Source organism: Aegilops tauschii, chromosome 2, assembly GCF_002575655.3.
Source record: "Aegilops tauschii subsp. strangulata cultivar AL8/78 chromosome 2, Aet v6.0, whole genome shotgun sequence".
Lineage (NCBI taxonomy): Eukaryota > Viridiplantae > Streptophyta > Magnoliopsida > Poales > Poaceae > Aegilops > Aegilops tauschii.
The window spans coordinates 517143016-517215104 of record NC_053036.3 but is presented as its reverse complement, the minus strand read 5'-3'; positions in this window follow the sequence as shown (position 1 = coordinate 517215104).

The window sequence follows — 72089 nt, the reverse complement described above, 5'->3', positions numbered from 1 at the left end:
GCTGACGGCCTCTTGACCAGCAGGCCGGCCCCACCGCTAAGGGGCTTTGTCGGCGGCTGGTTACTGTTGCCTCGCCTCTGATGACGAGGGCTTCATCGAGGTAAGCGTGGCTACAGTGTGGCCGCCTTGCGACCTCTCACTGTAGCCTTACCTCGTCTTGTCCCCTTAATGAGGCGCATGCTTCGAGGGAGGGAGGTAGCCGGCTATTGGAAGCCGGCCACATCCCTGGCCGACTAGAGGAGGCCAGGCCGCCTTCAGATGTCTCTCTGGCAAAGGGGCCGCCGCCCACGGGCCATACTGGCACCTGTCGTGGGTGAGATCGAGGCCAACATGGCTACAGTGCCGCGCCGGACAGGGGATGGCTGGCTCGTACGGCGCCCTATGGCGATGCCTGTTCCGGGATTCGGGGGTAGTGGGTTGTACTGTGGCCACACCCCATCCTATCGCCGCTATGTGGGTACAGTCTTGGTGGGTGCAGTCTTGGCCGGCTTCTGGGAGCCGGCTTTCTTCGTGGCCGGCTTCTGGGAGTCGGTCCTCTTGGGGCCGGCTTCCTGGAGTCGGCTATCTCGTATCTTCCTTGGAGGAGGTTTCTGAGGCTGGGTCGCCCTCTGGGAGTCGGCCCTCGGCCGGGGGAAGGCGATCCTATGCTTTGTATGCTTGAAGGCTCAAATGGCCTGGTAATTTTTCGAAGAGCCAGGGGGAGTCGGTTAGGCTACCCGTGGCCATTTACTCCGACAGTAGTCCCCGAAGCTGGTTGGGCTTCGAGGCTGAGAGGAGGTCGAGAAGCTCGGTCAGCTTTTTATCTTGACGAGTTAGCAGCTGGGAGCCGGCTTTGATTGGGCGCACCGTCTTGGCGAAAAAAATTAAAGTCGGAGAGCGGGAGTCTGTTGGCGCGTGTGCCGGGCTGTGGGCCGGCCGCTCGCCGCCTGCGAACCACGTGGCGTCCCTTGGCTGAAAAGAGCCTGCCAACCAACGCGCGCGACAAGACGTCGCCGCAGGCCGAGGGCCCGCCACTCCTACGCTTAGGCCCAGGCGCGGATTCTTTGCGGCCCACAACTGTCCGCACATCTTCCGGCGGCGGTTTCCGCACGCTGTTTAGGGCGTAATAATCGTGGGTCGTGGGGGAGTGGGTGCAGTTAATCCCACATTCCTCCCCACGCCTCGCCTCCTCGGCTTCGCCGCACGAGGCTATAAGTAGGGGGAGGAGGGGAAGCGGCAGACGCTCGCACGCTCCTCTCCTTTCCGCCATCTTCTTCCTCCTGCTTTCCCTCACAGCAGCGACTCGCCGCCGCACCGTCCCACCAATCTTCACTCCGCCTCGCAGCTTTGCCGCCGCGAGGCCGTGCTTTCTCCGCCGCCGCACTCTTTCTTGCCAGCCTCTTGCTACCATGCAGTACGGCAGGGACTGGGACGGCTCCAACGTCCATATGGACCACATCGAGTTCCTCCGCAAGACGCGGCGGTTGCCCGGCGCGGACCAGGTGCGGGTCCGTCTCGCGCCTGCGAAGGAGATCACGCCGGAGCCGGAGGAAGGCGAGCGGGTAGTCTTCCGCTCGCATTTCCTGCGCGGCATCGGCTTGGCGGCGAGCGCTTTCTTCCGCTCCTTCCTCGACTTCTATCAACTCCAGCCGCACCACCTCACCCCGAACACGGTGGTGCTGCTGTCCGCCTTCGTCACCTTGTGCGAAGGCTTCCTTGGCGTTCTCCCCACCCTCGAGCTCTGGGGGGAATTCTTCCAATCTAAGCGAGGCACCCCCATGCAGGGCGTGTCGGCACAGAGCGGCGCCTTCATCGCGATGCGGAGGCCGGCGGCCGACAACCCCTTCCCCGTCATCACGTTAATCCAGTCGGTGAAGCACTGGCAGAAGTCATATGTCTACGTGAAGAACGTCGCCCCACAAGGCGACTACGTCAACTTGCCGGCTTACGTAGCCGGCCCGCCGGCTGGGAGGCGGCCCCGATGGTCATATCGGGCCGTCACGCTGACACCGGCTGGAGCCGCGGCCGTCGCCCGACTGCGGGTGATGATCCAGTCAGAGGGCCTGACTGGGTCCGACTTGCAGGCCGCGTTCATTGCGCGTCGGGTGCTTCCGCTTCAGAGCCGCCCTCACCTGATCTGTCAGATGAGTGGCCAGCTCGATCCGAGTCGGATGTGCACCAAGGACATGCTGCACGACGAGGTGGCCCACATGGTGAATTACCTTGCGAACTGCAAGCTCTCCGCAGAGTGGCAGTTTGGCAAGGAGCCATATTCCCGTGCACATCCTCCACCCACGGTATGTTCTCTTTTTCCTTTTCTTTTCTTAGTTTTGTCGCAGAATTCCTTCTGGCCATCTCTGACCAGTCGGCACGCCTTGGCAGAGCCCTCTCCTTCGACCTGTAGCCGGGTCGGAGGCGGAGCGCCGATTCCTACCCGACCGGGCGGAGCATGACCTAGAGGACCATGACTTGGGGGCGGCCGCCATGGATGACAACACCGAGGCGGGTGGCGGCGAAGCAGGCGGCTCCGGGCTTGGAGCCAGTTTCGACGACTGGCCGGATGACGACGAGGCGGAAATCGTCCCACGCCGCCAGCCGGCGTTCGGCCACGGCGCGGGTTCCTCCGCCGCGCCGCCTGCTCGGGGCGGCGGGCAAAAGCACCGTGCCACGTCGGGCTTGGTCGGGAGCCGGCCGAAGAAGCCCAAGGGCGGGGCAGCGGCGACCAGGCGGGATGAGGCCCCCGCGAAGGCGGCCCGCTTCCGCAAGGTGGTAAAGCAGCCGCAGATGGTGTCGGCGTAAGTGTATATTCCTTTGTACATTCTTTCTTCTTTTCTTGGTGATTTCTTAATCCTTGCCCTTTCTCAAAAAATCAGGGCTCCGCTTTCGCTCGAGCGGGTTGCTGCCGCCTTCGTCGTTGGATCGCCGGGAGGATCCGGGAGCACCCGCCGCGTGGACCCCCACGCCGAGCTTCAGGCGGCGAAGGAGTGAAACGCGCGGGAGGCGCGGGAGGATCGGGAGGCGGAGGAGTTGAGGGCGGCTGCCGCAAAGGCGGCACAGGAGGAGGAGGCGGCGAAGGCGCGCGCCGACGCAGTGGCCAAGGCCCAAGCGGAGGCTGCGGCTGTGGCAACAGCGGAGGGGGCCTTGCTCGTCACCCCTCTACGTGTCGCGGCGCCCGAGGTCCCGGAGCCCCCGCCAGAGGAAGCCGGCGGCGACCAGCCGGGATTGGAGAGGGAAGACGACGTCGTCGTCCCGGAGAGGGAGGCGGCACCGGCCCCGCCGACTGGGGCGGCTGAAGGCAGCCGGCCTAACGTGCCGCCTGCGCAATCGGCTGGGGGCGAGCCGGCCGCGAGGATGGACCTGGTGGTGCGGTCGCCATCGCGCCAGCGCACGGGGAAGGCCGCATCGGACCCGCAGAAAGCCGCGGGCACCAGTTCGTCGGCCCAGGACGTGGAGGCGGCCAGCGCCAGCTCGGCGTGGACGTCGGGTGGAGGGACGGCTGTGGTGAACATGGCAGCGCGGGACGTCCAGAACCGGCTTCAGTCCCAGGCTGCGGCGCTGAGGAAATACAATGACGAGTTCCTTGCGACGCGGGCGGCCATTCGGGTTAGTCTTCCTATTTTTGCTTTTTGACCTTGGTTTCTTCCGTGGGGGCGCGTCAGCGCACCCACTGGGTGTAGTCCCCGAGTTCCGAGTCGGCTGCTGAGCAGGCGGCTTGGAACTTCTTAGCGGGCTTTGTTTTGCTATCTTGTTCTCATTCGCTCCTCTGCCTGTCTTGGAGGACTACCACAACCTCCGCGCGGCTGCCTTCAACTCCCAGGCTCGGGAGCTGACCCAGAAGAATGCTGACCTATCTGAGAGCCGGGGTAAGTGCTTCATCTTTTATCTCACGTGGGGGCGTGTCAGCGCACCCACTGGGTGTAGTCCCCGAGATTCAGGCCGACTGCTGAGCAGTCGGGTCGAATCTTCCTTGACAACTTCTTCCTTATTGCTTCTTTCTTTTCTGCCATCCCTGCAGCGGCCAACGCCAGTCTGAGGGAGCAGCTGGGCGGGGCTCAGGCCGCCCTCCGTGCTAAGGAGGCCGAGTTTGACGCCTTGGCACAGGAGCGTGACCGCCTGGCCAAGAGGTTGGCCGACCAGGAGAAGAGCCACAAGGCGGCCCTGAAGGCGGTGCAGGACAGCGAGGCCGCCCTCCAAGCCGAATATGAGACAGAGGTGGCTAGCTAAGCCAAAGCGAGGCAGTCGCTGATCAACGGCTATGGCCAGATCGAAGAGTTGGTTGACGGTAGGCCGCCTTCTTCTTCGTCCTTGCTTGCCGCTTACCGTTTGGCTCATTTTCTGACTTGGTGTTTTTCTCTTCTTTCTCTTTCTTTATTGCGCAGAGTACTTCCTTGGCTACTCTACTGCCGCCAACCAGGTCGTCGAGGCCCACCGCGAGGCACGAAGGCAGGCTGGCGCCGAGATCGCGCCGAACGCTCGCCGGTCGCTGGAGGAGCAGCTCTTGGCGATTCAGGCCCGCCTCCAGCCGGCTCACCGCATGCTCCGCCAGCTTCAGCGTGTTGGGGCGCAGGTGTTGGCCGCTCTCTGGCCTGGTGAGGTGATTCCCCGCACCCCCAGTCGGACTGCCGACTGGCTGGAGGTGGCGGTCGGCCGCTTCGAGGCCTGGAAGGCTTCTGCGGCTCGGTCCGGCGCCAGGCGGGCGCTGGAGTTCGCCAAGGCCTATTATCTCGAGCTGAGTCTGGACCAGGTGGCCACCTGGCGGCAGGAGGCCGACACGGAGCTGGAGCTGGCGCGGCCGGCTATCATCCAGCGGGCTTCGGCGATTGCTGACTACACCGACACCAGCGCCTTCGCTCCTGAGGTGGATGACAACGGCGTTGCCCAGCCGGAGGAGTGGTTCGGGCTGAACCCGGCAGATGACGAGGACTCGGCGGAGGAGATCGACTCCAGCGACGAGGGCGAGGAGGAGGAGGAGGGTGAAGACGTCGCGCCAGATGGTGGAGCGGCCGATCAGCCTCAGCTTGACCGTGCCTCCAGCAACAAGGCACGCGCGGGTGCACTGCCTGCAGCCGGCGATGATCAAGCCGAGACCCGCCAGCCGGCCAGTCCTCCAGCTGGCAGCGCTGTCTCCACCGACCAGCCCGGCTCTCCTGCTGCGCCCTTAGTCTAGTCTGCTGCCTCTACTTTCCTGTTTTACCACTCTTGGAATAGCATTTTGTTAAGTTTGCGCATTTCCACCCACTAGGGGTGTATTCGAACTATATTGACTGTCGGCCTGTTAAGGGCCTTATGTGTAAATATAATTATGCATGCGTTTGGCTTTCCCTTGCTCTTTGCTTTTCATCCTTCGGCTGTTTCCTTTGCCGCCCTCCCTTGGTTGCCGCCTTCCTAGCCGGACAGCTGCTCTGCAATCTGTGGCTGGAGAAGTGCTTGGCCAGTTGGGAGGGCAAGTGCTCTAGCTTTGTTGGATTATAGCGAAGTGACTGGGAGGCCAGTCAGCCGGCTGGTTTGACAGCCGGTAGGCGTGGTTGGAGGTCGTCTTTGCGTTATATAAGTTCGTTAGTCCTTAGTCGTTTTTTGTGTGGGCATCCTTTCTGCCTTTGGCTCTTGCCAGTCGGACAGTTGGTTCTTCGACTTTTAATATAACTTAAGGCGGCCAGTCCCCGGGCCGACTAGTCGAACCCGGTGCCAGACAGAAAATCAAATGTAATAATACATTCATGAGTATGACACTCGTCATTCATAGATAAAGGAGGGCAGTCCCCGAGTGCTCCTCGGGGTGCCCGTTTGTCTCATATTTAATAAAAACGGTAGCATGGTACATACTGCTTTCAACTGTAAAATCTTCTCAGGAGGTTTGCGTTCCATGGTCGCTCCGACTCCTTGCCGGAATCATCCCTCTTGCGTGCTCTTGGTTTTTGTGCGTCGATCAGGTAGTAGGAGTCATTGCCTAGTGCCTTGCTAACAACGAAAGGGCCTTCCCAAGGGGCCGAGAGCTTGTGCTGGCCGGCTGTTCGCTGGATCAGCCGAAGCACAAGGTCGCCCTCTTGGAAGGATCTTGGCTTGACCTTCCGGTTGTGGTAATGGCGCAAACCCTGTTGGTAGATGGCGGACCGGCTGAGCGCTAACAGACGGCCTTCTTCCAGCAGGTCGACGCCGTCTTCTCGCGCTTCCTTGGCCTCCGCCTCCGTGTACATGGTGACCCGAGGTGAGTCGAACTCGATGTCAGTCGGGATGACAGCCTCGGCACCATATACAAGGAAGAACGGAGTGAAGCCGGTTGACTTGTTTGGGGTAGTATGCAGACTCCAGAGGATAGCCGGCAGCTCGTCGAGCCAGCAGCCGGCTGAGCGCTCCAGTGGTACGACCAGGCGGGGCTTGATGCTGGAGAGGATGAGGTCGTTTGCTCGCTCGACCTGGCCGTTTGACTGCGGGTGGGCAACGAACGCTAAGTCCAGTCGGATGCCTTGTGTCGCGCAGAAACGTGCCAGTGCTCCTTTGGCAAAGTTTGTGTCGTTGTCGGTGATGATGTTGTCCGGCACACCATACCGAGTAGTGATGTCGGCAATGAATGTCACGGCAGTCGGCCCGTTCAGCTTCTTGATTGGCTTCGCTTCGATCCACTTGGTAAATTTGTCCACGGCGACAAGCAGATGTGTCAAGCCGCCGCGGGCTGTCTTGAATGGGCCCGGCATGTCCAGCCCCCAGACGGCAAAGGGCCAGGTGAGGGGGATGGTCTTGAGTGCGGAAGCCGGCAGGTGTTGCTTGGAACTGAAGACTTGGCATCCTTTGCAGCATTTGACTATCTCTTTGGCATCTTCCAACGCAGTCGGCTAGAAGAAACCGTGGCGGAAGGCTTTGGCCACAAGTGATCTTGAGGCTGCGTGGTGGCCGCATTCGCCTTGGTGGATATCCTTGAGGATTGCTACACCTTTTTCTGGCTCGACGCAGCGCTGAAAGATCCCAGTGACGCTGCGCTTGACAAGTTCTCTGTTTATTATTGCATATGCTCCGGCTCGGCTTTGCACTAGTCTTGTCGTGATCTCATCAGTCGGCAGCTCTCTGTTGACTAGGAAGTTGAGGATGGGCTGGGCCCATGATGGAGCTGTGACTTCTTCTACTGTTAGTACAGCCACTGTAACTCGGGTGGGTGGGTTGGGTGGTGGAGAGTTGGAGTCGACCACCGCTTCTTGTGCCGCTACAGTCCCCGGGCCGACTGTTGCAGTCCCCGGGCCGGGTTCTGAAGTCCCCGAGCCGCCTGCTGGGTTCCTCCAGTCGGATCCGGCTGCATCGGGGGCGGGCGGTACGAAGATAGAGTCCGATTCTAGAGACGGCTTGATAGATGGTTTGAGGAGGCACTGGAGAGAGACACCGGTTGGCATAGCCTGTCGGGTGGAGCCGATCCGTGCCAGGGCATCTGCTTGGTCGTTGTCGGCCCGTGGCACGTGAAGGAACTCGCACCCTTCGAAGTACCCACTGATCTGCTGGACAAGGAATCGATAGCTCGCCATATTTGCATCCTTGGCGTCCCAGTCGCCAGATGACTGCTGGACCACCAAGTCTGAGTCGCCGTAACACAGGATCCGGCGTATGCCGACCTCTTTGGCTAGCCGCAGCCCGTGTATGAGCACCTCGTATTCAGCCATGTTGTTGGAGGCGGCAAAGTGGATTTGAAGCGTGTATCTGAGCTTGTCGCCTTTGGGAGAGGTGAGGACGATGCTGGCTCCCAAGCCGGTGCGCATCTTGGACCCGTCGAAGTGCATCCGCCAATGAGTAGAGTCGGGAGCCGGTGGTAGGTACTGGGTCTCGGCCCAGTCGACGAGGAAGTCGGCCAATGCTTGAGACTTGATGGCGGTGCGGGGCTGGTAGAAGATTGTGTAAGGCGCCAGCCCAATGGCCCATTTAGCCACCCGGTCGGATGCATCCCGGCTACCTATGATCTCGGCAAGCGGGGCGGTGCATACGACCGTGATGGGATGCTCTTGAAAGTAGGGCTTCAGCTTCTTGGCGGCGAAGTACACTCCATAGCACATCTTCTGGTAGTGTGGGTAGTTTTGCTTTGAGCTGGACAGTACTTCGCTTAGATAATATACCGGCCTCTGGACTAGCTGGGCTCGGCCTTCTTCTGGGCGCTGGACCACGATGACTGTACTGACCACTCGGCTAGTTGCGGCAATGTAGAGGAGCATGGGCTCCTTCTCAGTCGGCGCCGCCTGGACAGGTGGAGTGGTCAGCATCTTTTTCAACTCATGGAAGGCTTGGTCTGCTTGGTCATTCCACTCGAAATGAGTGGATTTCTTCACGAGTCGGTACAGGGGGAGAGCCTTCTCTCCTGGCCGGCTGATAAAGCGGTTTAGGGAGGCCAGGCACCCAGTGAACTTCTATACGTCTCGCAACTTGGTGGGAATCTCCATTCTCTCAATGGCCTTGATCTTCACAGGGTTGCACTCAATGCCGCGTTCGGAGACCAGAAAGCCTAGAAGCTAGCCGGCTGGTACTCCGAACACGCATTTCTAGGGGTTGAGCTTGATCTGGAATCGGCGCAAGTTGGCAAATGTTTCTTTGAGGTCTTCCAGCAGGGTGCCGCGCTTTTCTGTCTTCACCACAATATCGTCTACGTAGACGTGGGCATTTCTGCCGAGTTGCTTGAGGAGGCATTTCTGCATGCAACGCTGAAAAGTGGCACCGGCATTCCTCAAGCCGAATGTCATAGTCAGGTAACAGAAAGCTCTGAATGGTGTGATGAAGGTGGTCTTCAGGAGGTCTGCTGGGTCCAACTTAATCTGGTGGTATCCTGAGTAGGCATCCAAGAAACTCAACAACTCGCATCCGGCTGTGGAGTCTATTACTTGATCAATCCGTGGCAGAGCAAATGGATCTTTGGGGCAGGCCTTGTTGAGGCTAGTGTAGTCTATACACATACGCCATTTGTTGTTCTTCTTCAACACCAAGACTGGGTTGGCAAGCCACTCTGGGAAAAACACTTCCATAGTAAAGCCGGCGGCAAGGAGCCTGGCTATCTCTTCTCCTACGATTCTTCTCTTCTCTTCGGACAGTCAGCGGAGAGGCTGCTTGACCAGCTTTGCGTCCGCTCGGACGTGTAACTTGTGCTCGGCAAAATCCTTCGGAACACCCGGCATGTCCTTTGGGGACCATGCAAAGATGTCTCGATTCTCACGGAGGAAGTCGACGAGCTCACCTTCCTATATACTATCCAGGTTTGCACCAATGACTGCAAACCTCTCCGGGTTCTCCGGGTCCAGAGGTATTTTCTTCGTCTCCTTGGCCGGCTGGAAGGAGCCCTGCGCATCATATTCCTTGGGGTTGGGGGACAAAGCCGGCTGTTTGCCGGCCATGACCACAACTCGCTCCAGCATCTTCTTCTCTTCTGCCACTACGAGGGACTCGGCCAGCCGGCTGCTGGCTGCAGCGCACTCGATGGACTTTTTGTAGTCGCCGGCTACAGTGATGATCCCCTTCGAGCTCCGCATCTTCATCTTCAGGTAGGCATAGTGGGGCACAGCCATGAACTTGGCCAGAGCAGGTCGGCCAAGCAAGGCATGGTAAGGGCTTTCCAGATCCACTACCTCGAACCAGATTGCTTCTCGGCGAAAGTGATCCTTGTCTCCGAAGAGAACATCCATCTTGATCTTGCCGATCGGGAAACAGGACATGCAGGGTACGATGCCATGGAAAACGGTCCAGCTTGGCATGAGCTGCTCCGCCTTGAGGTTCAACTTCTCCATGGTGTCGCGGTACAGTATGTTGATACTGCTTCCGCCATCAATCAGAACGCAGGAAAATCGGGCAGCCCGCCTCTCTGTTGAGAGGGTGACATCCAACACCAATGCGTAGGAGCCAGGGGACGGCATCACCTCTGGGTGATCGGCCCGGCTCCAATTGATAGGCCTTTCGGACCAATGCATGAACTCGGGGCTGCTGGAGGCGACTGCGTTGACCTCTTGGTGATGTCGGCGCCGGCTACGCATGTCTTCAACCTGGCTCGTGAAGACGACGTAGGCGGCGTGCTCATCAGGGAACTCATCTTGAATGGCTCCGACTGCTGGTCGAGTAGCCGGCTGCTGGGGGGCTGGAGGCGGCGGGCCGGGAGGCGGAGGCGGCACCAGCCCCTCGCCCTTGGAGATCCGGGTGAGCCAGTGGCACTTTCGAGTCGTGTGGTTGGATGGCTTCGCGCCGCTGTGGAACTTGCATGGGGCATCGAGAGTCTGCTCGTAGGAGAAGGCCGGCTGCCAAGCCGGCCTGCCGCCCTTCTTCTTGGGAGCGGGCCGCTCTTCGGGCTGCTCGTCTTCGACTGTGGCCACCTGCCGACTGGTGGAAGGCGGCATAGGGGCCTTGCGCTTGTGGTCGTTCTGGTAGGGGCGCCGATTGGAGTCGCCAGCCGGCGTCTTAGGAGCCGGAGCGAGCACCTTCCCAGAGGCATCCACTCGGAGCTCGGTCTTCATCGAGGAGTCGGCTGTGGCGTACTTGTCTGCAATGACCAGCAGCTCGTCGAGGGTAGCCGGCTCATCGCAGAGGAGTCGGTGCTTGAGGAGGGTGCCCTCTCGGCACCCGGCGGTGAAGTATTCGATGGCCTGCACTTCGTGCACCCCCTCGCAGGAGTTGCGAAGCTCGGCCCACCGCGTGAGGTAGTCGCGGGTCGATTCGCTGGGCCCTTGGACGCATAAGGAGAGCTGGCGGGGCTTGGAAGGCCGCTTGTACGTGCTGGTGAAGTTGCGGACGAAGACTTCCGTGAAGTCCAGCCAGCTGTTGACGCTGTAGGGCTTGAGGCTGTTGAGCCAGGTGCGTGCCGTGCCTTGCAGCATGAGAGGGACGTACTTCATTGCTACGCGCCTGTTGTCGTTCGCTATACTGACGGCGGTAGAGTAGTCGATGAGCCAATCTTCCGGCTTCACAGAGCCGTTGTACTTGGGCGTGTCTCTGGGGAGCGAGAACCCTTTGGGGAAGGGCTCGTCGCGGATGCGGGGGCCAAAGCATGGCGGGCCAACATCGTCCTCTTCTTCTAGCGCCAGGGATCGAGCTAGGCGGTCGATCCGGTGGAGCGCCTCGTTCTCGCCGACTCCCTTGCGGCGGCCTAGTCGGCCACCGTGATTCGGATGCGTGACAGGCGGCGGGGTGGGACATCTCTCTCCACGAGGCGGGGGAGGACGCGGATTGCCCTGGCGCTCCATCGCTCAAGGGCGGCCTTCCGCGTCACGCTCGATGGTGATTCGAGTCCGGCTGCGGCTAGCAGCCGGCTCCTTGTCCTTCCTTGCGCAGGCGCCGCTCGCAGTCGGCGACCGGGATGTCGCGGCGTGCTCTCGGCGCGGGGGAGGACTCTCAGCGCGGGCGCCGGCTTCGTGCCGTTCTGCGGCCGCATTGATCAGCTGCTGGATGCGCCTTGTCATGTAGGGAAGCTCATCAGCCCCTAGCCCATTCAGCTCTTCTGCTGCCGCCTGAGCAGCTCGCAGATTTTCGAGCGGTGTGGCGTAAACGGGGCGGTCCGCCCCCAGCATGCTGGCGATGGCCGCGCCGCGCTTCTTGACAAGGCCGACTCGGCTCGGCCCGCCGTGAGGCGGCGTACCAAAAGCGGCGCGGTCGACTTCACGCTGGTGGGCCTCAGTGAGGCGTCTCATGGAGGCTATCTTCTGGCCCTCCGCGATGAGGGCAAGACGACGTGCCTCGAGGGTCTCGGCGTCGGCATCGGCTGGGATGGGGACAGACAAGTCATGCATCGCCGCCTGTAGGGTGTCGTGGGCGCTCTTGCCCGAGTCGGTGACGTGGCTGATGACCAGCACCTCAGTGACAGCGCTGTTGCCGCTGTCAGCTCGAGGGAGAGGGTCGTCGAAGACTACCACGTCTGAGGGGTAGGCGTCGAACGATGCCATGTCGGAGTCGACAAGCATCGGGTCGGTGGAGCCGACCAACTCCAAGTCTACAGCAAGCTCGCTGGAGACGTGAAGCTGGTCGAGGAGGCTGACGAGCCGGCTCTCGAGGTAGTCCGTGATCGCGTCGGACGCGGGCTCGTCGGATATGCGAGTCTCGCCAAGAAGATCGGCGAGGCAGCTTGCCGCGCAGGCGTCGTCGACGCCTTGCAGCGCGTCGGGGCAACCGCCGTCGGGCGTAGCAGGCTGGCTGCGCTCGCGGGGGAGAAAAAGGTTTCCCGTCCAGAACAGGTCCCAGAACGACGGTGCACCTGGCCCCACGGTGGGCGCCAAATGTCGGGTGGTAGGTGCGACATATGCCAACGGGTGGCTTATCATTGTGGGAGCCAATAAAACATCGCCGGTGCCTGGAAACGGGATGAGGCGAAGACATGCACGCCGGCGGATCTTACCCAGGTTCGGGGCTCTCCGTGGAGATAACACCCCTAGTCCTGCTCTGCGGGGTCTCCGCATGATCACTAGATCAATACAAGTTGCTACAAGCGCTCCTAGAGCTGTTTGGATAGAGGAAGAGGAAGGGCGAGGCTAGCTCTCCTTTTCTCTCTAGGTGGTGTGTGGAATTCTATTAGATCAACCCTTTGCATGGGTGCCCTGGGGGGTTTATATAGGCCTACCCCCCAGGGGTACAAGGGTAATCCGGCTGGGCACGGGTCCCCGCCGTTAGTGTCTAGGCTCGCCGGCTTCTCCGCCGGTCATTGGGGCCCGCCGACTGGTGGGTCCCGCCGGCTGCCGGCCTCTTGGCCGGCAAGCCGGCCCCACCGCTTGGGGGCTTTGTCGGCGGCTGGTTACTGTTGCCTCGCCTCTGATGACGAGGGCTTCGTCGAGGTAAGCGTGGCTACAGTGTCGCCGACTTGCGAGCTCTCACTGTAGCCTTACCTCGTCTTGTCCCCTTAATGAGGCGCATGCTTCGAGGGAGGGAGGTAGCCGGCTATTGGAAGCCGGCCACATCCCTGGCCGACTAGAGGAGGCCAGGCCGCCTTCAGATGTCTCTCTGGCAAAGGGGCCCGCCGCCCACGGGCCGTACTCGCACCTGCCGTGGGTGACATCGAGGCCAACATGGCTACAGTGCCGCGCCGGACGGGGGATGGCTGGCACATACGGCGCCCTGTGGCCATGCCTGTTCCGGGATTCGGGGGTAGTGGGCTGTACTGTGGCCACACCCCATCCTATCGCCGCTATGTGGGTACAGTCTTGGTGGGTGCAGTCTTGGCCGGCTTCTGGGAGCCGGCTTTCTTCGTGGCCGGCTTCTGAGAGTCGGTCCTCTTGGGGCCGGCTTCCTGGAGTCGGCTATCTCGTATCTTCCTTGGAGGAGGTTTCTGAGGCTGGGTCGCCCTCTGGGAGTCGGCCCTCGGCCGGGGGAAGGTGATCCTACGCTTTGTATGCTTGAAGGCTCGAATGGCCTGGTAATTTTTCGAAGAGCCAGGGGGAGTCGGTTAGGCTACCCGTGGCCATTTACTCCGACAGGGAGGCAACTGGCTGGGTCGGAACGGAATGCGCCGTTGTGTTCATCGGGAGCCAACCGGCTTGGACGGAATAGCCAATGGAAACGAGGCCTGGCGTACCGCAGAACGGAGGAAACGGCCTTGTGTTCGACCGGCCACGGTCGAAACGGGATCCTGTTCATCTGGAGGGGTCTGGCATACCGCAAACCGGAGGAAACGGACTTCTCTTTGACCTCCTACGGTCGAAACGGGGTCCTGTTGATTGGGAGGGGTGTGGCGTACCGCAAAACGGAGGAAACGAACTTGTGTTGGAGCGCTACGGTCGAAACGGGGGTCCTGTTCATCGGGAGGGGTGTGGCGTACCGCAAAACGGGACTCCACGAGATTCTGTTCATCTCCACCGTCGACCTCCTCCAGCCTCCACAGGCTACTGTTCATCCACCGTCGACCTCCTTCAGCCTCCTCCTGTGACAGTTCTTCAACGGGCTCTTGTTCATCCAGTCTCCACCGCGCGCTCCTCCACCGGCTACTGTTCAATCGGCCCTCTCCACGGGGTCTGATAACCTACAAGTATAGGGGATCGCAACAGTTTTTGAGGGTAGAGTATTCAACCCAAATTTATTGATTCGACACAAGGGGAGCCAAAGAATATTCTCAAGTATTAGCAGTTGATTTGTTAATTCAACCACACCTGGATAACTTAGTATCCGCAGCAAAGTATTTAGTAGCAAAGTAATATGGAAGTAATGGTAACTGTAGGAAAAGTAATATTTTTGTGTTTTGTAGTGATTGTAGCAGTAGCAACGGAAAAGTAAATAAGTGAAGAACAATATGTGAAAAGCTCGTAGGCATTGGATCGGTGATGGAGAATTATACCGGATGCGGTTCATCATGTAACAGTCATAACATAGGGTGACACAGAACTAGCTCAAATTCATCAATGTAATGTAGGCATGTATTCCGAATATAGTCATACGTGCTTATGGAAAAGAACTTGAATGACATCTTTTGTCCTACCCTCCCGTGGCAGCGGGGTCCTAGCGGAAACTAAGGGATATTAAGGCCTCCTTTTAATAGAGTACCGGACCAAAGCATTAACACATAGTGAATACATGGACTCCTCAAACTATGGTCATCACCGGGAATGGTCCCGATTATTGTCACTTCGGGGTTGCCGGATCATAACACATAGTAGGTGACTATAGACTTGCAAGATAGGATCAAGAACTCACATATATTCATGAAAACATAATGTAACATCCCAAAACTCTAAATTTTGGAATGTTATAATAAATAAATAGTTATGATTGATTGTTTGATTGATTGTGTGAAGTTGAGTGAAATTTGAAACTTTTGAAAGTTAAATGAGAGGGAATAAAAGGACTTTCCCAAACTTTCATCTTTGCTTTCTGATCACCTTGAATTCAAATCTATTTCAACACAAAACCCTAGAGAGAAGATGACATGACTTCTTCAATTTAATTAAATGAAAAGGGTTGTTGAAAATATTTGAATTTCATTTGAAAATATTTCAAATTCAGAAACTTCAAGCAACTCAATGATTTTCATGAGAGAAGATAAAATGACTTCTTCAAAATATATGAAATATGAGTTGGGAGTTTAAAAGGATCAAATTTAAAGTCCTTTTGGAAATTATTTTTAATTTGGATTTATTTGGGTTTATTCAAATTATTTTTCTCCAAAAATAAAATATATGGAAAATAGGGTAACATGATTCCCTACATCAGAAAATTGGAGAGAAATCAATTCGACATCATTTTGGTATTTTAAAATGATTTTTATTGGATTTTATTGTAGCAGTAGTACTGTTATATTTATTTAAATTTTTTTGGATTTTATTTGATGCTATAAAAATGTTCATGTTGTAGAAAATCTTTTTGTGAAAGTTTTGATATATTATATGCCTATATAATATTTTAATTTATTTTGTTTTTATTATTTTTCTTTGTCTGGAAAAAATGTTTTTGAAAAACAAAAACTCTCCGCCGACTGGGCCGAAGCCCAGCCAGCCAGCCGACCGGACCAGCCCAGCCGCGCCGCTCGTCCCCGAGCTCGGGACGGAGTCCCGAGCCGCCACGGCATCGCCGCCGCCTCCGTGCCGCCTCCGGCCCCCTCCCTGCCCTCTCCTCCACGCATCCCGTGGTTCTCCGTCCCTCCCTGCATAAATACCGGAGCCCCGGGCCCCGTTCCTCTCTCCTCATTTCGCATCACGCCGCCGCCGCATCTCGCAGCAATTGCCGCGCCATCGCCGCACTTCCCGCCGCCGCCGCCGCCTGCTCGCCTCGCTGCCGCTGCAGTCCCGCGCCGCGTCCACCGCCGCCCCGCGCCACGCCCGCTATCGCAGCCGCCCTCGTCGCCGGAAAACCGCCACCGCCGTTGACCGCCATGGACCGGTAAACCGCACCGGTCCGATCAGGTTTTTCTTTTAAGTTCGGTTTTTATTTAAACCCTAGACTAGATCTGTTTTTTTAGGTTTTATTTAACAGCGAACGTCCACTGTTTAGATCTTATAAACGAACGTTCATCATTTAGTCTTTTTGTTTTCTGTTTATTTACGTCAGGGACCTATACGTAATTATCTTTCTTACAGATTAGTCCCTGTTTTTCAAACGACCACTACTTTTTACTCGTTTGTCCAAATCCAACGAAACCAACGCCCACTTCTTTGTTATGATCCCCTCTATCCAGTAAAACAACTTAAATATGTTTTTGAAAGTTTTAAAATTTGAATTCAAACAGATTTGTATTTGAATTTCGTTTGATCGTAACTTGAGTTTCGTAGCTCAGTTTGAGTTGATTCTTTTTGCAAATTAAAGCACTTGACCTAAACTTTCTGATAAGGCCAAATTCACATAATTTTGGTACTGTTAGAAATTGTTTTATGTTGCAAGAGTTTTTTCTTGGTTTTGATGTTTTCCGAATAGTCTTCTTCGTTCTTTCCGATCTTTTGAGTGATTGCTTATGTGTGGTTACTATTGCTTGCTTACGATAGATTGACCGGAGTGTGATGAGTAGAACTATTAGGAGTTATGAGTGCGAATCATCTTATCAACTGTACAGGCAAGTTCACACTTTGATCATACTTTTCATTACCCAGTTTTTATGCATTAGTTTCAACCCTCAAACATTGCATGAGTAGGATTGACAACATGTGGGTATTGGGAAGTAGTTGCTGAGGTAGGAGCCTATTGCCCTGCATTCAAACCATGGGAGTTACTATTACGTTATGCTTATATTGCCATGCTATGCTCGTAGACGTGGATTGGGTTTGAGTGTATTCCATGACAGATGTGAGATTGTTTACTTAATGGTTCAACTTAAGGTGGCTACCATAATACACATCTGGGTGGATTGGTTGCGGGCACCTGGAGAATCCAGTGTTGTCCTAGGATATCCCGGAGGACCTGTGTGATCATCCTACGGCTCGCCACCCAGGCTCAAAGGGATCGTAAGATTATTCATGCTAGAAACTTCCGTGTGCAGCCACAAGCCATTATGGGCTCTGGCATAGTTGAGTAAGTTGCGTGAAGCTCTTGAAGAGGTAGACTAGCAGATGTAGTGGATTGTAGGTGGTACTGTCTATCCAGAGTAAAGAGTTAATGCTTCTGAAAGACTGTGTCTCGGTCATCCGTTTCTCAAACACCATGTAGTGCGAGAAATCCAACGGAGGAGATCGAGTCTTGTGGGGAAAAGTGTGCAAACCTCTGCAGAGTGTACAAACTAATCATGGTTAGTCGTGTCCCCGGTTAGGGACAATCTTGAGTATCTGGTTCTTGAATTATCATGTTGATCTCAACACTTTATTTAATTAATTTGATTGGGTTAATGATTATTATTTTGGGATTGAGTCGGAGGAACCTTCTCAATATTTATCAACCAACTTTGTAGTTAAATAAAATATATTCCTTTGATGTAGGGAAAATTTGGCTTTTCGCAAAAACATTATAACCATAGAGCTTTTCCACCAGCCAAATATGCATGTAGTGATAGCCTTTATTCATCATTATCCTATGGTGTGAATTTGCCAGTACATTCAATGTACTGACCCTTTGTGGCTGCAACGTCTCATGTTGCAGGAATCTTACGACGAGTAAGTGATACGTTAGGGTTATGATTTCTGCACTCAACTTTGTCGTTGGTGTTGATGGGAATCCACAACCTTGTTGTTACTTCCGTATTTTGGATTGAGGTAATAGTATTTACGTTATTTATCCATGTGATTTACCTCTGTTATAAATCCTCGAGTACTGTATGTGTCAGCATACCGATCCAGGGATGACACTTAAGCATAGAGACTTGACCGTCTGAGGTCAGGTCGCTACACATAATAGGTTCATATCTGAAATCATGGCACTCGGGCCCTAGTGACAAGCATTAAGCATAGCAAAGTCATAGCAACATCAATCTCAGAACATAGTGGATACTAGGGATCAAACCCTAACAAAACTAACTCGATTACATGATAAATCTCATCCAACCCATCACCGTCCAGCAAGCCTACAATGGAATTACTCAAGCACGGCGGTGAGCATCATGAAATTGGTGATGGAGGATGGTTGATGATGACGATGGCGACGGATTCCCCTCTCCGGAGCCCCGAACAGACTCCAGATCAGCCCCCCCGAGTGATTTTAGGGCTTGGCGGCGGCTCCGTATCGTAAAACGCGATGAATCTTTCTCTCTGATTTTTTTCTCCCCGAACACGAATATATGGAGTTGGAGTTGAGGTCGGTAGAGCTCCAGGGGGCCCACGAGGCAGGGGGCGCGCCCCCCACCCTCGTGGAAAGGGTGTGGGCCCCCTGGCCTTGATTCTTTCGCCAGTATTTTTTATTATTTCCAAAAATAATCTCCGTGAAGTTTTAGGTCATTCCGAGAACTTTTGTTTCTGCACAAAAATAACACCATGGCAATTCTGCTGAAAACAGCGTCAGTCCGGGTTAGTTCCATCCAAATCATGCAAGTTAGAGTCCAAAACAAGGGCAAAAGTGTTTGGAAAAGTTGATACGTTGGAGACGTATCAACTCCCCCAAGCTTAAACCTTTGCTTGTCCTCAAGCAATTAAATTGATAAACTGAAAGTGATAAAGAAAAACTTTTACAAACTCTGTTTGCTCTTGTTGTTGTAAATATGTAAAGCCAGCATTCAAGTTTTCAGCAAAGATTATAACTAACCATATTCACAATAACACTTAGGTCTCATGTTTACTCATATAAATGGCATAATCAACTAGCGAGCAATAATAATAAATCTCGGATGACAACACTTTCTCAAAACAATCATGATATGATATGACAAGATGGTATCTCGCTAGCCCTTTCTGAGACCGCAAAACATAAATGCAAAGAACCTTTAAAGATCAAGGACTGACTAAACATTGTAATTCATGGTAAAAGAGATCCAGTCATACTCAATATAAATTAATAGTAATGGATGCAAATGGCAGCAGTGCTCTCTAGCTGGTGCTTTTTAATAAGAGGGTGATGACTCAACATAAAAGTAAATAGATAGGCCCTTCGCAGAAGGAAGCAGGGATTTGTAGAGGTGCTAGAGCTCGGTTTTGAAATAGAGATAAATAATATTTTGAGCGGCATACTTTCATTGTCAACATAACAACCAAGAGATGGCGATATCTTCCATGCTACACACATTATAGGCAGTTCCCAAACAGAATGGTAAATTTTATACTCCCCGTCCACCAACAAGCATCAATCCATGGCTTGCTCGAAACAACGAGTGCCTCCAACTAACAATAGTCCCGGGGGAGTTTTGTTTGCAATTTATTTTGATTTGGTTTGCTTAGAGCATGGGACTGGGCATCCCGGTGACCAGCCATTTTCTCGTGAGTGAGGAGCGGAGTCCACTCCTCTTGAGAATAACCCGCCTAACATGGAAGATACGGACAGCCCTAGTTGATACATGAGCTATTCGAGCATACAAAACAGAATTTCATTTGAAGGTTTAGAGTTTGGCACATACAAATTTACTTGGAACGGCAGGTAGATACCGCATATAGGAAGGTATGGTGGACTCATATGGAATAACTTTGGGTTTAAGGGATTGGATGCACAAGCAGTATTCCCGCTTAGTACAAGTGAAGGCTATAAAAAGACTGGGAAGCAAACAACTAGAGAGCGACAACAGTCATGAACATGCATTAAAATTAATGAACATTGAGTGCAAGCATGAGTAGGATATAATCCACCATGAACATAAATATCGTGAAGGCTATGTTGATTTTGTTTTCAACTACATGTGTGAACATGTGCCAAGTCAAGTCACTTAAATCATTCAAAGGAGGATACCACCCCATCATACCACATCACAACCATTTTAATAGCATGTTGGGACGCAAGATAGACCATTATAAACTCCTAGCTAATTAAGCATGGCATAAGCAACTATAATCTCTAATTGTCATTGCAAACATGTTTATTCATAATAGGCTGAATCAGGAACGATGAACTAATCATATTTACAAAAACAAGAGAGGTCGAGTTCATACCAGCTTCTCTCATCTTAGTTAGTCCATCATATATCGTCATAATTGCCTTTCACTTGCACGACCGAATGATGTGAATAATAATAATAGTGCACGTGCATTGGATTAAGCTGGAATCTATGAGCATTCAATAAACAGGAGAAGACAAGGCAATATGGGCTCTTGGTTAAATCAACAATAATGCATATAAGAGCCACTTCAACATTTTCATTATGGTCTTCTCCTATCGACCCCCAAAGAAAAGAAATAAAACTATTTACACGGGAAAGCTCCCAACAAGCAAAAGAAGAACAGGAAATATTTTTGGGTTTTCTTTTAATTACTACTACTACAACAAGAAAGTAAACTAGCTAAAAGCTACAACTAATTTTTTTGGTTTTTCATAAAGTTTTTCAAACACACAAGAAGAAAGCATAAAAAGGAAAATAAACTAGCATGGATAGTACAATGAAAGAGTATGAGCACCGACATCTAGCAATGAGTGTGTGAACATAAATGTAATGTCGGTGAGAAATACGTACTCCCCCAAGCTTAGGCTTTTGGCCTAAGTTGGTCTATTGCCATGGCTGGCCTGGCGGATATCCAAAGTTATAATTGGGGTCGTACTGAGATGAAGCCTCGGATTGCCATTGGTTGGCACTCATCTCCGGATCCCACTGGTAATCAGACTGTCGTGGAGGATCAAATTGTTGTTCCGGCTCCGGCTCTGTAGCTGATGTAGGATTCCGATAGGCTTGGATGGTCGCCAGCAGAACGAGATACTGGCCTGCAGATAAATCAAACAAGGAAGGAGCAGGCAAGGTGATAGTCTCAGGGTGATTTTTATCAAATAACAGTTTGTATTTAAGCGCCCTTTCCCTATTCTTAACAATAAAATCATGCGCTGCCATACTCTTATAATCTAGAAAAACAGTAGGCAGCAATTTTTCTTCTCTCTCATAGTGCCTAATAGGTATGTTATAGTATGCAGCGAGGCGTGAGGCGAAGATGCCTCCCAAGATAGGGCCCTTAGTACGGTTAAGATTTAACCGCTTTGCAACAATAGCGCCCATACTAAATGTGTCATCACAAAACAAGGCATGGCACAAAATAATAATATCAGGGACACTCAGGTTTCCACAGTTTCCATGACCAATTAAACACCTACTAGCAAATATAGCAAAGTAACATAGAACAGGAAAATGTATGCTAGTGATTCGTGCGTTGGAAACCTTCCTCGTTTCCCCTACAGCAATTGTATCAATAAACCCCTCCACATCTTTACTATGTGGTTCCTCTATGAAACCTGGAAAAGGTAACTTGCAAACCTCACAAAATTCAAAGAGGGGCATCTCCTTATACTCATCATATAAATAAAAATCCACCGAAGGTGGTGACCTCCTAGAGTGGAAATGAAAATTTTGCACAAAGATATTGGTGAGTAAGAGATACTGTTTGTGTCGGTCGCGGGGGAAGTCGGTAAGGCCTGCATTCTCAGCCAACTCATAAAAATCATCATAAATCCCGGCTGCTCTCAAGAAATCATCACAAGGCCATTCACACGGCCGAACCTCCGTGGTGCGAGGCAGATTATATTTGGGCCTCTCCTCTTCTTCGCTTTGTTTATCCTTCGAGCTTCGGCTCGAAGAGCCCCTCAAAAATCTCTTCATTATTTTCTGAAAATTTCTGAAATTTTTAGTAACTTCAAATAAAAGTGAACCAAACTCAATAAAATTGATAGCAACTACTCCTACAAGTGCCTAGAGACTATATCATGCATTAGAACTACTTGGGACCAAATAAATTTGACATGCAAGCTCAAGAACATGGTCACCTAGGCAGCACAAATTTGCAATGAATAAAGCACTAGAACAAAAACTAATTGGACCATTGGAGGAGTCACATACCAAGGAACAATCCCCCAAAGCAGTTTTGTGAGAGGTGCTTTGAGCAAGGAGATCGAAAATCGCAGCAAAATGAGCTAGAACTCGTGCTTGAGCTGGTTGGTGAATTTTTTTGGAAGGAAGAAGGAGTGTGTGGTGGCTGGAATAAGTGAAAGGGAGCCACCATGGGCCCACGAGGCAGGGGGGCGCGCCTTGGACCCTCGTGGCCAGGTGCCAGCTCCCCCTGCTGTGTTCTCAGTGCCAGATATTCTCAAATATTCCAGAAAAAAATCATATTTCAATTTCGGGGCATTTGGAGAACTTTTATTTTCGGGGTATTTTTTTATTGCACGGATAATTCAGAAAACAGACAGAAAATACTATTTTTTCTTTATTTCAACTAAATAACAGAAAGTAAAGGAAGGGTACAGAGAGTTGTGCTTTCTATCTTCATCCATCTCATGTTCATCAAAAGGAATCCGCTAACAAGGTTGATCAGGTCTTGTTAACAAACTCATTCCGAATTGCATGAAACCGGAGAATTTTCGAATAGCACTAAGTTACCTCAACGGGGATATGCACATCCCCAATAATAAGAATATCATATTTCTTCTTGACAGTAGGAACGGGAAATTCAAAACCTCCAAAAATAATTGATGGAATTTTCCAATAGCGTTTATACTATGAACTTGAGGTTGTTTGCTCGGAAAGTGTGCCGTATGCTCATTACCATTGACATTAAAAGTGGCATTGCCTTTGTTGCAATCAATAACAGCCCCTGCAGTATTCAAAAAGGGTCTTCCAAGAATAATAGACATACTATCGTCTTCGGGAATATCAAGAATAACAAAGTCCGTTAAAATAGTAACGTCTGCAACTACAACAGGCACATCCTCACAAATACCGACAGGTATAGCAGTTGATTTATCGGCCATTTGCAAAGATATTTCAGTAGGTGTCAACTTATTCAAGTCAAGTCTACGATATAAAGAGAGAGGCATAACACTAACACCGGCTCCAAGATCACATAAAGCAGTTCTAACATAATTTCTTTTAATGGAGCATGGTATAGTGGGTACTCCTGAATCTCCAAGTTTCTTTGGTATTCCACCCTTAAAAGTATAATTAGCAAGCATGGTGGAAATTTCAGCTTCCGGTATCTTTCTTTTATTAGTAACAATTTCTTTCATATACTTAGCATAAGGATTCATTTTGAGCATATCAGTCAAACGCATATGCAAGAAGATAGGTCTAATCATTTCAGCGAAGCGCTCAAAATCCTCATCATCCTTTTTCTTGGATGGTTTAGGAGGAAAAGGCATGGGTTTCTGAACCCAAGGTTCTCTTTTTTTACAGAAAGACTGTCAGGGAACCCCTTACAGTATAATTGGTGCAACAAACCCAAATTGCAAGTACCATGCCTTGAACCTGGGTGGGTGGGAAGGCATCAGCCCCTTCCCACCATTAGGCTATGCCTTAGTCTGCAACCCAAGGTTCTCTTTCTTTACCGTGTTTCCTAGCAATAAAGTCTCTCTTATCATAACGTTGATTCTTTGATTGTGGGTTATCAAGATCAACAGCAGGTTCAATTTCTACATCATTATCATTGCTAGGTTGAGCATCAACATGAACATTATCATTAACATTATCACTAGGTTCATGTTCATCACCAGATTGTGTTTCAGCATCAGAAATAGAAATATCATTAGGATTCTCGGGTGTGTCTACAATAGGTTCACTAGAAGCATGCAAAGTCCTATCATTTTTCTTTTTCTTCTTTTTAGAAGGACTAGGTGCATCAATATTATTTCTCTGAGAATCCTGCTCAATTCTCTTAGGATGGCCTTCAGGATACAAAGGTTCCTGAGTCATTTTACCAGTTCTAGTAGCCACTCTAACAGCAAAATCATTATTCTTACTATTCAATTCATTGAGCAAATCATTCTGAGCTTTAAGTCCTTGTTCTACTTGAGTGTTAACCATAGAAGCATGTTTACTAATGAGTTTAAGTTCACCTTTAACTCTAGACATATAATCACTCAAGTGTTCAAGCATATCGGAATTGTGTTTCAATTGTCTACCAACATAAGCATTGAAGTTTTCTTGTTTGACAATAAAATTATCGAACTCATCTAAGCATTGGCTAGCAGACTTATAACGAGGAATATCACCTTCATCAAATCTATAGAGAGAATTTACCTTTACTACCTGTGTCGGGTTATCAAGACCATGTGTTTCTTCAATAGGTGATGGATTAAAACCATGCATTTCTTCAACAGGCGGTAAATTAAGACCATGTATTTCTTCAACAGGAGGTAAATTCTTAACATCTTCAGCTTTTATACCTTTTTCTTTCATAGATTTCTTTGCCTCTTGCATATCTTCAGGACTGAGAAATAGAACACCCCTTTTCTTTGGAGTTGGCTTAGGAGTTGGTTCAGGGAGTGTCCAATTATTTTCATTAGTCAACATATTATTCAATAGAATTTCAGCTTCATCTGGTGTTCTTTCCCTGAAAACAGAACCAGCACAACTATCCAGGTGGTCTCTGGAAGCATCGGTTAGTCCATTATAAAAGATATCAAGTATTTCATTTTTCTTAAGAGGATGATCAGGCAAAGCATTAAGTAATTGGAGAAGCCTCCCCCAAGCTTGTGGGAGACTCTCTTCTTCAATTTGCACAAAATTATATATTTCCCTTAAAGCAGCTTGTTTCTTATGAGCGGGGAAATATTTAGCAGAGAAGTAATAAATCATATCCTGGGGACTACGCACACAACCAGGATCAAGAGAATTAAACCATATCTTAGCATCACCCTTTAATGAGAATGGAAACATTTTAAGGATATAATAGTAGCGAGTTTGCTCATCATTAGTGAATAGGGTGGATATATTAGGATCAATAGAGAATTCATAATCCTTATCAGTAACAAAGATAGGTGAAGTAGCATAAGCAGGATCATATTTCATTGTAGCATTCAGAGTTTTTTGTTTCAGCTTAGCTAATAATTTCTTAAGATCACTTCTATCATTGCAAGCAAGAAAGTCTCTAGCAGTTTCTTCATCCATAACATAGCCCACAAGCACAACAGGCAATTCATATTTAGGGGGAGAGTCTTCATCATCACTTTCATCAATATTATCAGTTTCAATTATTTCATTCTCTCTAGCCCTAGAAAGTTGTTCATCAAGAAATTCACCAAGTGGCACAGTAGTATCAAGCATAGAAGTAGTTTCATCATAAGTATCATGCATAGCAGAAGTGGCATCATCAATAACATGCGACATATCAGAATTAATAGCAGAAGCAGGTTTAGGTGTCGCAAGCTTACTCAAAACAGAAGGTGAATCAAGTGCAGAGCTAGATGGCAGTTCCTTACCTCCCCTCGTAGTTGAGGGATGAATTTTTGTTTTCGCGTCTTTCAAGTTCTTCATAGTGACCAGCAGATATAAATCCCAAGTGACTCAAAGAATAGAGCTATGCTCCCCGACAACGGTGCCAGAAAATAGTCTTGATAACCCACAAGTATAGGGGATCGCAACAGTTTTCGAGGGTAGAGTATTCAACCCAAATTTATTGATTCGACACAAGGGGAGACAAAGAATATTCTCAAGTATTAGCAGTTGAGTTGTCAATTCAACCACACCTGGATAACTTAGTATCTGCAGCAAAGTGTTTAGTAGCAAAGTAATATGGAAGTAACGGTAACAGTAGCAAAAGTAATATTTTTGGGTTTTGTAGTGATTGTAATAGTAGCAACGGAAAAGTAAATAAGCGAAGAACAATATGTGAAAAGCTCGTAGGCATTGGATCGGTGATGGAGAATTATGCCGGATGTGGTTCATCATGTAACAGTCATAACATAGGGTGACATAGAACTAGGTCCAATTCATCAATATAATGTAGGCATGTGTTCCGAATATAGTCATACGTGCTTATGGAAAAGAACTTGCATGACATCTTTTGTCCTACCCTCCCGTAGCAGCGGGGTCCTAGCGGAAACTAAGGGATATTAAGGCCTCCTTTTAATAGAGTACCGGACCAAAGCATTAACACATAGTGAATACATGGACTCCTCAAACTATGGTTATCACCGGGAGTGGTCCCGATTATTGTCACTTCGGGGTTGCCGGATCATAACACATAGTGGGTGACTATAGACTTGCAAGATAGGATCAAGAACTCACATATATTCATGAAAACATAATAGGTTCAGATCTGAAATCATGGCACTCGGGCCCTCGTGACAAGCATTAAGCATAGCAAAGTCATAGCAACATCAATCTCAGAACATAGTGGATACTAGGGATCAAACCCTAACAAAACTAACTCGATTACATGATAAATCTCATCCAACCCATCACCGTCCAGCAAGCCTACGATGGAATTACTCACGCACGGCGGTGAGCATCATGAAATTGGTGATGGAGGATGGTTGATGATGACGATGGCGACGGATTCCCCTCTCCGGAGCCCGGAACGGACTCCAGATCAGCCCTCCCGAGAGAGTTTAGGGCTTGGCGGCGGCTCCGTATCGTAAAACGCGATGAATCTTTCTCTCTGATTTTTTTCTCCCCGAACACGAATATATGGAGTTGGAGTTGAGGTCGTGGAGCTCCAGGGGGCCCATGAGGCAGGGGGCGTGCTTAGGGGGGCAGGCGCGCCCCCACCCTCGTGGAAAGGATGTGGGCCCCTTGGCCTTGATTCTTTCGCCATTATTTTTTATTATTTCCAAAAATAATCTCCGTGAAGTTTCAGGTCATTCCGAGAACTTTTGTTTCTGCACAAAAATAACAACATGGCCATTCTGCTGAAAACAGCGTCAGTCCGGGTTAGTTCCATTCAAATCATGCAAGTTAGAGTCCAAAACAAGGGCAAATGTGTTTGGAAAAGTAGATACGTTGGAAACGTATCAGGGTCCTGTTCAACCACCCCTCCACGGGCTACTGTTCATCCAGCCCTCCACCTGCTACTGTTCAACCAGCCCTCCACGGGGTCCTGTTCATCCAGCCCTCCACGGGGTCCTGTTCATCCAGCCCTCCATTGGCTCAATCGATCGGGGTCTTGTTCATCCATCGGCAACACCACGGGTTCATGTTCATCCAACCCCCCAACAGGAACTATTCATCGAAACCCCCCCCCCAACAACGCTCACTGTTCATCCAGAGGCATCATTGATTGGCTTCAGTTAGCAGCAGTAGCGAAGGAATCGCTCGATTGGGTTCAGTTAACAGCCATCGATTGATCGCTCGGGTTCAGTAACGCGTAGCCTGCAGTGCAATCGCTCGGGTTTAGTAGGCGAACGCCTCACTCGGGTTCAGTTAGAGCCCAACACCTCGCACCCACGCGCGTACATGTACGAGAGAAACGCGCATCGCTCGGCCCCCGACCACCCATCGTAACCATACGAGAGAAACTCCCCGATATTTTCCTTGCCCTCGCTTCTACCACGGTTTTTTCCATCGTGGACGGCCCAAAGAATGTCATGCAGCTGCGTCTCCGGCCCGCCCAGGATGAAATGCCCATTTTCTGTCATGATTTTTTGTCATAGAAGTAGGAGCCCACCACATCTATGATGATACCGGGTTTTGTCACAATTATCGTCATAGAAGTGTCATAAGCATGACAGGAAAAAAATTCGTTCAGCCCAAAATGTCACGGACGTGTCTTTTTTTGTAGTGAATCATCAAAAGACTTCCATAAACAGAGAAATCATCCATGAAAACATCAACAATCTTTTCACAAAAGTCAGAGAATATAGCAGTCATACATCTTTGAAAGGTAGCAGGTGCATTGCATAAACCAAAAGGCATAAGTTCCGAAGGGACAAGTAAAAGTGGTCTTTTCTTGATCAGGTTGAGAAACAGGTATTTGTGAAAAACCAGAATATCCATCAGGGAAGCAAGAATGTGTGTGCTTAGATAATCTTTCTAGCATTTGATCAATAAAAGGCAGAGGGTAATGATCTTTTCTAGTTGCTTTGTTTAATTTTCTAAAATCAATTACCATTCTATAGCCTGTAACAATTCTTTGTGGAATAAGTTCATTCTTATCATTAGGAACAACAGTAAAACCGACTTTCTTAGGAACACAATGAACAGGACTTACCCATCTACTATCAGCTATAGGATAGATTATACATGCTTCCAGAAGTTTTAAGATTCCCGTTCTTACCACTTCCTTCATTATTGGATTTAACCGGCATTGGTGATCAACAATGGGTTTAGCATCAGGTTTCATATTAATCTTGTGCTGACATAGAGTGGGACTAATGCCCTTTAAATAATCAAGAGTATATCCAATAGCAGCTCGGTGCTTCCTTAGAACTTTCAATAATCTTTCTTCTTCATGTTCTAAAAGGTTAGCACTAACAGGATATATCTTCTGTTCATCAGGATAAGCATATTTCAAAGTGTTTAGCAATTGTTTTAATTCAAACACAGGATCACCTTTAGGTGGAGGAGGACCTCCTAGAGTTTCAATAGGAAAATTGTGTTTAAGCAGAGGATGTTGTTCAACGAAAATCTTCTCTATTTCATTTCTTTCATGCATATGTAAATCATTTTCATGGTCTAGCAAATATTATTCTAGTGGATGAGTAGGAGGCACAGCAATAGAAGCAAGACAAATTAATTCATCTTTACTAGGCAATTCTTTTTCATGAAGCTTTCTGCTAAACTTGGAATAAGTAAATGCATGAGACTCATCACCAAAACTAACATCGACAGTTTGTTTCTCACAGTCTATTCTAGCATTAACGGTGTTCAAGAAAGGTCTACCAAAGATAATGGGACAAAAGTCATCTCGTGGGGAACCAAAAACAAGAAAATCAGTAGGGTATTTTATTTTCCCACACAAGACTTCAACATATCTAACAATCCCAATTGGTGATATAGTTTCTCTATTAGCAAGTTTAATAGTAACATCTATGTCTTCTATCTCTGCGGGTGCTAAGTCATTCATAATTTCTTGATATAAGGAATAAGGAATAGCACTTACGCTAGCACCTATGTCACATAAACCATGATAACAGTGATCTCCTATTTTAACTCAGACAACGGGCAAGCCAACAACAGGTCTATGTTTATCCTTTTTATCAGGTTTGGCAATTCTAGCAGCTTCATCACAGAAGTAAATAACATGCCCATCTATGTTTTCTTCCAAGAGATCCTTAACCATAGCAATACTAGGTTCTACTTTAATTTGTTCATCAGGTTTAGGTGTTCTAATGTAACTTCTGTTGACCACAGTTAAAACTTTAGCGTGTTCCTTCATCCTAACAGGGAAAGGTGGTTTCTCAATATAAGAAGTAGGGACAACTGGATCAACATTGTAAAGTATAGTTTCTTATTTAACTGGTACCGGTTCTTTAATTTCTTCTATAATAGGTGGGTAATATTTAAACGACTTCTCTTTAGGGAGATCAACATGAGTAGCAAATGGTGCACAAAATGAGCTACTATCTCAGAGTCAAGTCCATATTTAGTGCTAAACTTTTGAAAAGCATCAGTATTCATAAAAGATTTAGCACAATCATACTTTAGCTTAATACCTCACTCTTTACCTTCGTCGAGTTCCCAATCTTCAGAGTTGTGTTTAATTCTTTCCAAAAGATCCCACTAGAATTCAATAGTCTTCTTCATAAAAGAACCAGCACGAGAAGTATCTGAAGGAAATATGCCCTAGAGGCAATAATAAAGTTGTTATTTATATTTCCTTATATCATGATAAATGTTTATTATTCATGCTAGAATTGTATTAACCGGAAACTTAGTACATGTGTGAATACATAGACAAAACAGAATGTCCCTAGTATGCCTCTACTAGACTAGCTCGTTAATCAAAGATGGTTAAGTTTCCTAACCATAGACATGTGTTGTCATTTGATGAATGGGATCACATCATTAGAGAATGATGTGATGGACAAGACCCATCCGTTAGCTTAGCATAATGATCATTAAGTTTTATTGCTATTGCTTTCTTCATGACTTATACATATTCCTCTGACTATGAGATTATGCAACTCCCAAATACTAGAGGAACACCTTGTGTGCTATCAAATGTCACAACATAACTGGGTGATTATAAAGATGCTCTACAGGTGTCTCAGAAGGTGTTTGTTGGGTTGGCATAGATCGAGATTAGGATTTTTCACTCCGAGTATCGGAGAGGTATCTCTGGGCCCTCTCAGTAATGCACATCACTATAAGCCTTGCAAGCAATGTGACTAATGAGTTAGTTATGGGATGATGCATTACGGTACGAGTAAAGAGACTTGCTGGTAATGAGATTCAACAAGGTATGATGATACCGATGATCGAATCTCGGGCAAGTAACATACCGATGACAAAGGGAATAACGTATGTTGTTATTGCGGTTTGACCGATAAAGATCATCGTAGAATATGTAGGAACCAATATGAGCATCCAGGTTCCGCTATTGGTTATTGACCGGAGATGGGTCTCGGTCATGTCTACACAGTTCTTGAACCCGTAGGGTCCGCACGCTTAAAATTCAATGACGATTTGTATTATGAGTTATGTGTTTTGGTGACCGAATTTTGTTCGGAGTCCCGGATGAGATCACAGACATGAAGAGGAGTCTCGAAATGGTCAAGAGGTAAAGATTGATATATTGGAAGGTAGTATTCGGACACCGGAAGGGTTCCGGAGTGTATCGGGTACATACCAGAGTACCGGAGGGGTTACCGGAACCCCCCCCCCCCCCCTGGAAAGATATGGGCCATATGGGCCATAGGAGGGAGGCTAACCAGCCCACAAGGGGCTGGTGCACCCCCCACAAGGGAGGAGGCTGAATTGTAATAGGGAAGGGGGCGCCACCCCCTTACCTTGTCCTACTCCCTCTCCTTCCCTCTTTCCCCCTCCGTTGGAAGGAAAAGGTGGGGGCGAATCCTACTTGGACTAGGAGTCCAAGTAGGACTCCCCGCTTGGCGCGCGCCTCCTAGGCCGCTGGCCTCCTCCTCCCCCTTTATATACAGGGGAGGGGCACCCCAAGATTTGTCTTAGCCGTGTGCGGTGCCCCCCTCCACAGTTTACTCCTCCAGTCATAGCGTCGTAGTGCTTAGGCGAAGCCCTGCGCGGATCACATCACCATCACCGTCGCCATGCCGTCATGCTGACGGAACTCTCCCTCGACCCTCTGCTGAATGAAGAGTTCGAGGGACGTCATCGAGCTGAACGTGTGCTGAACACGGAGGTGTCGATGTTTGGTACTTGGATCGGTTGGATCGTGAAGACGTTCGACTACATCAACCGCGTTAATCTAACGCTTCCGCTTTTGGTCTATGAGGGTACGTGGGCACACTCTCTCCCTCTCATTGCTATGCATCTCCTAGATAGATCTTGCGTGAGAGTAGGAATTTTTTTTGAAATTACATGCTACGTTCCCCAATAGTGGTATCAGAGCCGGGTCTATGCGTAGATGATATGCACGAGTAGAACACAAAGAGTTGTGGGCGATAATAGTCATACTGCTTACCACCAATGTCTTACTTTGATTCGGCGGTATTGTTGGATGAAGTGGCCCGGACCGACATTACATGACCGTGTTCATGAGACTGGTTCTACCGACGTGCTTCGCACACAGGTGGCTAGCGAGTGTCTGTTTCTCCAACTTTAGTTGAATCAATTTTGACTACGGCTGGTCCTTGTTGAAGGTTAAAACAACACACTTGATGAAAAATTGTTGTGGTTTTGATGCGTAGGTAAGAACGGTTCTTGCTAGAAGCCCGTAGCAGCCACGTAAAACTTGCAACAACAAAGTACAGGACGTCTAACTTGTTTTTGCAGGGCATGTTGTGATGTGATATGGTCAAGACATGATGTGATATAAGTTATTGTATGAGATGATCATGTTTTGTAAAAGTTATCAGCAACTAGCAGGAGCCTTATGGTTGTCGCTTTATTGTATGAAATGCAATCGCCATGTAATTGCTTTAGTTTATCACTAAGTGGCAGTGATAATCGTGGAAGCAATAGTTGGCGGGACGACAACGACGCTACGATGAAGACCAAGGTGTCAAGCCGGTGACGATGGAGATCATGACGGTGCTTTGGAGATGGAGATCAAAGGCACAAGATGATGATGGCCATATCATGTCACATATTTTGATTGCATGTGATGTTTATCCTTTGTGCATCTTATTTTGCTTAGTACGGTGGTAGCATTATAAGATGACCCCTCACTAAATTTCAAGGTACAAGTGTTCTCCCTGAGTATGCACCGCTGCTACAGTTCGTCGTGCCGAGACACCATGTGATGATTGGGTGTGATAAGCTCTACGTTCACATACAACGGGTGCAAGTCAGTTTTGCACATGCAGAATACTTGGGTTAAACTTGACGAGCCTAGCATATGCAGATATGGCCTCGGAACACTGAGAGCGAAAGGTCGAACGTGAATCATATAGTAGATATGATCAACATAGTGATGTTCACCATTGAAAACTACTCCATCTCACGTGATGATCGAACATGGTTTAGTTGATATGGATCACGTGATCATTTAGATGACTAGAGGGATGTCTATCTAAATGGGAGTTCTTAAGTAATATGATTAATTGAACTTAATTTATCATGAACTTAGTCCTGATAGTATTTGCATATCTATGTTGTAGATCAATAGCTTGCGATGTAGCTCCCCGTTTATTTTTGATATGTTCCTAGAGAAAAATAAGTTGAAAGATGATAGTAGCAATGATGCGGACTGGGTCCGTGATATGAGGATTATCCTCATTGCTGCACAGAAGAATTATGTCCTTGATGCACCGCTAGGTGACGGACCTATTGCAGGAGCAGATGCAGACGTTGTGAACATTTGGCAAGCTCGGTATGATGACTACTTGATAGTTTAGTGCGCCATGCTTTACGGCTTAGAACCGGGACTTCAAAAACGTTTTGAATGCCACAGAGCATATAAGATGTTCCAAGAGCTGAAATTGGTATTTCAAACTCATGCCCGAGTCGAGAGGTATGAGACCTCTAACAAGTACTTTGCCTACAAGATGGAGGAGAATAGCTCAACCAGTGAGCATGTGCTCAGAATGTCTGAGTACTACAATCGCTCGAATCAAGTGGGAGTTAATCTTCCAGATAAGATAGTGATTGACAGAGTTCTCTAGTGACTATCACCAAGTCACTGGAACTTTGTGATGAACTATAATATGCAAGGGATGACGAAAACAATTCCCAAGCTCTTCGCGATGCTAAAATCGGCGAAGGTAGAAATCAAGAAAGAGCATCAAGTGTTGATGGTTAAGAAGACCACTACTTTCAAGAAAAGGGGCAAAGGAAAAGAAAGGTAACTTCAAGAAAAAATGGCAAGCAAGTTACCACTCCCGTGAAGAAACCCAAAGCTAGACCTAAGCCCGAAAATGAGTGCTTCTACTGCAAAGGGAATGGTCACTGGAAGCGGAACTACCCCAAATACTTGGCGGATAAGAAGGATGGCAAAGTGAACAAAGGTATATTTGATATACATGTTATTGATGTGTATTTTACTAGTGTTCATAGTAACCCCAGGGTATTTGATACCGGTTCAGTTTCCAAGATTAGTAACTCGAAACAGGAATTGCAAAATGAACAGAGACTAGTTAAGGGCGAGGTGACGACGTGTGTTGGAAGTGATTCCAAGGTTGATAAGATCACCATCGCACACTCCCTCTACCTTTGAGATTAGTGTTGGACCAAAATAAATGTTATTTTGGTGTTTGCGTTGAGCATGAATATGATTGGATCATGTTTATTGTGATACGGTTATTCATTTAAGTTAGAGAATAATCGTTGTTCTGTTTACATGAATAAAACCTTCTATGGTCATACACCCAATGTAAATGGTTTACTGAACCTTGATCGTAGTGATACACATATTCATAATAGTGATGCCAAAAGATGCAAAGTTGATAATGATAGTGCAACATATTTGTGGCACTGCCGTTTAGGTCATATTGGTGTAAATCGCATGAAGAAACTCCATGCGGATGGACATTTGGAATCACTTGATTATGAATCATTTCATACTTGCGAACCATGCCTCATGGGCAAGATGACTAAAACTCCGTTCTCCGGAACAATGGAGCGAGCCACTGACTTATTGGAAATAATACATACCGATGTATGTGGTCCGATGAGTGTTGAGGCTCGCGGCCGTATCGTTATTTTCTAACCTTCACAGATGATTTGAGCAGATATGGGTATATCTACTTGATGAAAAACAAGTCTGAAACATTTGAAAAGTTCAAAGAATTTCAGAGTGGAGTGGAGAATCATCGTAACAAGAAAATAAAGTTTCTACGATCTGATCACGGAGGCGAATATTTGAGTTACAAGTTTGGCCTTCATTTAAAACAATGTAGAATAGTTTCACAACTCACGCCACCTGGAACACCACAGCATAATGGTGTGTCTGAATGCCGTAACCGTACTTTATTAGATATGGTGCGATCTATGATGTCTCTTACCGATTTACCACTATCGTTTTGGGGTTATGCATTAGAGACAGTTGCATTCACGTTAAATAGGGCACCGTCTAAATCCGTTGAGACGACACCATATGAACTGTGGTTTAGCAAGAAACCTAAGATGTCGTTTCTTAAAGTTTGGGGTTGCGATGCTTATGTGAAAAAGTTTCAGCCTGATAAGCTCAAACCCAAATCGGAGAAGTGCATCGTCATAGGATACCCAAAAGAAACTGTTGGGTGCACCTTCTATCACAGATCCGAAGGCAAGATTTTCGTTGCTAAGAATGGATCCTTTCTAGAGAAGGAGTTTCTCTCGAAAGAAGTGAGTGGGAGGAAAGTAGAACTTGATGAGGTCATTGTACCTTCTCCTGAATTGGAAAGTGGTTCATCATAGAAATCAGTTCCAGTGATGCCTACACCAATTAGTGAGGAAGTTAATTGTGATGATCATGAAACTTCAGATAAAGTTACTACCAAACCTCGTAGGTCAACCAGAGTATGTTCCGCACCAGAGTGGTACGGTAATCCTGTTTTGGAAGTCATGTTACTAGACCATGACGTACCTACGAACTATGAGGAAGCGATGATGCGCCCAGATTCCGCGAAATGGCTTGAGGCCATGAAATCTGAGATGGGATCCATGTATGAGAACAAAGGGTGGACTTTGGTTGACTTGCCCGATGATTGGCAAGCCATAGAGAATAAATGGATCTTCAAGAGGAAGACGGACGCTCATAGTAGTGTTACTATCTACAAAGCTTGAATTGTCGCAAAAAGGTTTTTGACAAGTTCAAGGTGTTGACTACGATGAGATTTTCTCACTCGTATTGATGCTTAAAGTCTGTCTGAATCATTTTAGCAATTGCCGCATTTTATGAAATCTGGCAAATGGATGTCAAAACTGTATTCCTTAATGGATTTATTAAAGAAGACTTGTATATGATGCAACCAGAAGGTTTTCTCAATCCTAAAGGTGCTAACAAAGTGTGTAAGCTCCAGCGATCCATCTATGGACTGGTGCAAGCATCTCGGAGTTGGAATATACGCTTTGATGAGTTGATCAAAGCATATAGTTTTATACAGACTTGTGGTGAAGCCTGTATTTACAAGAAAGTGAGTGGGAGCACTATAACCTTTATGATAAGTATATGTGAATGACATATTGTTGATCGGAAATGATGTAGAATTTTCTGGAAAGCATAACATAAAGGAGTGTTTGAAAGGATTTTTTCAAAGAAAGACCTCAGTGAAGCTACTTAAATATTGGGCATCAAGATCTATAAAGATAGATCAAGACACTTGATAAGATTTTCAATGAGTACATACCTTGATAAGATTTTGAAGGAGTTCAAAATGGATCAGTCAAAGAAGGAGTTCTTTCCTGAGTTGTAAGGTGTGAAGTTGAGTAAGACTCAAAACCCAACCACGGCAGAAACTAGAAAGAGAATGAAAGTCATTCCCTATGCTAAAGTCATAGGTTCTATGAAGTATGATATGATGTGTACCAGACCTATTGTGTACCTTGCCATGAGTTTGGCAAGGGGGTACGATAGTAATCCAGGAGTGGATCATTGGACATCGGTCAAATTTATCCTTAGTTACCTAAGAGGACTAAGGAAATATTTCTCGGTTATGGAGGTGATAAAGAGTTCGTCGTAAAGAGTTACATCGATGCAAGCTTTTACATCAATCCAGATGACTCTAAGTCTCAATCTGGATACATATTGAAAGTGGGAGCAATTATCTAGGGTAGCTCCATGCAGATCATTGTAGACATAGAAAATTTGTGAAATACATATGGATCTGAATATGGGAGACCCGTTGGCTAAACCTCTCTCACAAGCAAAACATGATCACATCTTAGTACTCTTTGGGTGTCAATCACATGGCGAAATGAACTAGATTACTGACTCTAGTAAACCCTTTGGGTGTTGGTCACATGGCGATGTGAACTATGGGTGTTAATCACATGGTGATGTGAACTATTGGTGTTAAATCACATGGCAATGTGAACTAGATTATTGACTCTAGTGCAAGTGGGAGACTGAAGGAAATATGCCCTAGAGGAAATAATAAAGTTGTTATTTATATTTCCTTATATCATGATAAATGTTTATTATTCATGCTAGAATTGTATTAACCAGAAACTTAGTACATGTGTGAATACATAGACAAAACAGAGTGTCCCTAGTATGCCTCTACTAGACTAGCTCGTTAATCAAAGATGGTTAAGTTTCCTAACCATAGACATGTGTTGTCATTTGATTAACGGGATCACATCATTAGAGAATGATGTGATGGACAAGACCCATCCGTTAGCTTAGCAGAATGATCGTTAAGTTTTATTGCTACTGCTTTCTTCATGGCTTATACATATTCCTCTGACTATGAGATTATGCAAATCCCGAATACCAAGGAACACCTTGTGTGCTATCAAACGTCACAACGTAACTGGGTGATGCTATCTCTTGAGCACTACGTTGGTTTTCCTTTGAAGAGGAAAGGGTGATGCAGTAAAGTAGCGTAAGTATTTCCCTCAGTTTTTGAGAACCAAGGTATCAATCCAGTAGGAGGCTACGCTCGAGTCCCACGTACCTACACAAACAAATAAGAACCTCGCAACCAACGCGATAAAGGGGTTGTCAATCCCTTCACGGTCACTTACGAGAGTGAGATCTGATAGATATGATAAGATAATATTTTTGGTATTTTATGATAAAGAGAAAATAAAGATTGCAAAGTAAAATAAACGGCGCCAGAAATAGCTAGTTGTTGGGAAATTAATATGATGGAAAATAGACCCGGGGGCCATAGGTTTCACTAGTGGCTTCTCTCAAGAGCATAAGTATTACGGTGGGTAAACGAATTACTGTCGAGCAATTGATAGAAAAGCGAATAGTTATGATAACATCTAGGTATGATCATGTATACAGGCATCACGTCCGTGACAAGTAGACCGAAATGATTCTGCATCTACTACTATTACTCCACACATCGACCGCTATCCAGCATGCATCTAGAGTATTAAGTTCATAAGAACAGAGTAACGCTTTAAGCAAGATGACATGATGTAGAGGGATAAACTCATGCATTATGATATAAACCCCATATTTTTATCCTCGATGGCAACAATACAATACGTGTCGTTTCCCTTACTGTCGCCGGGATCAAGCACTGCAAGATTGAACCCAAAGCTAAGCACTTCTCCCATTACAAGAAAGATCAATCTAGTAGGCCAAACCAAACTAATAATTCGAAGAGACTTGCAAAGATAACCAGTCATACATAAAAGAATTCAGAGGAGATTCAAATATTATTCATAGATAATCTTGATCATAAACCCACAATTCATCGGATCTCGACAAACACACCGCAAAAAGAAGAGTTACATCAAATAGATCTCCAAGAGAATCGAGGAGAACTTTGTATTGAGATCCAAAGAGAGAGAAGAAGCCATCTAGCTAATAACTATGGACCCGAAGGTCAGAGGTAAACTACTCACACTTCATCAGAGAGTCTATGCATGGTGTTGATGTAGAAGCCCTCCGTGATCAATGCCCCCTCTGGTGGAGCGCCAGAAAAGGCCCCAAGATGGGATCTCACGGGTACAGAAGGTTGCAGCGGTGGAACTAGGTTTTCTTGGTGCTCCTCGATGGTTTGGGGGTACGTAGGTATATATAGGAGGAAGAAGTAGGTCAGTGGAGCCACGAGGGGCCCACGAGGGTAGAGGGCGCGCCCAGGGGGGGTAGGCGCGCCCCCTGCCTCGTGGCCTCCTCAGTGATTTCTTGACGTCCACTCCAAGTCCTCTGGATCACGTTTGTTCCAAAAATCATGTTCCAGAAGGTTTCATTCCGTTTGGACTCCGTTTGATATTCTTTTTCTGCGAAACACTGAAATAGGCAAAAAACAGCAATTTGGGCTGGGCCTCCAGTTAATAGGTTAGTCCGAAAAATAATATAAAAGTGTATAAATAAGCCCATTAAACATCCAAAACAGAATATATAATAGCATGGAACAATCAAAAATTGTAGATACGTTGGAGATGTATCAGGTGATTATAAAGATGCTCTACAGGTGTCTCCGAAGGTGTTTGTTGGGTTAGCATAGATCGAGATTAGGATTTTTCACTCCGAGTATCGGAGAGGTGTCTCTGGGCCCTCTCGGTAATGCACATCACTATAAGCCTTGCAAGCAATGTGTCTAATGAGTTAGTTGCGGGATGATGCATTACGGAACGAGTAAAGAGACTTGCCGGTAACGAGATTGAACTAGGTATGATGATACCGACGATCGAATCTCAGGCAAGTAACATACCGATGACAAAGGGAATAACGTATGTTGTTATTGCGGTTTGACCGATAAAGATCTTCGTAGAATATGTAGGAACCAATATGAGCATCCAGGTTCCGCTATTGGTTATTGACCGAAGATGTGTCTCGGTCATGTCTACATAGTTCTCGAACCCGTAGGGTCCGCACGCTTAACGTTCGATGACTATTTGTATTTTGAGTTATGTATTTTGGTGACCGAAGTTTGTTTGGAGTCCCGGATGAGATCACGGACATGACGAGGAGTCTCGAAATGGTCGAGAGGTAAAGATTGATATATTGTAAGGTAGTATTCGGACACCGGAAGGGTTTCGGAGTGTATCGGGTACATACCGGAGTACCAGAGGGGTTACCGGAACCCCCGGGGAAAGATATGGGCCATATGGGCCATAGGAGGGAGGCTAACTAGCCCACAAGGGGCTGGTGCGCCCCCCACAAGGGAGGAGGCCGAATTGGACTAGGGAAGGGGGCGGCACCCCCCCTTTCCTTGTCCTACTCCCTCTCCTTCCCTCTTTCCCCCTCCGTTGGAAGGAAAAGGTGGGGTGGCGAATCCTACTTGGACTAGTGTAACGCCCCGGATGTAACTTTCCATATTTGTGACTCCAACTCTTGCCATTTTCGGCTATGTGTTATGATATTCCCTCCGTGGTCAGGTTTTGTCTTTCGTTTTGCATTTTGTTCATGTCATGCATCCCATATCATGTCATCATGTGCATCTCATTTGCATACGTGTTCGTCTCATGCATCCGAGCATTTTCCCCTTTGTCCGTTTTGCAATCCGACACTCCCACGTGCACCGGCGCACCCCTCTTTTTTCTTTTCGTGAGCGGGTGTTAAACATTCTCGGAATGGACCGAGTCTTCCCAAGTGGCCTTGGTACACCACCGGTAGACCACCTGTCAAGTTTCGTTCCATTTGGAGGTCGTTTGATGCTCCAACGGTTAACCGGGTAACCGCAAAGGCCTTTTGTGTGTTGCAGCAAAACCCCCCTCCAAACATCCCAATAACCCATCTAAGTCCCCTCCATGCTCTCGGTCGTTCGATCACGATCATGTCGGCGAAAACCGCACCTCATTTGGACTCTCCTAGCTCCCTATGCCTATATAAACACCCCCTCCCCCGAAATTCGCGGATGATTCCACCCTAACCCTAGCCTCCTTCTTCCTCCGCGCGCCGGACACGTCCGCCCTTGCGCCGGACAGATTTCCGCCGCCGCCCCGTCCAACCAGAGGCCGCCACATGGGCAGCTCCACCGGCGCCCGCCGCCGGCCCGCGAGGCCGCGGGGCCCGACCGCCGCGCCCGCGCCCGAGGCTCCCCGTCGCCTCGCGTCCGCCGCCGACGCCCGGCCCGATCCGCTGCCTCCTCCCGCCGGCGAGCGTCGCCCGAGCCCCGCACCGCCGCCTCCTTCCTCGCCGCCGGCGCCCTTCGCCGACCGCCGCCGCCGCCTCGATCCTCCCGCGCCCGAGCTCCACCCCGCCGGTGCCGTCCCCGAACCCCGGCGCCTCCTCCTCCTCCCTCGCCCGAAGCGCTGGCGAGCCACCTGCCTCGGTTCGCGTGCGTGCCCGATCCAGATCTGGAGAGGTTGATTCTTTCCCCCCTCTCGAATTTCTCTGTCCCGAAGTTCCAACATTCTGTTGCCATGTTCATTGCATCATAACTCTTGGCATATTGCTCCGTTTCATGCGTGTGATCTATAGAAATGTTCATCACGAGAGGCTCTTCATTTTGTTCCATTGTGCCATGCTCGTTTGAGTTCATCTTGATGCCCAAATCTCTGGTGCAAGAGTGCTATATGATGTTTACTGCTGTTACTTATCAGAACTTGGTGATTTGTTATTTTTGTTGCAATTGATGTGTGCATCTTATGGGCATGAGCTCTACAGGTGTTTTGATCTATGCCATGTCATCCTTACAGAGGTCTATGTCATGTATTTTTGTGATCTATGTGGTGATTAGCACAAGCATGTAAACTAGGCTTCATGATGTTTCTGTTTTCAGGAACTTAGGATTTTTGCTGTCTGTTACTGCTGTTATTTTGTTATCATGTATCCATGTGGCTACAGAGAGATCCATGCTTCTTTTGAGTATGTTTAGTAAGGATGTTTTGTAGATATAGTTGTGCTCTATCCATCCATGCCCCTGTTTGCAATTATGGAGTGCCCTAGAATGTCTTAATCTTGCTCTAATTTTGCTATAAAATATTTCTGGCAGAATGTTAACATGATATTCAATTTTGCCAAGGTTGTTGTAGTTGATCCATACATGCTATGAACTTGCTCTTGCCATGGTTAGCTTCATAAACATGCCATATTGTTGTAGGTATGCTTGTTTTGTCATGCATTGCTTTGTGATGAGTGAATAAAGCTCACCAAGATGCCCTCCTAATTTTTGTTAATGCCATGCTCTGTTTTCTGCTGTCTGAAACCTGTTAACGAAACTTGCTATGTTTATATGGGTACCATCATATCTTCTGATCCTTTTTGGCTCATGGTCAGTAAGGGACTTTTGTTATATGCATTTAGTAGATTCATGCCATGCCTTGCTTTGCTATGCTAAGTTCCTGTAGCATGTTGATTGCTTGCTCTGAACATTGCTACCTGATGCTGTTTCTGCCATGTCCAGTATTTTTACCAAGTCTGTGAACCTGATATCTTTTGCACTTTTGCCATGTTTGTTCGAACCTGTTATGATGTGATCTAGCCGTAGCTCAGTGTTCATCTTTTGTCAAGCATCTCCTTTAGATCACTTTCATATGCTTTGTTGCTATGTTGGGGCGCTGTAGCATAGTTACTTGATGTATTCTAAGTGCTATCATGCTGTTAATCGCAGAATCGCGTCATTCTTGTTTTGCTTGCCATTTGCAAACCGTGCGTCCGTTTCCGGTGATCTTTATATCGATTTCGACCAAAATCATCTCATCTTTCTAGTGGCATACTTGGTTTGCCAAGTTACTGCCTTGTTCATCATTTTTCTTCCGGAGCACGCATACGCATCGCATATCATATCTCGCATATCATGCATGTATTGCATCATGTTGTTTGTGCATTTCCCGTGATTGATTATGGTTCCATTGCTTGTGTTCTTGCTGTGGGTAGAGTGGGGAGATGAGTTCGTGAACGAGGAACCTGTTGAGTACGCTTACGAGGATCAAGCTTTCGACAACTCTGAGAACCTTGCAGGCAAGATGACCATACCCTCGAAATCACTTCTATCTTTGCTTTGCTAGTTGTTCGTTCTATTGCTATGCTGCGCTACCTACCACTTGCTATATCATGCCTCCCATATTGCCATGTCAAGCCTCTAACCATCCATTCCTAGCAAACCGTTGTTTGGCTAAGTTACCGCTTTTGCTCAGCCCTTCTTAGAGCGTTGCTAGTTGCAGGTGAAGTTGAAGTTGGTTCCATGTTGGAACATGGATATTTTGGGATATCACAATATCTCTTATTATTTTAATGCATCTATATATTTGGTAAAGGGTGGAAGGCTCGGCCTTATGCCTGGTGTTTTGTTCCACTCTTGCCGCCCTAGTTTCCGTCATACCGGTATTATGTTCCTTGAGTTTGCGTTCCTTACGCGGTTGGGTGATTTATGGGACCCCCTTAACAGTTCGCCTTGAATAAAACTCCTCCAGCAAGGCCCAACCTTGGTTTTACCATTTGCCATCTAAGCCTTTTTCCCTTGGGTTTTCGCGAGCCCGAGGGTCATCTTTATTTAAACCCCCGGGCCAGTGTTCTTCTGAGTGCTGGTACAAACTAGAGCCCTTTGCAGCGCCACCTCGGGGAAACTTGAGGCCTGGTTTTAGTTGTACGGACTGCTCATCCGGTGTGCCATGAGAACGAGATATGTGCAGCTCCTATCGGGATTTGTCGGCACATTCGGGCGGCTTTGCTGGTCTTGTTTTACCATTGTCGAAATGTCTTGTAAACCGGGATTCTGAGACTGATCGGGTCTTCCTGGGAGAAGGTTTATCCTTCGTTGACCGTGAGAGCTTATAATGGGCTAAGTTGGGACACCCCTGCAGGGTATTATCTTTCGAAAGGCGTGCCCGCGGTTATGAGGCAGATGGGAATTTGTTAATGTCCGGTTGTAGAGAACTTGTCACTTGACTTAATTAAAATACATCAACCGTGTGGGTAGCCGTGATGGTCTCTTTTCGGCGGAGTCCGGGAAGTGAACACGGTTTGAGTTATGCATGAACGTAAGTAGTTTCAGGATCACTTCTTGATCATTTCTAGCTTCGCGACCGTTGCGTTGCTTCTCTTCTCGCTCTTTTTGCGTATGTTAGCTACCATATATGCTTAGTGTCTGCTGCAGCTCCACCTCCTTACACCATCCTTTCCTATAAGCTTAAATAGTCTTGATCTCGCGGGTGTGAGATTGCTGAGTCCTCGTGACTCATAGATTCTACCAAAACCGTTGCAGGTGCCGACGATGTCAGTGCGGATGACGCAACCGAGCTCAAGTGGGAGTTCGACGAGGAACGTGGTCGTTACTATGTTTCGTTTCCTGATGATCAGTAGTGGAGCCCAGTTGGGACGGTCGGGGATCTAGCATTTAGGGTTATCTTATTTTCATTTGGATTTTGACCGTAGTCGGTCTATGTGTGGATTTTGGATGATGTATGTATTAATTTATGTATTGTGTGAAGTGGCGATTGTAAGCCAACTCTCGTTATCCCATTCTTGTTCATTACATGGGATTGAGTGAAGATGACCCTTCTTGCGACAATACCTACAATGCGGTTATGCCTCTAAGTCATGCCTCGACACGTGGGAGATATAGCCGCATCGTGGGCGTTACAACTAGGAGTCCAAGTAGGACTCCCCCCTTGGCGCGCCCCTCCTAGGCTTCCGGCCTCCTCCTCCCCCCTTTATATACGGGGGTGGGGGGCACCCCAAAGGTACCCGAAGATTTGTCTTAGCCGTGTGCGGTGCCCCCTCCACAGTTTACTCCTCCGGTCATAGCGTCGTAGTGCTTAGGTGAAGCCCTGCGCGGATCACATCACCATCACCGTTGCCACGCCATCGTGCTGACAAAACTCTCCCTCGACCCTCTGCTGGATCAAGAGTTTGAGAGACGTCATCGAGCTGAACATGGAGGTGCCGTACGTTCGGTACTTGGATCGGTTGGATCGTGAAGACGTTGGACTACATCAACCGTGTTAATCTAACGCTTCCGCTTTCGGTCTACGAGGGTACGTGGATACACTCTCTCCCTCTCGTTGCTATGCATCTCCTAGATAGATCTTGCGTGATCATAGGAATTTTTTTGAAATTGCATGCTACGTTCCCCAATAGTATCAAGCATGGTTTGATCATACGAGAAAGCCGCGCATAAAAATTCTGGATAATAATTTATCTTGGGGAGCTCATGATTGGGGCATGAATATAACATTGACTTAGGCCTCCCCCAAGCTAGAGCGATACTTTCTCCTTCACGAGGCCAAAAATTATATATGTAATTCCGATCACGATGAACTAGATGCATATGATAATTTTTTTGATGGAACTCCAATTTCAATCGATTCCAATTCCAGGATCCAATATCATCGCATAGCCTATACCATGCCAATGCTTTTCCCTTCAAAGATAAAGGGAAAACCTTCTTCATTACTTCATCTCCGGGTAAACCTGCAAGCTTGAACAATCCACAAATTTGTTCTACATATATCAAGTGCATATTAGGATGTTTGGTTCCATCTCCTGCATAAGGATTAGCTAGCAGTTGTTCTATCATACCCGAAGGAATTTCATATTCAATATTTTCAGTAGGTGAAGTAGGTTGAGGGGTAGCTAATTTTGGTTCCGGTCGAGGTGAAGATACCCCGAACAAACCCCTCAAAGGATTGTTTCCCATACTAACAAGTGACAATAAATTTCAGCACACTATATAAATGTTTCCTTACCAAAGGTGCTTCACTCCCCGGCAACAGTGCCAGAAAATAGCCTTGATGACCCACAAGTATAGGGGATCAACTGTAGCTCTTTTCGGTAAGTAAGAGTGTCGAACCCAACAAGGAGCAGAAGGAAATGACAAGTGGTTTTCAGCAAGGTAATGTCTGCAACTGCTGAAATTGTAAGTAGCAGAGTAGTTTGATAGGAAGATAATTTGTAACGAGCAAGTAACGATAGTAGTAACAAAAGTGCAGCAAGGTAGCCCAATCCTTTTGAGGCAAAGGACTGGCCAAAATGGTCTCTTATGATAAGCAAAGAGTTCTTGAGGGTACACGTGATATTCATCTAGTCACTTTCACCATGTTGGTTTGATTCGTGTTCGGTACTTTAATAATTTGATATGTGGGTGGACCGGTGCTTAGGTGTTGTTCTTACTTGAACAAACCTCCTGCTTATGATTAACCCTCCCGCAAGCATCCGCAACTAAGAGAAAAGTATTAAGAATAAATTCTAACCATAGCATTAAACTTTTGGATCCAATCGGTCCCTTACGGAATAGCGCATAAACTGGGGTTTAAACTTCTGTCACTCTCGCAACCCATCATCTAATTGCTACTCCATAATGCATTCCCTTAGGCCCAAGTATGGTGAAGTGTCATGTAGTCGACGTTCACTTGACACCACTAAGGGAATCACAACATACATACTATCAAAATATCGAACACATATCAAGTTCACATGATTACTTGCAACACGATTTCTCCCGTGACCTCAAGAACAAAAGTAACTACTCACAAATGATAATCATGCTCAAGATCAGAGGGGTATTAAATAGCATATTGGATCTGAACATATAATCTTCCACCAAATAAACCATATAGTAATCAACTACAAGATGTAATCAACATTACTAGTCACCCACAAGCACAAATCTATAGTTCGGTAACAAGATTGAACACAAGAGATGAACTAGGGTTTGAGATGAGATGGTGATGTTGATGGAGATTTCCCTCCCCAAGAAGGGAGAGTTTTTGGTGATGATGAGGACGATGATTTCCCCCTCCGGGAGGGAAGTTCCCCCGGTGGAATCGCTCCGCCAGAGGGCAAAAGTGCTCCTGCCCAAGTTCCGGCTCGAGACGGCGGCGCTCCATCCTGAAAGTCCTCTCCTTATTTTTTTTCTAGGTCAAAATGACTTATATACCATAAGATGGGCACCAGAGGTGGCCCTGGGTGAGCACAACCCACCAGGGCGCGCCTAGGCTTCCTGGCGCGCCCAGGTGGGTTGTGCCCACCTGGTGGGCCCCCTCTGGTAGTTATTTGCTCCAATATTCCTTAAATATTCCATAAAAAATCTCCGTGAAGTTTCAGCCTGTTTGGAGTTGTGCAGAATAGGTAGCCTGACGTAGCTTTTCTAGGTCCAGATTTCCAGCTCCCGGAATTCTCCCTCTTTGTGTATACCTTGCATATTATGAGAGAAAAGGCATTAGAATTACTCCAAAAAGCATTATTATGGATAAAAACATCATAGATTATAGTAGGAAAACATGATGCAAAATGGACGTATCAATGACCTAAGGTTTATCAATCCGTGGGTGGCGTAGGATGAATATAGTCTCTCTCAAACAACCCTGCAACCAAATAACAAAGAGTCTCTTGTGTCCCCAACACACCAAATACAATGGTAATTTGTATAGGTGCACTAGTTCGGCGAAGAGATGGTAATAAAATTGTAGTAATGATAGTAGATATTGGTTTTTGTAATGGTAACGATAAAAACACCAAGGTAGCAAGTAACAAAAGTGAGCACCAACGGTATTGCAATGCTTGAAAATGAGGCCTAGGGTCTGTACTTTCTCTAGTGAAATCTCTCAACAATTCTAATCTAATCGGATCATATAACCATCCCTCAACGTGCAACGAAGAATCACTCCAAAGTTCTTATCTAGCAGAGAACATAAGAAGAAATTGCTTGTAGCTATTCTTTCCGATCGATCTATCAAGAATTCATACTAAAATAACACCAAAGAAAATTCAGATTTATAATACTCGATCCAACACAAAGAACCTCAAAGAGTGCCCCTAGATTTCTACCGGAGAAATAAAGACGAGAACGTGCATCAACTCCTATGCATAGATTACCCCAATGTCACCTCGGGAATCTGCGAGTTGAGTGCCAAAACATATATCAAGTGAATCAAAATAATACCCCATTGTCACCACGGGTATTCATATGCAAGACATATATCAAGTGCTCTCAAATCCATAAAAGTATTCAATCCGATAAAATGAAATCTCAAAGGGAAAACTCAATTCATCACAACAAGATAGAGAGGGGAAAACACCATGTGATCCAACTATATTAACAAAGCCCCCGATACATCAAGATCATTCCATCAAGAACACGAGAGAGAGATTAAACACATAGCTACTGGTACAAACCCTCAGCCCCGAGGGTGGACTACTCCCTCCTCATCATGGAGACCATAAGGATGATGAAGATGGCCTCCGGTGATGATCTCCCCATCCGGTAGGGTGCTGGAACGGGCTCTAGATTGGTTTTTCATGGCTACAGAGGCTTGCGGCGGCGGAACTTCTGATCTAGGGTTATTTCTAATGGTTTCTCTATTTATAGGATTTTTTGGCATCAGTTTCATGCGAAGATGGGCCTCGAGGTGAGTGCAACCCACCGGGGTACGCCCCGATGTCTTGTTCCCTACTCCTTCACCTTCTGGTCCTTCCACGAAGCTTCGGGTCTCTTTTTTCCAAAAAAAATCATCAAAAAGTTTCAGCTCATTTGGAGAACTTTCATTTTTGCACAAAAAACAACACCACGGTTGTTCTACTGAAAACAGCGTCAGTCTGGGTTAGTTCCATGCAAATCATACCAAAACCATATAAAATTGTTGTAAACATGGCATGAATAGTACATAAATTATAGATACGTTGGAGACGTATCAGCTTCCTCTCTCTCTCTTTTGATTCTCAATACAATGGTCTCTTGGAGATCTATTTGATGTAACTCTTTTTGCGGTGTGTTTGTTGGGATCCGATGAACTTTGAGTTTATGATCAGATCTATTTTATCCATGAAATTTATTTGAGTTTTGATCTCTTATATGCATGATTACTTATAGCCTCGTATTTCTTCTTTGAATCTTTGGTATAGTTAGGACAACTAGATCGATTTTTCTTGCCATGGGAAGAAGTGCTTTGTGATGGGTTCGGTCGTGCGGTGTTCTTTCCCAGTGACAGAAGGGGCAGCAAGACATGTATTGATCGTTGCCATTAAGGATAACAATATGGGGTCTATTCCTACATGAATAGATCTTGTCTACAACATCTTATCATTCTTATTGTATTACTCCGTTTCTCCATGAACTTAATACACTAGATGCATGCTGGATAGCGGTCGATGTGTGGAGTAATAGTAGTAGATGTAGGCAGGAGTCGGTCTAATAATCTTGGACGTGATGCCTATATAATGATCATTACCTGGATATCATCATGATTATTTGAAGTTCTATCAATTGCCCAACAGTAATTTGTTTACCCGTCATATGCTATTTTTCTCAAGAGAAGCCGCTAGTGAAATCTACAGACCCTGGGTCTATTCTTTATCATATTTTCTTTGAGATCTATTTTTATTTGCTTTTGCTTTCAGATATATTATTCTAAAAACCCAGAAATACCTTGCTGCACATTTTATTTATTTTTTATTTTGTTTCATCGCAAGATCTATTTATCCAAAATCATACAAACCAATCTATCTTTTACCTGAGAGGAATTGACAACCCCTCTTACGCGTCGGGTTGCAAGTATTTGTTCTTTGTGTGCAGGTACCGTTTACATAGTGTTGCTTGGTTCTCCTACTAGTTCGATAACCTTGGTTTCATCACTGAGGGAAATACCTACCGAAACTGTGCTGCATCATCCCTTCCTCTTCATGGAAATACTGACGCGGACACGAGCCATCAATTATGAGCCCCCATTAAATATTATCTATATATACCAATATAAAAAGACCCAAAGGGGCAGATCCAATTAATCTCAGCCATCAAATCATGTCAATCCAATGACCTAGACTGCTTCAATGTCGAGCGCTCAACACGTTTAGCGTGCAATTAATTTCATGCCAAATATAGTGCTAATCACATAATAACACGTAAGTAATATCCTACTTAATATCCGCATGCACTTACTCCCTCCGTTTCAATTTACAAGTCCTGCGCATATACCTAGGTTGCCAATTTTATCACCCTAATATAAACTATATAACACAAAAATTATACCATTTGAAAATAGGACATCTGAAGTTTATATTGGTATATTTTTGTAATATATGACTTGTATTAGGTTGGTCAAATTGACGACCTAGGGATACGCGCATGCCCTGTAAACTGAGAAAGAGGGAGTAATATACTTCCAAATTAACGTGCATTGCACGTACACATTGACTAGTATGTCAAAATTGTTGATGTTGGACAAGGAAGACAACATAATGATTTATATTTGTTCATATTCACATAGAAGTTATATTGTCATAGATACTTCAACATGTGGTGCTTGCTCAATATCTTTGCTAGCCAAAAACTCTGCACTAAGTAGAGATACTACTTGTGCATCCAAAAACCCTTAAACCCAAAATCTTATTTTGAGAGTCCACCTACCTACCTATGGATTGAGTAAGATTCTTCAAGTAAGTTGTCATCGGTGTAATAAGGCAATAAAAATTGCTTCTAAATGTGTTGGATCATTTAGTGCAAGAGAAAATTGAGCGTTGAATGAACTTGTGATGGCAAAATTATAAAAGCGACAGACTACATAATAAAGGTTGCTATCGCAAGGGGCAATATAACGTGACATTATTTTACATTAAGGTATTTGGCATACAAACAAAAAGCGCATGGCGACCTCTGCTTCCCTCTGCGAAGGGCCTATCTTTTATTTTTATGTATTTACTTTTATGCAAGAGTCAAAGTATTCTTCCCTATTCCTTTTTTATTTTCTCTTTTTGCAAGCATCATGTGGTGAGGAAAGATCTAGGCACATATACCTAGTTGGATATGAGTGAATATGAGTTATTATTGTTTACATCACCCTTGAGGTGTATACGTTGGGAGGCGAAACTATAAGCCCCTATCTTTCTATGTGTCCGGTTGAAACTTTTTGGTCATGGGTATGTTGTGAGTGTTAGCAATCATAGAAGAATAAAAGATCGTTTAGTATGTGGACTTGTCAAAAGGCTCCGATACATGACCCTTCCTGAAAATATGATGAATTCTAGTTGCAAAGTTGACTGAGAACATAGTTTGTTGGTTTTCAATAGAGTTTATGCTTTATACTTCAATATTGTGATGAATTGTTACTCGTTCATAAGAATTTATATGATAGAAGTTATATGATAAAAGTTTTATCATAAAATTTGTTGCTCTTATAACAATATGCATGATGCTTCTATGTCCGTATTTTGTTTTTATCGACACCCCTCTCTCTAAGCATGTGGACATGTCTTTCGATTTCGGTTTTTCGCTTGAGGACAAGCGAGGTCTAAGCTTGGGGGAGTTGATACGTCCATTTTGCATCATGATTTCCTACTGTTATTTATAATGTTTTTATGCATAATAAAGCTTTATGGGGTAATTCTAATGCCTTTTCTCTCATAATATGCAATGTTTACACAAAGAGGGAGAATGTCGGTAGCTGGAATTCTGGACCTAAAAAAGCTACGTCGGAGTTACCTATTCTGCACAACTCCAAACGAGTTAATTTATGGAGAATTATTTTGGAATATATAAAAAATATTGGAGAAAATAACTATCGGAGGGGGCCACGTGGTGAGCACAAGACACCAGGGCGCGCCAGGCCCCCCAGGCGCGCCCTGGTGGGTTGTGCTCAACCAATCCCACCACCGGTGCCCATCTTCTAGTATATAGGTCACTTTGACCTAGAAAAAAATAAAAAGAGGACTTTCGGGATGGAGCACCGCCATCTCAAGGCGGAACTTGGGCAGGAGCATGTTTGCCCTCCGATGGAGCGATTCCGCCGGGGGAACTTTCCTCCCGGAGGGGGAAATCGAAGCCATCATCATCATGAACAACCTTCTCAACAACACTATCTCCTCTCAAACCCTAGTTCATCTCTTGTGTTCTATCTTTATACCGGAACCTCAGATTGGTACCTGTGCGTGGCTAGTAGTGTTGATTACATCTTGTAGTTGATTACTATATGGTTTATTTGGTGGAAGATCATATGTTCAGATCCATTATGATATTTAATACCCCTCTGATTTTGAGCATGATTATCATTTGTGAGTAGTTACTTTTGTTCTTGAGTTCACGAGAGAAATCTTGTTGCAAGTAATCATGTGAACTTGATATGTGTTCGATATTTTGATGATATGTATGTTGTGATTCCCTTAGTGGTGTCATGTGAACGTCGACTACATGGCACTTCACCATATTTGGGCCTAAGGGAAGGCATTGTGGAGTAGTTATTAGATGATGGGTTGCTAGAGTGACAGAAGCTTAAACCCTAGTTTATATGCTACTTTGTAAGGGACCGATTTGGATCCAAATGTTTAATGTTATGGTTAGTTTTATCTTAATACTTTTCTCGTATTTGCGGATGCTTGCGAGGGGGTTAATCATAAGTGGGAGGGTTTGTTCAAGTAAGAACAGCACCCAAGCACCGGTCGACCCACATATCAAATTACCAAAGTAGCGAACGCAAATCAAACCAACATGATGAAAGTGACTAGATGGCATTCCCGTGTACCCTCAAGAATGCTTTGCTTATTATAAGAGACCGTTTTGGCCTGTCCTTTGCCACAAAAGGATTGGGCTACCTTGCTACACTTTATTTACTTGTTTGCTACAAATTATCTTGCTATCAAACTACCTGTTACCGCTATTTCAGTGCTTGCAAAAAATACCTTGCTGAAAACCACTTGTCATTTTCTTCTGCTCCTCGTTGGGTTCGACACTCTTACTTATTGAAAGGACTATGATTGATCCCCTATACTTGTGGGTCATCAAGAAGGAGGCAGAATTGGATGGGAAGTCCACTCCCCTTGGCCAGCCAAGGCAGGGAGTCTTTCCCTCCCTCTTGTCGCGGCCCCTCCTCCTCCAACCTATATATACTAGAGGATTTTACACCTTGTATATACAAGTTTTGCTCTAGTTCATCTAGTTCTAGTTCTAGTTTGTCAGGGGAAATCGACACCTAAGGAATCACTGGGATGCCTTCTACGGTTGGCGGGCACGGGGTTGTGCAAAGAGCGGGTCTGACAGGAAGCACACGGATCGTTTACCCAGGTTCGGGCCGCGAAGATGCGTAATATCCTAGTCATGCTTTGGTGGATGTATTTGAGTGTTCTTGTGTTCTTGAGCTAGCTACGGGCGTAACTTGCCCAAAAGATCTGAATCCTTCTCCTGGTGGCCTCGGGCCTCCTTTTATAGGAAAAAGGGCTGCCACAGTGGCACATAGGAGGTGGAAAGGTGTACAGTGGATGAGTCTATCCTCTGGCACCGTCGGACAAACGCATTTAATGCACTGCTGACGTGCCCCTCTCGCTTTATCGGGGACGGCAAGGAAGCACGTCCCAGCTGTCGCTGCCTCGCCTAGCTTCGACACGCATCCGAGCTGACGGGGCGTCGTAGCGCCACGTCAGCTGGCTGCTGGGCTGGCGCGGTGGTGGAGTCTTCATGAAGATCTGCATGCCACCATGCAGGTGTTTGCTGGGTCGGTGTAGAGGCGCTCGTCGCCACGCAGGTGCCTGCCCAGCTGGTTGAGCTAGCAGCTACATGGGGACGGCGGTGGTGTGTTGGCAGACGTGGGCCTGGCTGCGGCCTCGCTGGTGTCCTCGGCAAGGGTCTTGCCGGGGCCCCGGCAAGGATCTTGCCGTGGCGTCGTGGTCGTCCCCGGCAAGGATCTTGCCGGGGGTCTTGTGGATTTCCTCGGCAAGGATCCCGCCGAGGGTCGTCGCCTTCTGGTCCCCATTTGATCTCGTGTATTTATGATCTTGACAAAGATCTGCATGCCACCACGGAGGTGCCTCCCGAGCCTCGGTTCCAATGTAGTTGTTGGCGGCGTTTGGAACCCTTGGGCTCAAGGGTGGCTCGCTCTACTGGTGTTGGGCAAGCTACCCCGGCAGGGCTCTTGCCGGGGCCGCGGAGGCCGCCCCGGCAAGGCCCTTGCCGGGGGAGTCCACCTCGCCCCTTTGCTCTTTAGTGTTTCTGGTCTTGGCGTTGCCTCGTTTGTCTTGTGCTCTGGCTTCTCTCCGACTTCCCTCCTCTGCCCTGCTAAGTGTGGCCGCGGGCGCAGCTCTGACTGCCCGTGCATAAGTAAAGTGGTCAAAAGGAGAGCCCCTACTTTTGTACACCGACAGGAGCCCCCGGGCCACACATAAGCGCGACGCGTTGTTGGGCTAGGCCCAGAATGGTGCGCGGGCAGGTGGGGCGGATTTTACCGCAGTAACTTTTTCGGCCGCTGCGCTTCCCCACGACCGGCGTTGAACGCGCGATGTGGAGGGTCGTGCATGACGTGGGGGTCATGCGTGGGGCGGTTCCCACATGCATGCATCACATCGCAGTCAATGGGGAAAGAGGCGGCCGCGCCTTCCCCGTAAAAAGGAATAACCGCGGGCGCGCTGCTCATTTACCCCGTGCGCCTTCTCCAATCTTGGAAACGTCGTCCCCTTCTTCCTCCCTCTCAAACTCTTGCTCCCGCTCGCCGCCGCCGTGCCTTTGTCCTCCTCAACCGCCATGGCGCCCAAGACCAGCAGAGGCAAGGGGGTGGCCAAGGACGCCGGGGAGAAGGAGCCGCCGGAGAGTGAGTTGGCGGTGTGGCAGACGCAGCACGCCTACTTTCCGTCGACGGTCGACGCGGTCGAACTCCGGGACTACTTCAAACACCTGTGGGGGTGCAAGACCGGGGGCGAGACGACGGGGCATCCGGCCACGCGCGTCATCCCCGCCGCTTTCGCCGAAGCCAGCCCGAATCGGTACCCATTTTTCATCGATTACTTCTCCTGCGGGCTCTGTCCCCCTTTCTCCGATTTCTTCAATGATTTCATGCACACCTATGGCTTCCGCCTTCTGGATTTTACTCCAAATGTTGTGGTGTGCATGGACCTTTTTGCTCATCTCTGTGAGGGCTTCGCCGGAGTGCATCCCAACACGGCACTCTTCAGCCACTACTTCTTCCCTCGCATCCAAAAGGGAGGCGCCATTTTCCAGTTGTGTCGCCTAGATCCCAAGGACCCAGGAGAAAAAGGCATATCCGGAAGGCGCCCAGAAGGAGAGGTGGGAGGAGTGGCGGGGCCGGTGGTGCTGGATTGAAGAGGAGGATCCGCATGATTTTTGCCGGGTCCGCCACGCGCTGCCGGTCCGCAGAAACGACTGGAGTGATGTCGACGCCAATGACAAGAAGCTCACGGTCGCCACCACCAGGATTCTTCGTCTCACCGAGGCCGGGCTCACCCTTGAGATGATCGGGGCGGATTTCATCCCCGCCAAATCACTCCGCTGCACAACAAGGGGAGGCCGGCCTGGCTCTTCACGAATGCGGCCGACATCATGAGGCTTCGCCCCGGCTTGGACCACAACCTCACGGTGATGGGGCACGCCCACTTCTGCCAGTGGCTCTTCCAGACTCCACCTTCTTCCCCTCCCCCGGCAGTCGTCGACGCAGATGTTGTCTTTGACTTCGGGTCCCTCAGCCCAAGGAGGAAGAGGAAGGCAGCAGAAGAGGAGGTGGGGGATGAGTAAGTATCTTGCTCTTCTTTTTGTCATCTCCGTCTTCTCAAACTGTGCCGCTTATCTTGATATGTTCTCATCTTTGCAGGGATGCGGAGACGCTGGCCGAGAGGGTGACGAGGGCCAAGGCTTCGGCGGGCGGCCAGCCCCCGGCAGGCACTTCTGGTACACCGCTGGTGGTGTTGAGCAGTCCGGAGAGCAGCCCCCGGCACAGCCCCCAGCTTAAGCTCGTCACTCACCCCTCGTCAACGTGTGTTGGGGGTATGATCCTTTGGCGCTGACCTTGCCGTAGTTGCAGGAGGAGGACAGCAGCAGGAGGAGCCACTGAGGGCTACCCCCAACACGCCGCCCCCATCGACCACGTCGCCCCGAGGGGCGTCCCCGGCAAGGGCGCCAAGCACTGAGCCCATGCACACAGAGGAGGAGGAGGAAAACTCGGGCGTTGGTGGCTTCGCCTCGGCGCCAGATGTTGGCGGGGAGGGGGCCTCTTCTTCCCAGACCGGCACAGGTAAGTCACTCGCCTTCCGTCCCTGCTCTTTTTCTCTTTGAATCTTGGTCTTGGCTTCGTCTCATCCCCTTCTCGATATCCAGACCCTCCCTCGGCGGGCCGGGAGGACATAGACACCGTCATCGAGGATGTCGCCAAGGTCGCCGCGGTAGAGGCCGAGAAGATCGCCGCCGAGGAGGCCGCCAAGGGCGCTGCTGAGGGCGCCGCCAAGGGGTCTGCCGGGGAGCCTGGCAAGGCTACTGCCGAGGAGGCCGGCAAGGGGCCCGCCGGGGAGGCCGGCAAGGCCACTTCCGAGGAGGAGGTGGTTGATGACCAACCTTCCACCTCCGCTGCCTCTGGCTCGGGTAGGTACCTGAGGGTGAGCGACAACCTGTTCGTCCACCTCCCAGGGACGGCGAGCACCGGGGTGCCCGTCGAGGGGGAGGTGTTTGATGACGAAGTGCTCGCCGCCGCCGGGCTTGAGGTTGTTGACGAGCCAAGCACCGGTGGCGGCGGTTCCAAGAAGAGCGGCTCCTCCAGGCCATGGGCGCCAACTTCCAGAAGCTCCGGGCGCTTCACCGCGCTCGCCTGGACAAGGCCAAGTCCAGGATGGCGGTGGTGGACAAGGCGGAGGCGGACCTCGAGGGGCGTGTTGCCGAGGCGCAGGCTTGGTTCCGCCAGGCCCACAAGGACCTGAAAGCCGCCCAGGACACGTTGGCCGAGCGCCAGTTGGAGCTTGTCATGAAGCAGACCGACATTGAGAAGGCCCAAGAACTGGCGGAGCAGCAGGCCGCCAAGGCCGAGGCCGCTCGGCACCAGCAGCAGGCCACGCTAAACTCCCAGGAGGAGGACCTTGCCGCGCATGAGGAGAAGCTCACGGTAACGCTCCACGGCAAGGACGAGGAGGTGGAGAAGCTCGTCGTGCAGCGGACCCAGGAGCTGGAGCAGAGGCACAGGGAGGCACTCAATGCCCAGGCTCTGGTTCACGCCGGCAAGGTGAAGGAGCTGGAGGTGGAGCGGGACGGGCTGAAGAACCAGGCCCTGAAGCTGGCCGAGGAGAAGGACACGCTCAACGGTGCCCTGGTGGAGGCGCAGGGCGCAGTCCTCGACAAGGCTGAGCAGCTCTCCAAGGCCAACAACTCCATCAAAGACCTAAAGCTGAAGCTGAAGGGCCTTGAGGAGACGCTCTCAGAGGCCAAGCCCCGGGAGGAGACCCTGGCCAAGGATCTGGAGGCCGAGAAGCAGCAGCGGAAGAACGAAGCCGCCAACCACAAGGATTTTGTGGAGGGCAAGACCCGCTGGATCGACCGCCTCGAAGACGTCGCCGACAAGATCACCACGCAGCTGGCTACCATGGGGATGCCAAATGTGAGGTACACCCCGGAGCGCAACGTGAGTCCCAATGCCAAGCTGACGCTATTCTTCGAGGGTGTCCTCGGGGCCTTGGAGCAGCTCCACTCCAATCGGGCGGCCTCTCTGGCCGATGAGGCCCGGAGGCTTTGCCGGGGTGCCATGACCAAGGTCCTCACCAAGGTGGCGCACTGGAATCCCAACCTCGACTTTGATGCCGCGCTGAAGAGCTTGCCGGAGGATGCGGACCTCGCGGTGCTCAAGGAGCGTATCGAGCCCATCATCAGCCGCATCGATGGAATTCAGAGGATAGAGGGCCAGCGCCAGGACTAGGCACCCCGTTTCTCACCGCCGCTGCAGGTTCATGACCAACATAATTTTTGTCTTTAGTTAGAACCGCGGCAACAATTGATGTAATATAACTCTGCAGCACTTTTGACATTATGCATGCTATTTCCCTGTTTGATCCCCCTTTGTATGTCCACCCTACGTTAACGGGTAGGCTTGCCGGCGCGTAAACCCAGGCCGCGGCACCTTGGGGACGGATCCCCAATAGCCTGCCGGGTGTGCTTGCTGCCAGGCGAACCACCTTACCGCTCTCAACGCGGCCGCTCGAACTGTCGAGCTTGACTCGAGTCAGAATCGAGAGCGCTGCCAATTGCGGAAGGCTACTCTGCCGTTCTCGACGCGGCCGCTTGGGCTGTTGAGCGGACTCGAAACAGAGCAAGGGTGTTGCCAATAGCGAAAGGGCCCCTTTGCGTGCAGGTTTTCCATACATAGGGCAGGACCTTCGAGGACATATAACCTTATATATACGAAGAAATTGTTTAAAGTTTCGCACAACTTAGCTTTTCTGTCGTTGCACGGGCGTCCACCGCATCTGCAGATGGTGTCATCAAGCTTGGTCGTCTTCTTCCTTGGAACGACAGCCATGATGAAGCCGCTGCTCCGATCAGACCAGATTTCCACAACTGCGCCCCCCTACCTGGCACGCCAAAGATGTCGGGGGAAATCGACACCTATGGAATCACTGGGATCCCTTCTACGGTTGGCGGGCGCGGGGTTATGCAAAGAGCGGGTCTGACAGGAAGCACACGGATCGTTTACCCAGGTTTGGGCCACGGAGATGCGTAATACCCTAGTCCTGCTTTGGTGGATGTATTTGAGTGTTCTTGTGTTCTTGAGCTAGCTACGGGCATAACTTGCCTAAAAGATCCGAATCCTTCTCTCGGTCGCCTCGGGCCTCCTTTTATAGGAAAAAGGGGCTGCCACAGTGGCACACAGGAGGTGGAAAGGTGTACAGTGGATGAGTCTATCCTCTGGCACCGTCGGACAAACGCATTTAATGTGCTACCGACGTGCCCCTCTCGCTTTATCGGGGACGGCAAGGAAGCATGTCCCAGTTGTCGCCGCCTCGCCTGGCTTCGACACGCGTCTGAGCTGACGGGGCATCATGGCGCCACATCGGTTGGCTGCTGGGCTGGCGCGGTGGTGGAGTCTTCATGAAGATCTGCATGCCACCACGCAGGTGTTTGTTGGGTCGGTGTAGAGGCCGCTCGTCGCCACACAGGTGCCTGCCCAGCTGGTTGAGCTAGCAGCTGCATGGGGACGGCGGTGGCGTCTTGGCAGACGTGGGCCTAGCTGCGGCCCCGCTGGTGTCCTCGGCAAGGGTCTTGCTGGGGCCCCGGCAAGGGTCTTGCCGTGGCGTCGTGGTCGTCCCCGGCAAGGATTTTGCCGGGGGTCTTGTGGATTTCCTCGGCAAGGATCCCGCCGAGGGTCGTCGCCTTCTGGTCCCCATCTGATCTCGTGTATTTATGATCTTGACAATGATCTGCATGCCACCACGGAGGTGCCTCCCGAGCCTCGATTCCAATGTGGTTGTTGGCGGCGTTTGGAACCCTTGGGCTCAAGGGTGGCTCACTCTGCCGGGGTTGGGCAAGCTGCCCCGGCAAGGCTCTTGCCGGGGCCGCGGAGGCCGCCCCGGCAAGGGCCTTGCCGGGGGAGTCCACCTCGCCCCTTTGCTCTCTAGTGTTTCTGGTCTTGGCGTTGCCTCGTTTGTCTTGTGCTCTGGCTTCTCTCCGGCTTCCCTCCTCTGCCCTGCTAAGTGTGGTCGCGGGCGCGGCTCTGACTGCCCGTGCACAAGTAAAGGGGTCAAAAGGAGAGCCCCTACTTTTGTACACCGACATAGTTGATCCTGGTTGATCTAATTAGCACTAGATCTAGTTCTTCTAATCCTCATACTTAGAAGCCCAGTGTGGTTCTAATCTCCTCCCTCTAAGTCTCCGGCAACGATTAGCTCTGGACGGCGAAGCACTGTCAGATCATGAAGATCGTACGCTTGCAAGCAAGTAGAGAGGTCAAGCTTCTGGTCTTCCGTTCGAGGGTGGTTCACAGGATTGTCATCAACGGTTTGAGGGACTCCAAGTATGATCTACACCGACTCGTGTACATCTGCTGCACTTCAGAATCGGTAACGATCATGATCCAGACCGTTTATGCATCTTCATATTGTTCCTGGGTGTTCGTAGGGCGATTTTTTGTTTTCTACTACATTTCCCAACAGTGGCATCGAGCGGTTATATGAGTAGATGCAGGTTTTGATCTAGGTCACATGTGGATGTGAGGATTTTAAGTTCTTGCTATGCTTCCCTCGAGTGTTAGTTCGTGTGGCACCCCGGCTCAGAGAAAACCGGAACGCCCCGTATTCCAGCCCAGAGATCGAGGAGAAGTCTTCTGGAATACGGCACTGCTTAGCATAGAACAAACCAGCTTTCTATTATATCATGAATATGAATACAAGGTCTCCGATATTACAATGAATAACATCGGCACAACGACACTACGCCATCCTCAGTTGCTCTATGCAAGCAGCAGAACAATTCGAAGCGGCGGAATAACTCTAGCAGCGGAACAACGACGACGGTGGTGAACTCCAATCCGCAGGGACTCTGGCTGGAACGCTTATCCTAGCTCGCAAACAAAGAATCCATGGCAAACAAGCATGCAATCCACGCACGACCTGCAAGCTGGCATGACACGCCAGGCCAGTACATTGAATGTACTTGCAAGCTCACAATTAACCAGAAGCATTCAAGACAAACAACAGCATGGCAATTACAGGTTAAGCAGGAATTAACATGAGATGCTCATAACAACATGACCTGAACAACATGACACCCAAAGTAATACTCCCAAAATAATACCAGGTACCATCATGAAAATAATCATAATAGCCACTAAAAATCCAAAGGCAACATGAACACGATACAGCTAGAACAACATGAGCATAGCATGAGCATATGAGTCTGACGATACTAGCATGCAACATGATGACACTATATGCATTATTTATTTTGCTCGGGTTACTACGTAACCATCACATGCCTCACTTACCAACCTCGAACATCACACGATTATCTCAGGATCAAATCAAGCTTGGTATAAACAATACCGTAGTAATCATTAAATGACCACAAGGAGCTTGATCTTTACCCATGATTCTCGCACAACCTCGCGAATATACAATAACTCGGTATCCTCGATACCACGGTGATCCTTCCGGCGATCACAACCACGACCAACACTTGGTCTCAAACAGTGATCTTTCCGGCGATCACAACCAACTTATCTCATCATCAAACCGGGGTTGTCTATTAATCAAGTTATTATTAATACTATTGACTCACGGTGGGACCGACACGAACTGGGCCCTTATCCGCTGGCGCGGCTATCGATAGATTTAATATACACTCTGCAGAGGTTAGTACACTGTACCCACACTACGGAACCCATGGCCTCGCACTCCCATTCGGGTGGACCAACGGCGTTCCGACAAAACCGATCTACTGCCGTGACATTCTCCCGGCCACTCCGACCAAATCCCCAACGGGCTAGTCCTGGGTGGCCCCGTGTCTAGCAAAGACACCCCGACCACCGTCGTGGTCAAAACACTCCCACTCGGGGACTGGATCCATAAAACTAAAAACAACGAGCACACAAGGTTATGTCTGCCTACCTGATCAGGGTAAGCACACCCATAACCTTCCCTCGTGGGAGGCACAGGCGAGATGCACGATAATAGACCCAGTTAGGACCTTCCCATAAGGTAAGCGTGGTTGCACTGGTCAGTTTCGATCTGGCGGCACCATGACTCAGCCAACAGTTGTTCAAGTTCAATTAAATCTGGTTAAACTTGAATGCAAAATGTTGAGCCATGATAAAATAACATGATGCAATTACAATGCATGAACATGATATCAACATAAGTACGGGATGCAACATAACTATCCACCATATCAACTATGAATAATCTCCAACTGAACATGGCATAATGACGAGCATAAATTTTACAAGTACAACACTACTCATAGCATAACATGACCATTATCATCAAATATAAATAACATGCAAGAAATCATCAATAACATCACCGAGTAAGACTTAACCAACTAACAACAAAGGAACAACGCATATTAATGGTACTCGATAACCGACGTTAATCATGCACCGAAGAACATGACCAACCCAACATGTACTACTATCCAGCATGTCAATATGAAAGCAGTACTAGCAACTAGCAGGGCATGATAACCAGGTGCATAACAACATAGCAAACAAGTAAGCACTAAACCAGAAGCATTACCGAAACAACGATAACCATGTTTTTAACAAGCAATCATTTAATAAATATTCTAGTTGAAAACCATGGCTACTGCATGACTATCATGCAAATGGGTATTGTGGCTTGCCTGGGGATGAAGAAGGCACCGGGGAGAAGTGCGGTGAAGCCGCGGAAAGACTTGCCGGAAACAGTTCTCTCGGAGGGGCTGTTTACGTGCAAGGGCAAAAAGGTCATTTTCACAGTGTCAAACCATAGTGAAAATGAAACCAACAGAACGGGCTCGACGAAACGAAGAAGTGGGCTTTGGATTCGCCTCATTTGGAGTTGTGGTTAAAAAGATATGAGATGTTGAAGTTTAGGGACTAATCTGTAAAGATTTCTCCACAAACAGGCCCCTGAGCTCAAAAACAGAAAACGTATTACAGACAATAAGTTTTCAGAACAGGAAAACGCGTTCAGTGCTTCAGAAGGACTGGAATACGCTTTCAGTAAAAGAAAACGTACACTGACCTGAAAAAGTACTGTAATACGCTTTCACCTAAGGAAAACGTACGCCCGTGTTGACGCTTCCACTTAAGTGACGTGGCGGTGGCGGGGCCCGGCTTGAGCAGCTGACAGAAGGGGCCCGCCTTATCCGTCTCCCTCTCCTCGCGCCTGTCTTCTTCCTCGTCGCTGCCTCCCCGATCAGTGACAGAGGAGCGAGGGAAGGGAAGAGGCCGGCGCCGGCCCGGCCAACTCCGGCCGTCTCCGACCGAGGTGAGGGCACCGGCGGCCGCGGGATGCGACGGCGCACCCGTCCAGAGGGGAAAGAGGCGTCGGGGAGGAGTGGAGAGAAGGCAACGGGAGGAGGCAGAGGCGGAGCAGAGGCGCTGCCGGCGACGGGCGCTGGCGATTCCGGCCACCTCCGGCCAAGTGGAACATGCCGGCGAGGTCGGGGAAGGACGGCGCGTCCGTTCAGAGGGCAAACGGCGCCGGGGAGGAGCGGGGCTGCCGCGGCTGGAGGCAACAGAGAGCGCGGCCGGCGGCGGCCGTTCAATGGAGGGGCGGCCACAGGGCCTCCGGCGACAAAATGAGGGAGTGGGGAGGTGAGGTGGACTCCGGTGGGTCTCCTGGTGGTGGAACGAGGAGGGGAGGGGCTCGGCATGCCGCGAATTTAGGCGGAGACCCGAGGCGAGGCTTCGGCCATGGGAGGGCAATGGGATCTCCTCGAGCTCAGGGAAGTGGCTCGGGAAGGCGACGAGAGAGGGAACGGACGAGGTTCAGGGCTCACGGAGACTAGGGTGAGCTCGTGGACAAGAGGAGAAGAGCCGAACGCCATTAAAGCCTCGGTCGGTTACAGCTCGCCCGTGGGCGCGCGGCGACGAGCGCTGACGGAGGGGCTGACGGAGGGGGAGAGGGCTCCAGGAGGACGGCGACGATGCGGTGCAGCTGGGGAGAGGGCTCCACTGGACGCGCGCACTGCACACAGAGCGCGTGCACAGGCATGCCAGTGTCGTGGTCACCATGTGCACTGGCATGTAGTGGGGGAGAGGTACTTGGCAATGTTGTCTAGTAAGTAGTTCATCCAAGGGAGGTTGCATCTGAGGTGGTAGATGGGTTAAAAGTGACATGGTTAAAAAGTAATCAAGCTCTGAAGTTTACTGCAGTAAACTTGATCGAGCACAGCTGATCCACAGAGACTTGATTGAGGTCAAAAGAGATGTCTAGTATGTTTAGGGTAAGAAGGAGTTACATCCTGGTAATTTTGAGAAGAATTGGACAACTAATTAATATAATTGCTTTATGACTAAGTAATCTGGTCGAGAATGAAGATCATGATGATGCTCTCAAATGGAGAAGCCACTTGAGCTGAAATTGAGCAAGGAAGAGTTATTTGGTCTTATGAATATGATCAAAAGGTTTCATACCAATTGGATAAACCAAAATGGTACTTCCTTCACAAACATTTCCACTGACCAGAAACTTGCAAACATTCTAGAGGAATAATGGCTTGATGAAACATGCCCAAAATGGGTGGAGGTACGTTATATGGATAACATAAGGCCTAGAAAAATTGGCAGCCATAATGGAGCAAGATAACATATACTTGCTTCACAAACTGAAATTTTGAACAGAATCAAAGAATTGAAGATGAGCTCACATGGAGGCATGACACGAGCTCTAATTTGGTGGAGAGCTATGATATGATGATATTAGGGATCATGAAAAATGGAAACTCATTTGGATATGCTAGCTTGTACTTCCTTCACAACCAGTTCCCTCAGACATGAACTTTGAAAAATTGCTCAGGAATATTTACTAGGCAAATGAGGTTTCACTTTGGCATGTGGCAATGATATGGACAGGAAAAGGTGTCCAAGGAGTTTGAGGTTAATTGGGAAAAGTAAAATAACACTTGCTTCACAATGTGCCATTTAGGGCAGAATAGGAAATGAATTATTTGAGCATGATGATAAACATGACAAATGAAATATTTTGCTGTATTTGAGAAAGATATGACCCAAACAATTTATGAGAATTATTTGGGAATTTTAGGAGTGATGGAAATAAAGGTTGCTTCACAACCTAGGTCAATTTGAGTTATTCCTTTAATAGAAAAGGAATATCCCCAATAAAAAGAATATTGGGATTTGGGCTAGGATGAAAATGACAGGTCTAGGGAAGGATTTGGGAATGACAAGCCACTTTGGAAGCAAAGAAGAGTTCATCTTCTTCAGTTTCCAGACCACATAGCCACGGAAAAAGGAAATCTCAGGCAAAAACCTCAGAAAAACAAAAGAAAAAGAAAGGGCCAAAAATCAGGCTGTCACAAACCTTGCCCCCTTAAAGAAATCTCTTCCTCGAGATTTGGTTGTTCAGGGAACAAGTATGAAGATACTGACTTAAGGAAACCGTTTCCAACTCGGGTATCCTTTTTCTTATTTTTGTTCCCACTAAATTTTTATCTGGCTGGCCCTGGGGTGGTTTGCTTTAATATATTCTGACAGATCTCACCTTGCTTGTTCATGCTTATACAGCCTCCAATTTCTTTTTAGATCTGCTGACTTAACTGACTGTGATTGATCCTCACGACTGAAATATATGTCGGCCTCACAAATCCAAGAGTGATTTTCGCTGGGTGTGTCATCCGGCACTGACAATCTTTCATGAAGTGGTGATCAGATTTTTCTAGTGGACCCCCAAGCTCTAACTCCTTGCATTGGGTTTCTCCACTAAATGCAGGTGCTTCGGGTTCCAATCAGTGAGTTGGGTCATAACCGCTTTCCTGACAGATTCTGGCTTATCTCGGAAGTTTCTGATTCATCTTAACTGGTTCCACTGTCTTGAGTATCGGATCCGTACCAAATATTTGATTGTCGCCTGTCGTGGCTAGAATAAGAGTTTGACCTGTAGGATAATATCTGCAGACTTGACTGACGGTGGTTCTGCACCACACGGGTCTTGCAACAATTTTCATACCCACATCATTGGTCTTGCTCCTTCATTATTGTTTTCTTGGTCTGGATCCTTGACTGAAAGAGCTGGGTTATATTGCCTTTTTTTCGTATCACCCTAGGTACTGTCGGTGCAAAAAAAAATTCGGCAATCGCAGCTTATCCTCATTTTTCTAACAGGGTACCCCATTAAATGGCAGTTTCAACTTCCCTCAGGTTCTGACTGATTCTTGCTTCTGACCAAAATGTTGCGGATCTGATTCTTGGGATTCGCTGCCATATGCTGTCAATTCACAGCGTACTACCTTGTACCAATGTCTTACTAAGGAAGATTGGCTGGCTTGTGCTTGAAACTTTCATCGGACAGCTTGCTGAAGAAGACTGGGTATCGTGCTTCAGAAGCTTACCCCCTTAAAGATGTTGCTCGGGAAAAACTCAGTACCTTATGCTGGAATCTTTTGCGGTTGCTTACTGAAGAAGGCAGAGTACCTTGTACGGGAAATCATCCATGTATCGTACTGAAGAAGATAGATGAATCTTGCCTTGGAAGCTTTTCGGGTATCTTGCGAGGGAAGATTGGGTTGTTTACACCAGAAGCTTCTTATTGTGATATGCGGACCGATTTCCACATATATAACCATCTTAATATTTTTGTTATTGATTTCTTGTATGAAACAGGGTTTTGCAGGACTATCCTCCTTTCTGAGTACATGCCATATTTTTGCTTGCTTCCAGGTACATCGGGTTCCAAAATCATCCTCAACGAAAAATTAAACTTGTATCTGAGCCATACCATTGATAATATTTTGTCAACCTTGCACACAATTTATCTTCTTGCTGATTTGATCATTTGTGCTATGAGGAGTGCATGTTAATGCAAACTTTATACTGACATTCCATCCAGGTTTTCTTTTGTATTCAGATGAGCTATTTCCAATTTCACTGCAGTCTGCTGACAATTCCATTCTGTTTAGCTGAGTTTCCAAATATATACATTTCTTGCTGACTCTTCGCGTCCGGTGTCGGCTGACGAGCAACTTTAATAGGGGAAAATTTTGTAACACCGAAGGCCCAAAGAAAGAAACAAAAGAAACGACTAAAACAAAAGCACACAAGCATACTACTAATTTAATTAATCAAGCAATCATCACATATTACTGCTACTCACACCATAATATGCATGCACACCTAAGCACACAAATCACGCAGAAACTCTGGTATTATGGTCTGATATGTTGTGGCGGTGTGCACGAAAATTATATCCATGTGTGGAAGGAGTTGGCGTAGCCGAAGCTACACCAAGCACTGGCTGAACAGTGGCTGGATCTGGATGGATACACAGGTGAGAACGAACTTGACGATGAAGTAGCGAGACACAAAAGTCACGACTTCCTCATCATCAAGCGTACGAAGGGAATCATACCTGTCCAAAGAATGATATGACAGGGCAAGATAATAGTGGAAGACTGGGTTTAATAGCATTGCCCTTTTTTGATAACAAAGATCAGCAAGGGTTGCCAAGGGGACGAGATGGAGAGCCTGGATGATGATGTGGTTGCATCACACCGAAGAGCAGGCATGCTATGAAAGAGGGTGCAGGTAGTGGATCGAAACCGATGCCACCTACACTCACAAGATTAACCGTTAGTGACAAAATAATAATCTATATGCATGCTGTGCGACAAACAAATGCAACAATCAAGTGCAACAAACCAACTGGGGTCTATACTACCGCTTTCTAACGTTCGCGCGTGCTGAGGCATCCTACAGCCAGACCTGCTCTGATACCAAGCGCTGTGGCACCCCGGCTCAGAGAAAACCGGAACGCCCCGTCTTCCAGCCCAGAGATCAAGGAGAAGTCTTCTGGAATACATCACTGCTTAGCATAGAACAAACCAGCTTTCTATTATATCACAAATATGAATACAAGGTCTCCGATGTTACAATGAATAACATCGGCACGGCGACACTACGCCATCCTCAGTTGCTCTATGCAAGCAGCAGAACAACTCGAAGCAGTGGAATAACTCTAGCAGCGGAACAACGACGACGGTGGTGAACTCCAATCCGCAGGGACTCTGGCTGGAACGCTTATCCTAGCTCGCAAACAAAGAATCCATGGCGAACAAGCATGCAATCAAGGCACGACCTGCAAGCTGGCATGACCCGCCAGGTCAGTACATTGAATGTACTTGCAAGCTCACAATTAACCAGAAGCATTCAAGAGAAACAACAACATGGCAATTACAGGTTAAGCAAGAATTAACATGAGATCCTCATAACAACATGACCTGAACAACATGACACCCAAAGTAATACTCCCAAAATAATACCAGGTACCATCATGAAAATAATCATAATAGCCACTAAAAATCCAAAGGCAACATGAACACGATACAGCTAGAACAACATGAGCATAGCATGAGCATATGAGTCTGACGATACTAGCATGCAACATGATGACACTATATGCATTATTTATTTTGCTCGGGTTACTACGTAACCATCACATGCCTCACTTACCAACCTCGGACATCACACGATTATCTCAGGACCAAATCAAGCTTAGTATAAACAATACCGTAGTAATCATTAAATGACCACAAGGAGCTTGATCTTTACCCATGATTCTCGCACAACATCGCGAATATACAATAACTCGGTATCCTCGATACCACCGTGATCCTTCCGGCGATCACAACCACGACCAACACTTGGTCTCAAACAATGATCTTTCCGGCGATCACAACCAACTTATCTCATCATCAAACCGGGGTTGTCTATTAATCAAGTTATTATTAATACTGTTGACTCAAGGTGGGACCGACACGAACTGGGCCCTTATCCGCGGGCGCGGCTATCGATAGATTTAATATACACTCTGCAGAGGTTAGTACACTGTACCCACACTACGGAACCCATGGCCTCGCACTCCCATTCGGGTGGACCAACGGCGTTCCGACAAAACCGATCTACTGCCGTGACATTCTCCCGGCCACTCCGACCAAATCCCCAACGGGCTAGTCCTGGGTGGCCCCGTGTCTAGCAAAGACACCCCGACCACCGTCGTGGTCAAAACACTCCCACTCGGGGACTGGATCCATAAAACTAAAAACAACGAGCACACAAGGTTATGTCTGCCTACCTGATCAGGGTAAGCACACCCATAACCTTCCCTCGTGGGAGGCACCGGCGAGATGCACGATAATAGACCCAGTTAGGACCTTCCCATAAGGTAAGCGTGGTTGCACTGGTCAGTTTCGATCTGGCGGCACCATGACTCAGCCAACAGTTGTTCAAGTTCAATTAAATCTGGTTAAACTTGAATGCAAAATGCTGAGCCATGATAAAAGAACATGCTGCAATTACAATGCATGAACATGATATCAACATAAGTACGGGATGCAACATAACTATCCACCATATCAACTATGAATAATCTCCAACTGAACATGGCATAATGACGAGCATAAATTTTACAAGTACAACACTACTCATAGCATAACATGACCATTATCATCAAATATAAATAACATGCAAGAAATCATCAATAACATCACCGAGTAAGACTTAACCAACTAACAACAAAGGAACAACGCATATTAATGGTACTCGATAACCAACGTTAATCATGCACCGAAGAACATGACCAACCCAACATGTACTACTATCCAGCATGTCAATATGAAAGCAGTACTAGCAACTAGCAGGGCATGATAACCAGGTGCATAACAACATAGCAAACAAGTAAGCACTAAACCAGAAGCATTACCGAAACAACGATAACCATGTTTTAAACAAGCAATCATTTAATAAATATTTAAGTTGAAAACCATGGCTACTGCATGACTATCATGCAAATGGGTATTGTGGCTTGCCTGGGGATGAAGAAGGCACCGGGGAGAAGTGCGGTGAAGCCGCGGAAAGACTTGCCGGAAACAGTTCTCTCGGAGGGGCTGTTTACGTGCAAGGGCAAAAAGGTCATTTTCACAGTGTCAAACCATAGTGAAAATGAAACCAACAGAACGGGCTCGACGAAACGAAGAAGTGGGCTTTGGATTCGCCTCATTTGGAGTTGTGGTTAAGATGTTGAAGTTTAGGGACTAATCTTTAAAGATTTCTCCACAAACAGGCCCCTGAGCTGAAAAACAGAAAACGTATTACAGACAATAAGTTTTCAGAACAGGAAAACGCGTTCAGTGCTTAAGAAGGACTGGAATACGCTTTCAGTAAAAGAAAACGTACACTGACCTGAAAAAGTACTGTAATACGCTTTCACCTAAGGAAAACGTACGCCCGTGTTGACGCTTCCACTTAAGTGACGTGGCGGTGGCGGGGCCCGGCTTGAGCAGCTGACAGAAGGGGCCCGCCTTATCCGTCTCCCTCTCCTCGCGCCTATCTTCTTCCTCCTCGCTGCCTCCCAGATCAGTGACAGAGGAGCGAGGGAAGGGAAGAGGCCGGCGCCGGCCCGGCCAACTCCGGCCGTCTCCGACCGAGGTGAGGGAACCGGCGGCCGCGGGATGCGACGGCGCACCCGTCCAGAGGGGAAAGAGGCGTCGGGGAGGAGTGGAGAGAAGGCAACGGGAGGAGGCAGAGGCGGAGCAGAGGCGCTGCCGGCGACGGGCGCTGGCGATTCCGGCCACCTCCGGCCAAGTGGAACATGCCGGCGAGGTCGGGGAAGCACGGCGCGTCCGTTTAGAGGGCAAACGGCGCCGGGGAGGAGCGGGGCTACCGCGGCTGGAGGCAACAGAGAGCGCGGCCGGCGGCGGCCGTTCAATGGAGGGGCGGCCACAGGGCCTCCGGCGACAAAATGAGGGAGTGGGGAGGTGAGGTGGACTCCGGTGGGTCTCCTGGTGGTGGAACGAGGAGGGGAGGGGCTCGGCATGCCGCGAATTTAGGCGGAGACCCGAGGCGAGGCTTCGGCTATGGGAGGGCAATGGGATCTCCTCGAGCTCGGGGAAGTGGCTCGGGAAGGCAACGAGAGAGGGAACGGACGAGGGTCAGGGCTCACGGAGACTAGGGTGAGCTCGTGGACAAGAGGAGAAGAGCCGAACGCCATTAAAGCCTCGGTCGGTTACAGCTCGCCCGTGGGCGCGCGGCGACGAGCACTGACGGAGGGGCTGACGGAGGGGGAGAGGGCTCCAGGAGGACGGCGACGACGCGGTGCAGCTGTGGGACATGCTCACGAGCTCGAAGACGCCGAAAGGGAGAAGAGGTCCAGCACAAACAACCACTGGACGCGCGCACTGCACACAGAGCGCGTGCACAGGCATGCCATTGTCGTGGTCACCATGTGCACTGGCATGTAGTGGGGGAGAGGTACTTGGAAATGTTTTCTAGTAAGTAGTTCATCCAAGGGAGGTTTCATCTGAGGTGGTAGATGGGTTAAAAGTGACATGGTTAAAAAGTAATCAAGCTCTGAAGTTTACTGCAGTAAACTTGATCGAGCACTGCTGATCCACAGAGACTTGATTGAGGTCAAAAGAGCTGTCTGGTATGTTTAGGGTAAGAAGGAGTTACATCCTGGTAATTTTGAGAAGAATTGGACCACTAATTAATATAATTGCTTTATGACTAAATAATCTGGTCGAGAATGAAGATCATGATGATGCTCTCAAATGGAGAAGCCACTTGAGCTGAAATTGAACAAGGAAGAGTTATTTGGTCTTATGAATATGCTCAAAATGTTTCATACCAATTGGATAAACCAAAATGGTACTTGCTTCACAAACATTTCCACTGACCAGAAACTTGCAAACATTCTAGAGGAATAATGGCTTGATGAAACATGCCCCAAATGGGTGGAGGTACGTTATATGGATAACATAAGGCCTAGAAAAATTGGCAGCCATAATGGAGCAAGATAACATATACTTGCTTCACAAACTGAAATTTTGAACAGAATCAAAGAATTGAAGATGAGCTCACATGGAGGCATGACATGAGCTCTACTTTGGTGGAGAGCTATGATATGATGATATGAGGGATCATGAAAAATGGAAACTCATTTGGATATGCCTAGCTTGTACTTCCTTCACAACCAGTTCCCTCAGACATGAACTTTGAAAAATTGCTCAGGAATATTTACTAGGCAAATGAGGTTTCACTTTGGCATGTGGCAATGATATGGACAGGAAAAGGTGTCCAAGGAGTTTGAGGTTAATTGGGAAAAGTAAAATAGCACTTGCTTCACAATGTGCCATTTAGGGCAGAATAGGAAATGAATTATTTGAGCATGATGATAAACATGACAAATGAAATATTTTTCTATATTTGAGAAAGATATGACCCAAACAATTTATGAGAATTATTTGGGAATTTTAGGAGTGATGGAAATAAAGGTTGCTTCACAACCTAGGTCAATTTGAGTTATTCCTTTAATAGAAAAGGAATATCCCCAATAAAAAGAATATTGGGATTTGGGCTAGGATGAAAATGACAGGGTCTAGGGAAGGATTTGGGAATGACAAGCCACTTTGGAAGCAAATAAGAGTTCATCTTCTTCAGTTTCCAGACCACATAGCCACGGAAAAAGGAAATCTCAGGCAAAAACCTCAGAAAAACAACAGAAAAAGAAAGGGCCAAAAATCAGGCTGTCACAAACCTTGCCCCCTTAAAGAAATCTCGTCCTCGAGATTTTGTTGTTCAGGGAACAAGTATGAAGATACTGACTTAAGGAAACCGTTTCCAACTCGGGTATCCTTTTTCTTATTTTTGTTCCCACTAAATTTTTATCTGGCTGGCCCTGGGGTGGTTTGCTTTAATATATTCTGACAGATCTCACCTTGCTTGTTCATGCTTATACAGCCTCCAATTTCTTTTTAGATCTGCTGACTTAACTGACTGTGATTGATCCTCACGACTGAAATATATGTCGGCCTCACAAATCCAAGAGTAATTTTCGCTGGGTGTGTCATCCGGCACTGACAATCTTTCATGAAGTGGTGATCAGATTTTTCTAGTGGACCCCCAAGCTCTAACTCCTTGCATTGGGTTTCTCCACTAAATGCAGGTGCTTCGGGTTCCAATCAGTGAGTTGGGTCATAACCGCTTTCCTGACAGATTCTGGCTTATCTCGGAAGTTTCTGATTCATCTTAACTGGTTCCACTGTCTTGAGTATCGGATCCGTACCAAATATTTGATTATCGCCTGTCGTGGCTAGCATAAGAGTTTGACCTGTAGGATAATATCTGCAGACTTGACTGACGGTGGTTCTACACCACACGGGTCTTGCAACAATTTTCATACCCACATCATTGGTCTTGCTCCATCATTATTGTTTTCTTGGTCTGGATCCTTGACTGAAAGAGCTGGGTTATATTGCCTTTTTTCGTATCACCCTAGGTACTGTCGGTGCAAAAAAAAAAATTCGGCAATCGCAGCTTATCCTCATTTTTCTGACAGGGTACCCTATTAAATGGCAGTTTCAACTTCCCTCAAGTTCTGACTAATTCTTGCTTCTGACCAAAATGTTGCGGATCTGATTCTTGGGATTCGCTGCCATATGCTGTCAATTCACAGCGTACTACCTTGTACCAATGTCTTACTAAGGAAGATTGGCTGGCTTGTGCTTGAAACTTTCATCGGACAGCTTGCTGAAGAAGACTGGGTATCGTGCTTCAGAAGCTTACCCCCTTAAAGATGTTGCTCGGGAAAAACTCAGTACCTTATGCTGGAATCTTTTGCGGTTGCTTACTGAAGAAGGCAGAGTACCTTGTACGGGAAATCATCCATGTATCGTACTGAAGAAGATAGATGAATCTTGCCTTGGAAGCTTTTCGGGTATCTTGCGAGGGAAGATTGGGTTGTTTACACCAGAAGCTTCTTATTGTGATATGCGGACCGATTTCCACATATATAACCATCTTAATATTTTTGTTATTGATTTCTTGTATGAAACAGGGTTTTGCAGGACTATCCTCCTTTCTGAGTACATGCCATATTTTTGCTTGCTTCCAGGTACATCGGGTTCCAAAATCATCCTCAACGAAAAATTAA